At 41.7% G+C, this 60,948-nt stretch overlaps 1 protein-coding gene and 2 long non-coding RNA genes across 3 annotated transcripts; 2 read left to right on the plus strand and 1 right to left on the minus strand.

The window, feature by feature from the left end:
- The first annotated feature begins 32,813 nt into the window (after positions 1 to 32,813).
- LOC118937440 lies at positions 32,814 to 34,628 on the plus strand. Its single transcript, XR_005034790.1, has 3 exons — positions 32,814 to 32,920; positions 33,047 to 33,126; positions 34,481 to 34,628. It is a non-coding gene; the product is annotated as an uncharacterized LOC118937440 (long non-coding RNA).
- Positions 34,629 to 37,818: 3,190 nt separating this feature from the next.
- Positions 37,819 to 39,712, plus strand: LOC118937441. The gene is made up of 4 exons (XR_005034791.1): positions 37,819 to 38,050; positions 38,433 to 38,554; positions 38,694 to 38,775; positions 38,869 to 39,712. It is a non-coding gene; the product is annotated as an uncharacterized LOC118937441 (long non-coding RNA).
- A 7,896-nt stretch (positions 39,713 to 47,608) lies between these two features.
- Positions 47,609 to 57,975, minus strand: LOC110535675 (inactive phospholipid phosphatase 7). Its single transcript, XM_021620824.2, has 2 exons — positions 57,351 to 57,975; positions 47,609 to 49,065 (listed from the first exon to the last, which is right to left on the minus strand). Exons 1-2 carry the CDS (start codon positions 57,838 to 57,840, stop codon positions 48,680 to 48,682), a joined length of 876 nt encoding a protein of 291 aa, XP_021476499.2. The 5' UTR covers positions 57,841 to 57,975; the 3' UTR covers positions 47,609 to 48,679.
- Positions 57,976 to 60,948: the final 2,973 nt, after the last annotated feature.

The raw sequence follows: 60,948 nt of genomic DNA on the forward strand, positions 1-60,948 counted from the left end.
TACCATGTGTATTTGATTGAATGTTTTCCCCATAAAACCGAACACTGCTTTGATATCTAATTTGACCAGTATTGGTTTATGCTGTGTTAAAATGTGTGTTTAAGCAATAAACACATTTGAAAAAATCCCTATAGGCTGTCTCATTGTCGTTGGTGATCAGGCCCTACCACAATCGTGTCATTGGCTAACTTAAATGATGGTGTTGGAGTCGCAGGTGAACATGGAGTACAGGAAGGGACTAAGCAGGCACCCCTGAGAGGTCCCCGTGTTGAGGATCAGCATGGCAGATATGATGTTGCCTACCCTCACCACCTGGGGCGGCCTGTCAGGAAGTCCAGGATCCAGTTACAAATTGTTGCCTTCCCTCACCACCTGGGGTAGGCTCATTAGGAAATTACAGGATCCAGATGCAACTGGTTTCAAGTGGCCAAGAGAACTCATGTGATCTCCTACTGCTAACTAGTGGACGAACTGGGAATCAGACAGGGGAATATTTATATCAATGGATAGGTAGAGACTTCAGCTTTCTTCTCATGTGTATATCCTGTAAAACGAAAAACGTTGCACAAACCCCGTGCTTTTAAAATGGCTATGTTCCATTGGAAATGTGCACATGTTTAGAGCGAGGAATTGTTTACATATTTTATGTCAAACCTAGACTTTCAAACCTCTTATTCCCCAACAACTGACAATTGGGACCTCCACCGTATCTCGGGCTCTGTAATAGTCACATTGTTTCTGACGCAGAATCCCATAGTTCTTAGCTTTCTAACAGTACTTAACTGCCATTCTGCCCCTGAGCAAGGGAGGTAACCCACTGTTCCCTGGGCGCCGATGACGTGAATGTCGATTAAGGCAAACAGCGCACATCTCTGATTCAGAGGGGTTGGGTTAAATGCGTAAGACACATTTTAGTTGAATGCATTCAGTTGTACAACTGACTAGGTATTCAACTTTCCTTTACCGTAAGCATGTTTCTGTAAGGACCGAAATGTACTTTATGAGGGCAGAATACAATATCATGCATCGTTTATAAAATGCCACCAGAGGGCGTCAGAGTTGAACAGGTTAAGAACAGCTATGGCTACAGACAAACAGGTAATCAATCGTTGGTAATAGTACTTTAAGGAATGAGCAGCAAGGCAGCATGATTTCAACAAGCACTTCACCTGTCATTGCAATACAATTCTAACCAGGCTTCTACACAGACAGCAGTAGAGCTAAGTATTGCTTTTCCCCCCAAAAGTCACAAAGTCCTACGAAACAAATACCCAGTGTTTTTAATCCAAACCATGAAACAGTGTTTTTACTGTGAGGAGAGAACTAAGACACCAAAACCAGTTTGACTTAGGGTAATGTATTAACATTACAGTTTGATCCGGTTAAGATCTGAAGAGTTCAAAAGAAGTTTGAATGTTAAATGCAATGATATACATTCTCAATAAGTTAACACTGTAGTCTGTTGGTGTGTATAGCGTATTAGACTTGGAGGGCTATAGTTGTTTTCTCCAAGGCACAGGTATGGAACAAAACATGCAAGGAGGAGGACTAAAATGAACTTCAAAATATCAAGGTATTGGGATTCAAACACATGTATTAAATCATACAAAAATATGCATGCCAGAGGGACCATTTGAAACTAAATAGTAAAATAATTTCTTTGTGGGAAACATTGCATACATTTTTGTGTGAAATCATAAAAATCTGCCATTTCAATGAAAATACAGTACTACATTCAAAAACCCATCTCGTAGAATTTCATTGGAGAGTAGAAAGGTTCATGTTCCCTTAAAGAGTTCAAGTAAGCCCCATAACTTCCTCCAGTAGCCTCTAACATCAACCTAACTCCAAACTGCAGTAGTGAGTAAAACTCGTCTATAGTTGATGCGTGATAGTTGTGCTGGTTTGCAGCCTATGCATTCTCCATATTGTGTCAACATGCGCCAGACTGTAGAAAACCCACTCAAACGTGTTTCTGTAAAACACGAGTAGCAGCAGAGAGAAAAAAATATCAAATTCCAGTACAAATAAATAGGATCGATTGAGCACGTCACACCTGAAGTAAGGACTCTCGGCCGTCTTCGCCACTCTCCCAGCTGACATCCAAGCAGGTGAGTAACACTTAGAGAGCACTCTGACAGGTGCCGTTTGTCATGACATCTAGTAGAACCTTTCAACTGGCCAGTGTTAAGAAGCTACGGTTTGCATTTGTTTACATCCTGATCCCCTTTTTTACCTTTCCAGGGGATGTTGCTGTGGTAATCCCGGATGTCACCCCACACGTGACGTGACACTGGATGTTCCTTGCAGAGCTAGGAAAGGGGCAGTCCGGCGATTATTTTGCAGGCTTTGGAGGGCAGTGTGCTGCTGCGCCTGCTACAAGGAAGAGGAGAAACAATATTAATTATTCATCAGACCTTCAGAAATGGGATTGAACCATAGACCATTAAATTATTTGCATTATAATTGGACTCAATTCTGCTTTTCTTCTGTTTACTACTTAATTTCAGAAAATTTCTATAAACTTTTACTTTGCAAGTGTGGAGTAGGTTGTGTAAATAAGTGGGAAACATCCCAATTTTAATGCTTTGAATAATTTACTTTGCACGTTTAAAAAAAAAATGTATTATTTCACAACAAAAAGCAGAGGGCGCTCAACCAACGTTGAGTTGAGGTGCAACCAAAAATTTGATCATCATCATAGAAAAGGAAAAGGCGTAACTCTTGCTCACTATAAAAAAAATGCATTGTTCAATTCAGGCAAGGTTAAAAGATTAACGTTTCGGCCTGGTCTATGGCGATATGCAAGTTGTGTTTGCCCAGTAAAAGGGTGACCCAGACTCACCCTGGTTCTTGAGGGTTGAAGACAGTGAAAAATGATCATTAAGTAAATGGGACTTTTCAATTGTTGAAGAAAAATCTTTAATGAACATGAATTTAAATACAATTGACTTGAGGATCAGAGCAGGCAGGCTGACTGGCTAGCCCTCTGCCTCTACCTCTGTGCGGTTCATCTCAACCAAGAGGTTGTGTGGGTTGTCTTTCTCTCTTTGGGTGTGAATCACTATGAGCTCTCCCTCTGCCTGCCATTTGGCTGATCAGAAGCCTTCTGCTCTTTCTTCCTCACATGAACAGGAGGAATGGCCTCTGGGGTAACCTCCTCCTCTATCTAATGCCTCTTCCACCTCCTCTTTCTGGCTGTGTTTGACTGAGGTCACTCGTTCTCTCTCCCTGGGTGTTGGATAGTTCCTCCTTCTCTGTGTCTTTGTGATGGTGAAGGGAGTTATCCTGTTCCGGCTCCCTCTAAGGGGGTATATCGTAATCTCTTTCGGTGTGTTGAGTGGTTCAGTGGTTTTGGAGGGAGTCTGAAGTTCAATCTCTAGCGATGAGTGCGGGGTCTGTCAAATCAAATCAAATGTATTTTTATAGCCCTTCGTAAATCAGCTGATATCTCAAAGTGCTGTACAGAAACCCAGCCTAAATCCCTAAACAGCAAGCAATGCAGGTGTAGAAGCACGGTGTCTAGGAAAAACTCCCTAGAAAGGCTTTAAACCTAGGAAGAAACCTAGAGAGGAACCAGGCTATGAGGGATGGCCAGTCCTCTTCTGGCTGTGCCGGGTGGAGATTATAACAGAACATGGCCAAGATGTTCAAATGTTCATAAATGACCAGCATGGTCAAATAATAATAGTCACAGTAGTTGTGCAGCAAGTCAGCACCTCAGGAGTAAATGTCAGTTGGCTTTTCATAGACGAGTATTAAGAGTATCTCTACCGCTCCTGCTGTCTCTAGAGAGTTGAAAACAGCAGGTCTGGGACAGGTAGCACGTCCGGTGAACAGGTCAGGGTTCTTTAGCCGCAGGCAGAACAGTTGAAACTGGAGCAGCAGCACGGCCAGGTGGACTGGGGACAGCAAGGAGTCATCATGCCAGGTAGTTCTGAGGGATGGTCCTAGGGCTCAGGTCCTCCGAGAGAGAGAAAGAAAGAGAGAAAGAGAGAATTAGAGAGAGCATACTTAAATTCACACAGGACACCGGATAAGACAGGAGAAGTACTACAGATATAACAAACTGACCCTAGCCCCCCGACACATAAACTACTGCAGCATAAATACTGGAGGCTGAGACAGGAGGGGTCAGGAGACACTGTGGCCCCATCCGATGATACACCCGGACAGGGCCAAACAGGAAGGATATAACCCCACCCACTTTGCCAAAGCACAGCCCCCACACCACTAGAGGGATATCTTCAACCACCAACTTACTGAGACAAGGCCGAGTATAGCCCACAAAGATCCCCGCCACGGCACAACCCAAGGTGGGGCGCCAACCCAGACAGGAAGATCACAACAGTGACTCAACCCACTCAAGTGACGCACCCCTTCTAGGGACGGCATGAAAGAGCACCAGTAAGCCAGTGACTCAGCCCCTGTAATAGGGTTAGAGGCAGAGAATCCCAGTGGAAAGAGGGGAACCGGCCAGGCAGAGACAGCAAGGGCGGTGCGGTTCGTTGCTCCAGAGCCTTTCCGTTCACCTTCACACTCCTGGGCCAGACTACACTCAATCATATGACCTACTGAAGAGATGAGTCTTCAGTAAAGACTAAAAGGTTGAGACCGAGTCTGTTTCTCTCACATGGGTAGGCAGTCCATTCCATAAAAATTGAGCTCTATAGGAGAAAGCCCTGCCTCCAGCTGTTTGTTTAGAAATTCAAGGGACAATTAGGAGGCCTGCGTCTTGTGACCGTAGCGTACGTGTAGGTATGTACGGCAGGACTAAATCAAAGAGATAGGTAGGAGCAAGCCCATGTAATGCTTTGTAGGTTAGCAGTAAAACCTTGAAATCAGCCCATGGTGGTGTCCCCATCCCTCCTAAGGAGGAGCCACTGCGACATGTGATGAGGCCAAGGAAGATCACTCTGCAAGGACGGGATAGGACACATCACAACACTGCTGCTCATTCATATTCAAACACACCTCAGAGTACGGACACAAACAAAAACGCCCCCTCTCCCCCCACACACACACACACAATGAACTTACCTGTACATATCAGAATCATACATTCGACAGCTACCTCTTCCCCCACATGTATTGATCCCCACCAAAAACATGTTGAGTCAATTCCAGATGCTGGAATGGTGCTGGAATGCAGGTGCAGTAGGGCCTAGTATGTAATGATGTGATACCATGTGTACCCCATATCCTGTGTTTGTGTTTGTATTGATGTTTTTTTTAAACTTTTATTTAAACAGGGAGTCACACTGAGATTAAACATCCATTTTACCACAGTGCCCTGTAAAAGCTGTAAAGTTTAAATAATATTGAACAACTACCAGAGAGAACCTTCTCTACATAGGAATTGCATACCATATTTTTTTCCATACATCAAAATAATACTTTATTGTCAATCAGCAATTACTTACTTAGATAAGACCTCAACAAGGCCCCAGTTAATGGTTGAAAATAACTAATTTCAATGCCAATGAGTTACACTGAGTGTATAAAACATTAAGAACACCTGCTCTTTCCATGACATATGCTGACCAGGTGAATCCAGGTTAACGCTATAATCCCTTATGGATGTCACTAGTTAAATCCACTTAAATCAGTATAGATAAAGAGGAGGAGAAAGGTTAAAAAATATTTTGTAAGGTTTGAGACAATTGAGACATGGATTGTGTATGTGTGCCATTCAGAGGGTGAATGGGCAAAACAAAATATTTAAGTGCCTTTAAATGGGTTATGGTAGTTGGTACCAGGGGTACCAGTTTGTGTCAAGAACTGCAACGCTGCTGTTTTTTTTACCCTCAACAGTTTCCTGTGTGTATCAAGAATGGTCCACCACAACAGGCTGCCATCGTACACCAGGGGACCTGGGGGACAGAGAAAATGGCTGGTAATAATGATATTTAAATAATTGTTGCTGAACTATCATTGACACAGGCACAGTGACAAAACAGCCAGGAATCCGGGCTCAGTAACAACCATACTGAATATTCCCACAAGAGGGAGCCCCGGCACAAGCCCATATGTGTTTTGGCCTAACTCTCCCTCATATTCCACTGATCAAAACTTTTGTTTTTATCAACCCACCAACCAACCAACTAATCAGATGTCATATTTACCCGTTGTAGGACAGGGTCAGACCAGCCACCTGAACGTTGTCACACTTAGTGCCAGACTGCAGAGGGAGGAGGAGGTAGGCCATGAAGGAGGTGACGAAAGACAGCTGGGCTCCAGTCACAACGCCAAGCTTATACCTCTTCATCAGTAGACCTCCCAGGAATATCCCCACTGCACCCACAGGCAGGTTCAACTCACCTGGAAAAGTTATACTCACACGTCTTTAGTGCTACTAGTGCGCTAGAGTTTCATTTCCACTCATGTTCAACAAACCTACAGGCAATGGGAGAGATAAAAAAAAGTGTATTTAATGCCATTCAACATCAGTACTGACAGGAAGGAACATTTCAGTTGGAGCATGTCCAGGTTTCTATGGCTTCGTTGATACAGGCAGCCCAATTCAGTAATTTTTTTGAGTAATTGGTCTTTTGACCAATCAGATATGCTCTGAAAAAGAGCTGATGCGAAAATATCTACCATAATATTTACCATCATTATTCAACAGAGTCTCCAGTTGTCTATATAAAGAGTATCCTTATCAAGTTTGGAAATCAAAGTAATTACACCTTGTTTTAAGGAAGCCGGTAACTCCCCATTTTCTATTGATTCGTGAAACATAGCAAGAATGAAAGGAATCAATTTATCATTGAATGCTTTATAAAACTCGCTTATTAAACCATCATTTCCAGGGGACCTATTGTCCTTAAGGCTTTTAATACAGTATTTTATTTCAATTTCAGATAACTCATCATCACAAAAATCCCTGAAATCATTATCTATCTTAGCAATGTTTGCAACACGTCATGCTCTATCAACTGAGCTACGAAGGAGCACGCCGACGTCACTAGAATGATGACAAGCAATTTTAACGGACTCTAAAGAGAATCATAGAATTCCAAACTAATTTCTATGGCAACACAGTTGTCAATTTTGTAAACAATAATTTTCAAACGTGTGTTGCCAAGAGACATCTAACCGATGTTCTATGGAACGTTTTCTGTGCGAAAACAACAACTTCAGTTTGCTGCTGACAACAAACTGTTTGATTTTTGAGACCTGAGAACAATAGACTGGAAAATGCCTGGGTGCTTTTCAAGACTGGCGGAGAGAGTGCGTGGACGTCGGCGGCCTACTGCTTCGACAGGTTGTTCAAATTAATTTGTGGCTTGTTTTTCTTGTCTTTTTCTGTTTTGCAGGGTTCGTGATCGTCGACAGGTGGACAGCGACAGCGACTTCGAAGAGGATATGTGGAGTTTTCTTATTAGTAACTCTTATTTTACTACATTTAACAATGTTATTATAATTAGCGAAATGTCGTGTATTTCTATCATTCAGACTTGGCAAAAATGCTTGTGCTAGAGATGTTGTAGCTAGCTAGCTTACTAGCTAACATTAACTTTAGTAACTGTTGCTAAGCGATCGACTTTTGCTACCTAGCTAGCTAGTATTAGCAATCTTGCTACGTTTTATGTCCTAACAATTGTTTATTTTATATTCCAATGTTCCTCATTTTAGAAACAACTGTCCTGGATGAGGTCCAGTTGGATGTGCCATTGGATGATGTGCCAGATGTTCCACAGCTGCCAGTCCTCCTTGATGTCCAGAATGCTGCTGTAACGGTTTTCTTGATGTGAAGGAGAGTCGGACAAAAATGCGGCGTGTCTATTGCAATCCATGTTTAATGAAGGAACACACTAAACACAAACACTACCAAAACAATAAACTTAACGAAAACCGAAACAGCCTATACTTGTGTAACCTAACACAGAACAATGACATCAGGACACTAAGGACAATCACCCACGACAAACTCAAAGAATATGGCTGCCTAAATATGGTTCCCAATCAGAGACAACGATAAACACCTGCCTCTGATTGAGAACCACTTCAGACAGCCATAGACTTAGCTAGAACACCCCACTAGCTACAATCCCCATACATACACACCACATACAAAAACCCATGCCACACCCTGGCCTGACCAAATAAATAAAGATAAACACAAAATACTTTGACCAGGGCGTGACAGAACCCCCCCCCCTAAGGTGCGGACTCCCAAACGCACCTCAAAACAATAGGGAGGGTCCGGGTGGGCGTCTGTCCATGGTGGCGGCTCCGGCGCGGGACGTGGACCCCACTCAATCAATGTCTTAGTCCCTTCTCCTCGCGTCCCTGAATAGTCCACCCTCGCCGCCGACCATGGCCTAGTAGTCCTCACCCAGAACCCCACTGGACTGAGGAGCAGATCGGGACTGAGGCAGCTCGGAACTGAGGGGAAGCTCAGGAGTGAGAGGAAGCTCAGGAGTGAGAGGAAGCTCAGGCAGGTTGATGAATCTACCAGATCCTGGTCGACTGGCAGATCTGGAAGAGTCTGGTCGACTGGCAGATCTGGAAGAGTCTGGTCGACTGGCAGATCTGGAAGAGTCTGGTCGACTGGCAGATCTGGAAGAGTCTGGTCGACTGGCAGATCTGGGAGAGTCTGGTCGACTGGCAGATCTGGGAGAGTCTGGTCGACTGGCAGATCTGGGAGAGTCTGGTCGACTGGCAGATCTGGGAGAGTCTGGTCGACTGGCAGCTCTGGCTGCTCCATGCTGACTGGCTGCTCCATGATGACTGGCAGCTCTGGCTGCTCCATGCTGACTGGCAGCTCTGGCTGCTCCATGCTGACTGGCAGCTCTGGCTGCTCCATGCTGACTGGCAGCTCTGGCTGCTCCATGCTGACTGGCAGCTCTGGCTGCTCCATGCTGACTGGCTGCTCCATGCTGACTGGCGGCCCTGGCTGCTCCATGCTGACTGGCGGCCCTGGCTGCTCCATGCTGACTGGCGGCCCTGGCTGCTCCATGCTGACTGGCGGCCCTGGCTGCTCCATGCTGACTGGCGGCCCTGGCTGCTCCATGCTAACTGGCAGCTCTGGCGGCTCCTTGCAGACTGGCAGCTTTGGCGGCATCCTGCAGACAGGCAGCTCTGGCGGCTCCTTGCAGACTGGCAGCTCCTTGCAGACTGGCAGCTCTGGCTGCTCCATGCTGACTGGCAGCTCTGGCTGCTCCATGCTGACTGGCTGCTCTGGCTGCTCCATGCTGACTGGCTGCTCCATGCTGACTGGCGGCCCTGGCTGCTCCATGCTGACTGGCGGCCCTGGCTGCTCCATGCTGACTGGCGGCCCTGGCTGCTCCATGCTGACTGGCGGCCCTGGCTGCTCCATGCTAACTGGCAGCTCTTTGCAGACTGGCAGCTCTGGTGGCTCCTTGCAGACTGGCAGCTTTGGCGGCATCCTGCAGACAGGCAGCTCTGGCGGCTCCTTGCAGACTGGCAGCTCCTTGCAGACTGGCAGCTCCTTGCAGACTGGCAGCTCCTTGCAGACTGGCAGCTCTATGCTAACTGGCAGCTCTATGCTAACTGGCAGCTCTATGCTAACTGGCAGCTCTATGCTAACTGGCAGCTCTATGCTAACTGGCAGCTCCTTGCAAACTGGCAGTTCTGAACAGGCGGGAGACTCCGGCAGCGCTGTAGAGAAGGAAGGCTCTAACAGCGCTAAACAGGCAGGAGACTCCGACAGCGCTGGAGAGGAGGAGGGCTCCGACAGCGCTGGACAGGCGAGGCGCACTGTAGGCCTGATGCGTGGTGCTGGCACTGGTGGTACTGGGCCGAGGACACGCACAGGAAGCCTGGTGCGGGGAGCTGCTACCGGAGGGCTGGGGTGTGGAGGTGGCACAGGATGGGTTAGACCGTGAAGGCGTACTGGAGATCTTGAGAGCGGTGCTGGCACAGGACGTGCAAGGCTAGGGAGGTGCACAGGAGGCCTGGTACGTGAGACTGGCACCATCTTCACCAGCCGACTAACACGCACCTCAGGACGAGTATGGAGCGCTGACCCAGGTGCCATCAAATCCCCGACACGCTCCGTCGGGCGAATTCCATGTTTAAAACACCAACACAGCAACTCCCTCATTTCTCTCTCCTCCAATTTCCCCATTAACTCCTTCACAGTCTCTGTTTCGCTCACCTCCAACACCGGCTCTGGTTCTGGTCTCCTCCTTGGCTCCTCACGATAAACAGGGAGAGTTGGCTCAGGTCTGGCTCCTGACTCTGCCACACTCTCCCTGAGCCCCCCCCCCAAGAAATTTTTGGGGCTGACTATGGGGCTTCCGTCCGCGCCGCCTTGCTTGCTTCGCAAACTCCATTCTCCTATATCCTTCCGTGCACTGCTCCATCGAATCCCAGGCGGGCTCCGGCACTCTCCCTGGGTCGACCGCCCACCTGTCTATCTCCTCCCAAGAAGTATAGTCCATACTGTACTCCACTTTGGGCTGTTCTTGCCTGTTGACACGCTGCTTGGTCCCTTTGTGGTGGGTGATTCTGTAACGGTTTTCTTGATGTGAAGGAGAGTCGGACAAAAATGCGGCGTGTCTATTGCAATCCATGTTTAATGAAGGAACACACTAAACACAAACACTACCAAAACAATAAACTTAACGAAAACCGAAACAGCCTATACTTGTGTAACCTAACACAGAACAATGACATCAGGACACTAAGGACAATCACCCACGACAAACTCAAAGAATATGGCTGCCTAAATATGGTTCCCAATCAGAGACAACGATAAACACCTGCCTCTGATTGAGAACCACTTCAGACAGCCATAGACTTAGCTAGAACACCCCACTAGCTACAATCCCCATACATACACACCACATACAAAAACCCATGCCACACCCTGGCCTGACCAAATAAATAAAGATAAACACAAAATACTTTGACCAGGGCGTGACAGCTGCTATCATATTTGAGGATGTGCCAGATGTGCAGACTATCCTTGGAGGTACAATTTTCTGAAAGTTTGGGGTTTTATGTTTGAAAAATATCCCTGATATTCAAGTTGTGTCTCTTTGACATGAAACAAATCTCTTGTCTGCTTTCTGCTTTAGGAGACCACTGGCAATTGGCAGTTGATTCCGATTAGGTTCAGCCCCCTGTACTGTGGGATAACATGTTTGGCCAGCAGCTGGCCTGGTACTTTAACCCAGAGTCTCTGGTCACTGAGCTCTCCAGCCTCCTGGTGTACCACTTGGATAACTTCATGGCCAGCATGTAGTCCTACTGCAGGGACCATACTCCTTTCTCCTTCTCTCTCTCTCTTTTGAAGGAATTGGGGACTTGAAGTGCTTTGTTGAACCCTGAATAGTTAACACCCAGTAATTGAACGTATTCTCTTGTTTTCTCTCCCCACAGGATTCTTGTGACACTTTGCCACTCAACAGGGATCTAGACACCAATGCACTACATTACATGTCAATTGAAAATGTGGTTGTTTTGTTGTCCTGTTGTGTGCCTTGAGTGTCAGTCCCCTTAAGCACATTATTCCAATATTTCCGAGCTCTGAAATGACAACATGACACTTTTGCAATGATGTTCGGTTAAAAATAAGAGTATGAATGACAATAAACGTATGACTTGGATTGTATGCATAATAGTGTAGTAAACAATATCGCTCAGCGTGGGAACTTTTGGTGTTAGGAAAGTGTCCGTTATAAGTCTCCATGGCTCGTATCACTTCGTTGTCTTGTTGGTAATAATAAAAATGCATGACAGTCCGCATTGTAATGGTCTAACAGGTGATTTTCCTTTTGTTTCTCACATTAAACAGACATTTGAGAACGGAATTGCTTACAGTTGTACCTATGATGCACAGACACACTAAAGCTGTACAGTGTAGTTTGATAAGTCAGTTTCAAACATACATATATATATACAATCTTGGCTATTTGCATATTTACGACCGTCCAAACTTGACCCCCCACAGATACACACACATTGATGCTAATCTCTCCCACACTTTTGAACATTGCACAACTGGCAACAAGAGTATGAAAGAACATTTTATTCCAAGTGTGTTTGTGTTTGAATAAAGACCCAAAGAATGAAATCAATGTGTGGATGTTGATTGGACAATGTATATGTGCTTTGCAGAAGCCATTTTTTTTGCATTCCCTGTAGCGTGTATTTTACTGGAGTATGATCAGATTGCTTTGTTTAAACCAGAATAAAGATTTGGTCTGAGAAACTATGCTGATAATAGCCTGATAGCTATTTTTTTATTTTTAAATAAGGCAATGTTTATATGACCCTCTTTCAAAGAGTCACTCATTTATCACTTTCTTGCAGATATACAGTGCCTTCTGAAAGTGTTCATACCCCTTAACTTATTCCTCATTTTCTTTTCTTACAGCCTGAATTCCAAATGGGTTAAATCATAGTTTTTTATCATCTCACCCAGCTGCAGACAATACCCCATAATGACAAAGTGAAAATATGCTTAACATTTTTTCTCAAATGTATTGAAAATGAAATACAGAAATATCTCATTTACATAAGTATTCACAATACATGTTAGAATCACTTTTGGCAGCGATTAAAGCTGTGAGTCTTTCTGGGTAAGTCTCCAAAGCTTTGCACCCCTGGATTGTTCCATATTTTCAATATCACAATATATACAGTACCAGTCAAAAGTCTGGACACACCTACTCATTTAATGGTTTTTCTTTATTTTTACATTTTTTTTTACATTTTAGAATAATAGTGAAGACATCAAAACTATGAAATAGCACAATTGTAATCATGTAGTAAGCAAAAATGTAGCCATCCTTTTCCTTGACCACTTTGCACACTCTTGGCATTCTCTCAAACCTTTTCATGAGGTAGTCACCTAGAATGCATTTCAATTAACAGGTGTACCTTCTTAAAAGTTAACTTGTGGAATTTCTTTCCTTATTAAAGCGTTTGAGCCAATAGGTTGTGTTGTGACAAGGTAGGGATGGTTTACAGAAGATAACCCTATTTGGTAAAAGACCAAGTCAATTTTATGCCAGTAACAGCTCAAATAAGCAAAGAGAAACCACATTGTTACTTAACTTAGGGATATAGAGACACTTGCGTTTCTTGTGGCCAATAGCCTGGGGAAATGCAGAGCGCCAAATTCAAATAGTACGAGATAAAACTCAAACTTTCATTAAATCACACATGCAGGGTACTCAATTAAAGCTACACTCGTTGTGAATCCAGCCAACATGTCAGATTTTAAAAATGCTTTTCGGCGAAAGCCTGAGAAGCTATTATCTGATAGCATGCACCCCCCCCGAACCACCTGAAGGAGATTTAAACAAAATAATTAGTGTAGCCGGCGCTACACAAAATGCTGAAATAAAATATAAAACATGCATTACCTTTGACGAGCTTCTTTGTTGGCACTCCAATAAACATCACAATTGGTCCTTTTTTCGATTAATTCCGTCCATGTATACCCAAAATGTCCATTTATAAAGCCCGTCTGATCCAGAAAAAAACAGCTTTCCAAAACGCAACGTCATTACAAAACATTTCAAAAGTTGCCTATAAACTCTGCCAAAATATTTCAAAATACTTTTGTAATCCAACTTTAGGTATTTGTAAACGTTAATAATCGATCAAATTGTTGACGGGGCGATCTGTATTCAATAGCATCAAGTCAACAAAACATGGACGATTTTCTATCCACAGTGTAACCTCTGCCAGGAAGTGCTTCATTTAACCAAAGATGAACTTCAACCCAATTCCAAAGACTGGTGACATCCTGTGGAAGTTGTAGGAACTGTAAACTGGGCGCTATCTAATTTCCCTTGACATAGACAATACAGGGAACTGCCGGAGGGATTTTTTTTTTCTTTTTCTGAACAGTTTTTCCTTGGGGTTTTGCCTGCTACACAAGTTATGTTATAGTCACAGACATGATTTAACCAGTTTTAGAAACTTCAGAGTGTTTTCTATCCACACATACTAATCATATGCATATACTATATTCGAGGCATAAGTAGCAGGACGTTGAAATTTTGCACGCTTTTTATCAAAAAGTAGAAATAATGCACCCTAACCTTTGAAAATTTCAAGAACTTTGAAAGTTTCTTCGAGTGCAGTCGCAAAAACCATGAAGCGCTATGATGAAACTGGCTCTCATGAGGAAGACCCAGAGTTACCTCTGCTACAGAGTATAAGTTAAGTAGCGTTAACTGCACCTCAGATTGGAGCCCAAATAAATGCTCACAGAGTTCAAGAAAATCACAACTCAACATACACTGTTCAGAGGAGACTGCATGAATCAGGCCTTCATGGTCGAATTGCTCCATTGAAACCACTACTAAAGGACGGACACCAATAATCAGAAGAAACTTGCTTGGGCCAAGAAACATGAGCAATGGACCTTAGACTGGTGGAAATCTGTCATTTGGTCTGATGAGTCCAAATTTGTGATTGTTGCCTTTCAATGTGTGTGTAAAGAATCCAGGGTGTTTAGTTGTGTCACGACTTCCGCCGAAGTTGGTGCCTCTCCTTGTTCGGTCAGCGTTCGTCGTCACCGGCTTTCTAGCTGCCACCGATCTACATTTACTTTTCCATTTGTTTTGTCTTGATTGTACACACCTTGTTCCCATTATGTTTTGTGCGTGATTGTTCCTTGTGGAGTGTTAGTCTTCTGTGTCATGGTGTGTTTTTCCCTGCGTGGAATTTATGATTGTTTATTTTTCGAGTAAAGTATGTTATTTTACTCAGTTCTGTGTCCTGCTCCTGACTCCATCCCCACCTCTGCACACTGACACTTGACAAGTTGCGTCTACTCTTCATTATAAAACTCTTTGTTGAATGGTTTAAAATCTGTCAGAAGCTGCTATCAATTCATGGTGGCTCTGAATAAGTCTTGACGGAGACAGAGCTTGTTTTGCCAAGGAAAGTGAAAAGGACTGAGGGAAAGTAAAATGGAAAATACATGGAAAGGAACATGGAAGAACCTCAAAGAACATTGCATTTTCAAGATCATGTAACATCAAAATGCATCTTATATTCCTGACCATACAGAAAACCACATGATATCAACTTACATTTTATGAGAAACCATGTGAAAACATGTTTTGGAACACAACGTGATCACATTTTCACATGTGTAATTTAACGTAATCACATGTTGCTTTTTATGTTATCACATTATCTTCACATAAGATTACATGAAAACATGTTTTTGGAACACTTCGCGTGTTCACTTGTGAAATTCATGTGTTTTTTGCGTAAATGCACTGCAGTTCTTTAGCGTTAGCAGTCCATCAGGCCAATAGTTGGCGCTGTTGCTCTGTTGTAGCAGGAGAAACAGCAAGTTCTGGCCAAGCGCTCACCATTCTGCAAAATAAGGACCAGAAATGTACAGAGGTAAACTGTGTCTGTTCTTTTTCCTATTACAGGTATGTAACAGCACTTCAAAACGTTCAAATATATACACAACATGTAATAACATGCTATTTAACAACTTTGTCCAGATATCACGTTAGGAAAGTTTTTGTTTTGGCCTTGTGTCGAACTGATTGAGAGAAGAAGGTGATTTACATTGAGTGAGAGTATATGTTAGCTTGATGCTAGCTGAGGTAAAAAAAAAACATTTACAAGTCACAGAGACTATGTTTACTGAGTAGCTGACTTGTACTGGATTTTGTCTAGGAGATTTTAAATGTTTTATCAAGACTCCATTTGTTACGGATTTCTGAGTTGGTTTTACATGCTATTGGTTGTTTGGTGTAAAATTGTGGTCACTAGCTGGGAAACTGGCCGAGCACGCTCAGTCTGGGGGACTTTTAGTGCATACAGTGAGAGAGAGACGATTTTCTGGAGGTGCCACTATCTTAAAGCTGAATGTTTTGTTGTCACTTTTCTATAGAGGTAGCGGTATATAGAAAAACATTCAGTTATTTATGGTTTCATATATAGGTGTTTCTATTGTATGAATGTGAAATACATTGTGGTTTTCATTTGAAACCATACACTAAGACAGGGTTATTTGTGGAACATTTTTTAATTCTGCTTTAGGTAAAGTGCATTTATGTTGTGTAATTTAAAGTGTACACTTGTTTGATGTGAATATTTTCAAAGTACTAACAAGAAAATAGACAATTGAACAAGAGAAAAAAAACATTCTTCAGAATAAAGAAAGCGCCAGAACTTTGCAGATGTAAACTTGTGTCCGTTCTTTTTACTATTGCAGGCCACTTCAGCTACACATGTACTCTGTCTGCACACGCATCCACGCATGCACAGTTTGTCAGCAGTTCATCGTGGCCCTGTTGTTCGCCTCCTTCACCAAAGCTCTGTCAGGGACCTACATGAAGAGTGCTATCACTCAGAGAGACACTTTGACCTGTCCAGCTCTCTCATCGGACTCATAGGCGGCAGCTTTGAGATGGGTATCAACAATAACATCGAGTTGCTTGAGAATTCATGTAGTAAAAACCACATACAGACTACAGTATGATCAATTTTTTTGTGGTTCAATCAGAGTCTGCTCTCAATACTGTCCAGTTTTATAGTTGTTCCTATTAATTGATTGACTGGCGTTTGTCCATGACTCTACTGTCAAACCCCTAACATTGTTTTATTTGATGCTATGTTGTTGCAGCCTAGTATCCTAACTGATATGCCATTTTTAGTTTAAAAAATAACAGTGTTTATAATTTGCTATTCCTGACTACTGCAGTGTTGTGGTTTCTTGCAGGTAACCTGCTGTTCCTGGCTGTGGTCAGCCATTTTGGGGCGAAGCTGCACCGGCCCAGGTTTATTGCTATGGGCTGTTTCCTTATGGCTGTAGGATCCTTCCTCACCGGCCTGCCACACTTCTTCATGGGATGGTAAAACAACTGAAATACTGGTTAAACTTGTACTTGTAGAGATACTCCAATGCGGAGGATAGTTTCACTTTAGAAATAAAGAAATGTATCCAGTTGTTGATTAATCTCAGTTAATTTAGAACTAAAGTCTTGCGTAATTGGTCAGCTGCTTGATTATGTTTTGGGGCCATACATGTTAAGAGAAGGGATTAAGAGATGCTATAACTGTGACGTGGTAAGGTTGGACCCAGGTGCAGAGAAGAGACCAGAAGATGAAGCAGTGGTTCCAACCAGTGTCTCCACCCCTCAAGGGCCCACGTAACTGCCAAAAGCTCCCAGTTGCCTACATCGTAGTTGCCTTCCGCTGGCGAGACCTGCATGGAGAGAAAGGAGCATGGGTGCAGTTTCTTGTCCTCCTCGTTCCGCTGTGAAAGTCTCGCACCAGCTCTCCGGTGTCCGAGGCGTCCACCTCTACCACAAAGGGGGGAGTAGGATTAGGATGAACGAGGATGGGTCCGGAGGTGAAACGTCCCTTGAGCTCTATGAGTGCCCTGTCAGCCTCAGGATTCCTGCAAAAACCTGCTTGAGTGAGGTAGGACAGGGCCGTAAGTGTTCCGCAGGGTTTTTTGGAGAAGATCATTATGTCGTCGAGGTGAACAAAGACAAACCGGTTCAACATATCCCTAAGAGTGTCATTGATCAATGCCTGAAAGACTGCCGGTGAGTTCGATATTCCAAAGGTCATGACTAAATACTCAGTGACCTCTAGGGGTGTTAAAGGCAGTTTTCCACTCATCTCCCTGATTCTCTCCAGATTTTAAGCGTTGCGGAGGTCCAGTTTGGTGAAGAATTGGACTTCTAGGGCCAACTCCAAGGCAGCAGACATCGGGTAAGGGGTAACGATTCTTGATCATAATCCTTTTTAGCCCTCTGTAATCGATGCAAGGACTGAAGTTTGGGTCAGAGACAGAGAGACAAGGGATGCGATTAGACATGCAGCCCAATTATGATATTTTTTCCACTAATTGGTCTTTTGAACAATCACATTAAATATTTTCGTATCAGCTCTTTTTCAGAGCATAACTGATTGGTCAAAATACCAATTACTAAAAAAAAATGTCTGAATTGGGCTGCCTGTCTCAATGAATCCATAGAAACCTGGACATGTTCCAACTGAAATTTTCCATCCTGTCAGTACTGATGTTGAATGGAATTAAATACACTTTTTTTGTTCTCTCCCATCCCCTGTAGGTTTGTTGAACATGAGTGGAAATGAAACTCCAGCACACTGGTAGCACTAAAGACGTGTGAGTATAACTTTTCCAGGTGAGTTGAACCTGCCTGTGGGTGCGGTGGGGATATTCCTGGAAGGTCTACTGATGAAGAGGTATAAGCTTGGCGTTGTGTCTGGAGCCCAGATGTCTTTCGTCATCTCCTTCATGGCCTACCTCCTCCTCCCTCTGCAGTCTGGCATTAAGTGTGACAACGTTCAGGTGGCTGGTCTGACCGTGTCCTACAACGAGTAAATATGACATCTGATTGGTTGGTTGGTGGGTGGGTTGATTAAAACAAAAGTTTTGATCAGTGGAATATGAGGGAGAGTTAGACCAAAACACACATGGGCGTGTGACGGGCCTCCCTCTTGTGGGAATATTCAGTATGGTTGTTACTGAGCCAGGATTCCTGGCTGTTTTGTCACTGTGCCTGTGTCAATGATAGTTCAGCAACAATTATTTAAACATAATTATTACCAGCCATTTTCTCTGTTCCCCAGGTCCCCTGGTGTACAATGACAGCCTGTTGTCAGAGTGTAACAGAGACTGCTCCTGCTTGGCTGGGGAGTGGGACCCTGTGTGTTCAGACAACGGCATCACCTACACCTCCCCCTGCCTCGCAGGCTGCTCCAGCTCTACAGGTTACGGCAAGAACACGGTACCAATACTATTAATGTACTGAGTGTACAACACATTCACAGGGATGCTGGTCCATGTTGACTCCAATGGCTCCCACAGTTCTGTAAAGTTGGCTGTATGTCTTTTGAGTGGTGGACCGTTCTTGATACACACGGGAATCTATTGAGCGTATAAAACCCAGCAGCGTTGCAGTTCTTGACACAAACTGGTACCCCTGGCACCTACTAACATGCCCCGTTGAAAGGCACGTGAATATTTTGTCTTGCCCATTCACCCTCTGAATGGCACACACACACAATCCATGTCTCAATTGTCTCAAGCTTTACAATTTATTTTTAAACCTGTCTCCTCCTCTTTATCTACACTGATTTAAGTGGATTTAACTAGTGACATCCATAAGGGATTATATCTTTAACCTGGATTCACCTGGTCAGCATATGTCATGGAAAGAGCTCGTAATGTTTTATATACTCAGTGTAACTCATGGCACTGACATGTACCACTGCTAATACATTCAGAGAGTCTAATCTAGAGTCGGCTTTCTATTCCACAACAAAGCCTCCTTCACTCACGCCGCCAAACTCACCCTAGTAAAACTGACTATCCTACCGATCCTCGACTTCGGCGATGTCATCTACAAAATAACTTCCAATACTCTACTCAGCAAACTGAATGCAGTTTATCACGGTGCCATCCGTTTTGTTACTAAAGCACCTTATACCACCCACCATTGTGACCTGTATGCTCTAGTCGGCTGGCCCTCGCTACATATTCGTCGCCAGACCCACTGGCTCCAGGTCATCTACAAGTCCATGCTAGGTAAAGCTCCGCCTTATCTCAGTTCACTGGTCACGATGGCAACACCCACCCGTAGCACGCGCTCCAGCAGGTGTATCTCACTGATCATCCCTAAAGCCAACACCTCATTTGGCCGCCTTTCGTTCCAGTTCTCTGCTGCCTGTGACTAGAACGAATTGCAAAAATCGCTGAAGTTGGAGACTTTTATCTCCCTCACCAACTTTAAACATCTGCTATCTGATAAGCTAACCGATCGCTGTAGCTGTACATAGTCCATCGGTAAATAGCCCACCCAATTTAATTTATGTACTTTTCTGCTCTTTTGCACACCAGTATCTCTACCTGCACATGACCATCTGATCATTTATCACTCCAGTGTTAATCTGCAAAATTGTAATTATTCGCATTCCTCCTCATGCCTTTTGCACACAATGTATATAGACTCTTTTTTCTTTTTTCTACTGTGTTATTGACTTGTTTATTGTTTAATCCATGTGTAACTCTGTGTTGTTGTCTATTCACAGTGCTATGCTTTATCTTGGCCAGGTCGCAGTTGTAAATGAGAACTTGTTCTCAACTAGCCTACCTGGTTAAATAAAGGTGAAATAAAAAAATCTGCCATGCTGACCCTCAACACGGGGACCCCTCAGGGGTGCCTGCTTAGTCCCTTCCTGTACTCCATGTTTACCTGTTGCTCCAACACCATCATTAAGTTTGCCAATGACACGAATGTGGTAGGGCCTGATCACCAACGACGACAGCCTATAGGGAGGAAGTCAGAGACTTCAAAGAGAGTTTGGCATTTTTCCTGGAGGGCCAAAATGTGTAGTAATCTTTGGCCAAACCAGGCACACTAGAGTCTATGGAGAGATATGATGTTGAATCTGAAATTCAGTTTATGTGGGCACTAATATCACTCCATAACATTCTAGATATGCCTTGGTTAATGCCTGGTTGGAAAAAATGAAAAAGACTGTAGCTCCTAAAGACATGATGGGCCACCACTTGGGTAGAAGCACTATATGGTCCTGTAGCCTACTTTGTCACATGTAAACAAGTTTAGGATGCCAAATGTTACCAAACATCCTACGCTTCCACTAGTCCCAGTCAAACGTATCTTGACCTTTATCAACCCTACTGCATATGCCCTTTAGCTTTCATTTCAATTTCATTTTATTGTACTTTGTTTGGGACGACACAAGACACTTTAAAAATAAAATGGTGTATATTTTTGGTCTAGTGTTCAATTTTCTTCTCTATTGCTCAATACTGTATGCTATGCGCACAGAGTTGTCTATTGTAGATCTGGAACCACTGACAGAGTAGGGGAGTATCTGTGGCCACATGATAAAACACTAGTCTGGCATCAGTAGTCTGAAAATAGGAGGAAACCAGTTGGACATGTACATCAACATATGGCAGTTGACATTAGTATTGTCAAAAACTCATCCTAGATGTCTCACACTTTGAATGAACTTGTGCCTTTGGCCAGGATCCAATTTTCCCACGGAGCTGGTGTGTAAAGGACCATATAAAATCATCTGAATGAGGCTTATTCATGATTCAGTGGGATTATAACATAGTTGAATTCCATTTCATTTCCAATGAGTTTAAGAAATTAATGGAAAGCCATGTACTGATTGTATTTGTATGTTATGAATCGCTACTTGAATATGTACAAAAACAGTTAGTTGATTTAGTGTGTCAGTTTGGTGGAGGTCCAAAATGAATGTAAAATCCAGACAGTTGAGGAATGACACGCAGTATGACATGAGCGATACCAAAAACAATGCTACTGCAGTCAGTTTACAAACAGAGATTTTCTTTTTTAAATTTGTTTATTGCTTAAACACAAATTTTAACACAGCATAAACCAATACTGATTAAATTAGAAATCAAAGCAGTGGTAGGTTTTATGGGGAAAACATTCAATCAAATCACACACACATGGTTAGCAGATGTTAATGCGAGTGTAGCGAAATGCTTGTGCTTCTAGTTCTGACCTTGCAGTAATATCTAACAAGTAATCTAACAATTTCACAACAACTACCTTATACGCACACAAGTGTAAAGGAATGAATAAGAATATGTACATAAAAATATATGGATGAGCGATGGCCTAACGGCATAGGCAAGATGCAGCAGATGGTATAGAGTACAGTATATACATATGAGATGATTAATGTAGGGTATGTAAACATTATATAAAGTGGCATTGTTTAAAGTGACTAGTGATGCATTTATTACATCCAATTTGTAATTATTAAAGTGGCTAGATATTGAGTCAGTATGTTGGCAGCAGCCACTCAATGTTAGTGATGGCTGGTTAACAGTCTGATGGCCTTGAGATAGAAGCTGTTTTTCAGTCTCTCGGTCCCAGCTTTGATGCACCTGGACTGACCTCGCCTTCTGGATGATAGCGGGGTGAACAGGCAGTGGCTCGGGTGGTTGTTGTCCTTGATGTACTTTTTTGCCTTCCTGTGACATCGGGTGGTGTAAGTGTCCTGGAGGGCAGGTAGTTTTCCCCCGGTGATGCGTTGTGCAGTTGCTGTACCAGACGGTGATTCAGCCAAACAGGATGCTCTCGATTGTGCATCTGTAAAAGTTTGTGACCGTTTTTGGTGACAAGCCAAATTTCTTCAGCCTCCTGAGGCTGAAAAGTCTCTGTTGTGCCTTCTTCACCATGCGGTCTGTGTGGGTGGACCATTTCCTTCCTGTTTGGCCCTGTCCGGGGGTATCATCGGATGGGGCCACAGTGTCTCCTGACCCCTCCTGTCTCAGCCTCCAGTATTTATGCTGCAGTAGTTTGTGTCGGGGGCCTAGGGTCAGTTTGTTATATCTGGAGTACTTCTCCTGTCTTATCCGGTGTCCTGTGTGAATTTAAGTATGCTCTCTCTAATTCTCTCTCTCGGAAGATCTGAGCCCTAGGACCAGGCCTCAGGACTACCTGGCATGATGACTCCTTGCTGTCCCCAGTCCACCTGGCCGTGCTGCTGCTCCAGTTTCAACTGTTCTGCCTGCAGCTATGGAATCCTGACCTGTTCACCGGACGTGCTACCTGTCCCAGACCTATTATTTGACCATGCTGGTCATTTATGAACATTTGAACATCTTGGCCATGTTCTGTTATAATCTCCACCCGGCACAGCCAGAGAGGACTGGCCACCCCTCATAGCCTGGTTCCTCTCTATGTTTCTTCCTAGGTTTTGGCCATTCTAGGGAGTTTTTCCTAGCCAACGTGCTTCAACACCTACATTGCTTGCTGTTTGGGGTTTTAGGCTGTGTTTCTGTACAGCACTTTGAGATATCAGCTGATGTACGAAGGGTTATATAAATACATTTTATTTGATTACAATTTGTCTGTGATGTGTATGCTGAGTAACTCAAAACTTTCCACTTCTCCACTACTGTCCTGTTAATGTGGATAAGGGGGTGCTCCCTCTGCTGTTTCCTGAAGTCCACGATCATCTCCTTTGTTTTGTTGACGTTGATCGTGAGGTTATTTTACTGACACCACTCCCGAGCGTGGTAGCATAACAGCTTCATTGGCACAATGGACAATAACCTTGTACAATGTTCTAATCTAACATTCTAATCTATATCTGCTTAAATTGTAAATTATGTCAGTGTTGGAGCCCCTGGCTATCCATAAATGAAAAAAACAAGAATATGGTGCCGTCTGGTTTGCATATTAATATAAGGAATTTGAAATTATTTATGGGTTTATAAGTATATTTTATCCAATTACATTTTTGATACTTAAGTATATTTAAAACCAAATACTTTTAGACTATTACTCTAGTATTTTACTGGGTGACTTTAACTTGAGTAAAAGTAAAGATACCTTAATAGAAAATGACTTGGGTACTTTTTCCACCACTGCACTGGTTCTGTGTATAAGCGATTTAGTAATAACTTTTACCCAAAGCGACTTAAATACGATCATGCTTGCTTCGTCCCGCAAAGTATTGTTCCTAGATATACTGAATATGCCGCTGTTAAGTGGAAACGTTATTTTTGTTTGAGTTGGTTGATCAAGGACACGTACGGAAGCTTCTGCAATGAGTCGTCTGTATCAACAATAGTTCGTTGCGGGACGAAGCAATGGTCATGCACGTATACATTTTACATATGAGTGCTCCCGGGAATCGAACCCAAAATACTTGCGTTGCAAGCGCCATGCTGTACCAACTGAGCTACAGGACCACAGACAACAATAGCCAACGTTACATTTCTCTCAAGATTAGAATACTCGTGTTGTAGCTACACAGTAACACGTTAGCTAACGTGCTAGACACAGTAAGTCAGTTTAAGAATACATTCTTATTAACAATGTTATGTATTGCTCATCATTGGTGACGGCTGTTGTTTACTTATTTATTTGTTTTTTCATCATATTATTGTACAAAAAAACGGAAACGTAGCTAATACACCAGTATTTATTGTTTCGAGTGGTCTTTTTAGTGGTATGGGGATCCAGTATTGCGTCGCTGATTGCATTGATTGACAGATCATCCCTGAAGTTGTTTTATTACGTCAAAGTGCATTCACATTATGACGTTGGCTGAGTTACCGTATAAAATGCGATAGTTTATCTCTTTGGTAATCACTTGGTAAAGTTTTACATGATGGGAACATAGGCTCCAGCCATAGACTTTAACCATGGAGGATAATAAGGTAAGCCTATGAATTGCAAACAGAGAAGCCCCATCCAGTGGTGCAGGAACCGCTGCACCGTCTTTTTTTATGCTGCGGCAGGAACCACAGGGTACACAGGCCATGCCGATAGGGGTGCCGCAAGTAGTGGCAGCTGGGTGGCGATGTGGGCTAACGTTAATGTGCCGCTAATATTATCATTTTTAATATTGTAAAAAAATGTATGCATGAAAATAACCTATTCCATGACTTGTTATACATCAAACCGTGCTTCTATGCCTGCATTGCTTGCTGTTTGCTGTTTGGGGTTTTAGGCTGGGTTTCTGTAAATCACTTTGAGATATCAGCTGATGTATGAAGGGATATATAAATTGATTTGATTTGAAATATGATCCTTGCAAAGATAAGAGCAGTAGGCTATTTATCATAATTCTACCTAAACTATAATAATAATAGGTGACTCCATAACGCATTAATTACGAATCTTGATATCAGGCAATAGGATCTATGTGTATTTATAGCGAAAACCTGTAAAACATTGTTTATATATTGGCCATTATAAACTGGGTGTTTTGAGCCTTGAATGCTGATTGGCTGAAAGCTGTGGTATATCAGAGCGTATACCACGGGTATGACAAAACATTTATTTTTACTTTTCTAATTATGTTGGTAACCAGTTTATAATAACTGTGCATTGTGTCATGTGTAAGAACAGCTCTTAGCTGTGGTATATTGTCCATATCCATGAGCATTTAAAGAATGGTCTAATTTCTTCCAGAGTTTAAACGAAGATGATCCACATGATCATCAACGTTTGGAAGGTCAAGTCCAGAAAATGAAGAATGATATCCTGGGTTTAAACTATCCAGAAGATAGTGAAGTGAAGGATCCCCTGCCTCAGATCGAGCTGAAGGCTGTGACAAGGAGAAAAGTTAAGGTGAGAGACTAGACTGAGGAGAGAAAGGTAAATCTGGGGTCTTACCTGTCCACACTTTAAACCTGTCCAATACGCCATATAACATGTTGTTGTGAGGTTGGAGGATAAATTGTCCTGACAATAGACTTCCATCTCTTAATATTCAATCACCAATTGTTTACTGTAGCTCTTCTCAAAGGCCTGTATAACAACGGCAACATACAGTATGTCATTGACTGTATTGTCTTTTTAGACCAAGAGTAGGACCAGTGCCAACAGGTCCACAGTTGAACAGAGCACTGATACTGATGCAGCTGAGAGAGATTTTGTTGATAATCAGAATGATGAAGATGAGGAAGAGGTGAAGAAGGATCCCCTGCCTCAGATGGAGCAGGATGCCGTGAAGAGAAATAAAGTCAAGATAAGGGAATAGATTGAGCAGAGATGTGAATATTTGTGATATCTTTCATATCTATAACCTGCATGTTGTTCTGAGGAAGGTAAATTGCCCATGCAATGCCCTTTTATTTCCTAATAGTAAATCTAGGGCTGACCCCATTTGGTCTACAGTTTGGTTGATAGGCTGTTGGTTGACTGGGATTTCTTAAGTCGAGTAGCCACAAAAGTTTTTTTTCTTCATGGTGCACATGGACACCTGTCTGATTCGCGCCTGTCTCAGTTGACTAATCCATTGCCGAGGCCACAGGGATGGCACAGTCCATCACGCTAAGACGTGATACTGACATTGTATATGGTTATATTATGTAAAAATAATGGTGCAACACTAATAAATCAAATATTATTTTATAACAAATGCGCGTTCTCCTGCATTGGATACGGTCGCTGTCCGTGGTTCTGAAACATAATCTTCAGTGCTCCGTAGAATTGCCGCCCTTTCCTATGTTGCTATGTTTATAATAGCAAAGTTAACCAGCATATTGGGATTGAGAACAATGCTGCAGAGGCAGCAGCAGCAGCAAAGACGGGGAAACAGCCCTTTGCCTTAGCCTAATTGTCTAAGAAAATTGAGGAGAGGAAAATCCAACTAAAATCAATAGCCTAATTGTTAAATGTGCCTGGCTTTGTAAATCTTGTAAATCTTTGTAAATATATATATATTGCCAGTCAAAAGGGTTCTTCAAAGTAGTCACCCTTTGCCTTGATGACAGCTTTGCACACTCTTGGCATTCTCTCAACCAGCTTCATGAGGTAGTCACCTGGAATGCATTTCATAAATTAACATGTGTGCCTTGTTAAAAATTAAGTAAAGGAATTTATTTCCTTCTTAATGCATTTGAGCCAATCAGTTGTGTTGTGACAAGGTAGGGTTAGTATACAGAAGATAGCCCTATTTGGTAAAAGACCAAGTCCATATTATGGCAAGAACAGCTCAAATAAGCAAAGAGAAACAACAGTCCGTCATTACTCTAAGACATGAAGGTCAGTCAATCCGGAAAATTTCAAGAACTTTGAACGTTTCATCAAGTGCAAAAACCATCAAGTCGCAAAAACCATCAAGCGCTATGATGAAACTGGCTCTCATGAGGACAACCACAGGAAAGGAAGACCCAGAGTTAACTCGGCTGCAGAGGATAAGTTCATTAGAGTTAACTGCACCTCACATTGCAGCCCAAATAAATGCTTCACAGAGTTCAAGTCACAGACACATCTCAACATCAACTGTTCAGAGGAGACTGCGTGAATCAGGCATTCATGGTCAAATTGCTGCGAAGAAAGCACTCCTAAAGGACACCAATAAGAAGAAGAGACTTGCTTGGGCCAAGAAACACGAGCAATGGACATTAGACTGGTGGAAATCTGTCCTTTGGTCTGATGAGTCCAAATTCCAACAATGTCTTTTGAGAGTAGGTGTACAGATGATCTCCGCATGTGTGGTTCCCAACATGAAGCATGGAGGAAGTGTGATGGTGTGGGGGCGCTTTGTTGGTGACACTGTCTGTGATTTATTTAGAATTCAAGGCACACTTAACCAGCATGGCTACTATAGTATTCTGCAGTAATTCGCCATCCCATCTGGTTTGCGTTTCCAGGCTGTGTAAGGGATATTTGACCAAGAAGGAGAGTGATGGAGGGCTGCATCAGATGACCTGACATCAACAATCACCCAATCTCAACCCAATTGAGATGTTTTGGGATGAATTGGACCACAGAGTGAAGGAAAAGCAGCCAATAAGTTCTCAGCATATGTGGGAACTCCTTCAAGACTGTTGGAAAAGCATTCCAGGTGAAGCTGGTTGAGAGAATGCCAAGAGTGTGCAAAGCTGCTATCAAGGCAAAGGATGGCTACTTTGAAAAATCTCAAATATAAAATATATTTTGATTTGTTTAACACTTTTTGGTACCTACATGATTCCATATGTGTTATTTCATAGTTGTGATGTCTTCACTACTATTCTACAATGTAGAAAATAGTACACATAAATAAAAGCCTTGAATGAGTAGGTGTGTCCAAACTTTTGACTGGTACTGTATACATATATACAGAAGTAAGACAGATATAGCTTCTGTTGCCTGTTTGAGTATTTGTTTAATAGCCTACTGATTCTGTGAGTACCAAGGCTCATGCACCGGCAAAATGTTGAATTAAGCAATTTCACATATTCATCTGTTTTTAATATTTGCTATGCTGTAATAATGGCTTCATAATTTTTTGTCGTTAGAACAGACTGGTATTGCTTAACATTTGCTTAACCTTTTGGGGGCAATATTTTGGGGGCAATATTTTTGTTTTTGGCAAAAAAACGTACCCATTTGAAACGGCCTATTTCTCAGCCCCAGAAACTAGAATATACATATAATTGTCAGATTAGGATAGAAAACACTCTAAAGTTTCCAGAACTGTAAAGAAGAAGTTTCCAGAACTGTAAGGAAGGAACTAAATGGCTGAAATGATGTTGCGTCTTCAGCATGGACAGCACAATAAACACTTGCTGTTATGTGGTGCCTTTTCGCTGCAGTAGGGAGGAGAGCGAGACAACGTGCGCCTGTCACACAGGCACTCGCTGTCATTTCTTTTAATACAGTGTCACCATCGGGCTCTTTCTTGAGTCATTTGTGTGTCTTAATTGTTTAATTAAACAGTGTGCTTAAAGCATCAGACAAGCTCAGTGCCTATGTAGGTGATTGTATTCAAACACATAGGGTGTGTCTGATATGGAAAAATACATTTTAACATTAGAACAGGATGACGCTCCATCGACAAAGATTTTTTTTGTACGGGACAGCCCTACAATCAGTCTTACCCTTGCTCTACTCAAATGGCTGTATTGGAATGGCTTGGAATGGCTATCTACGTGTACATCATTGACTGTATTGTCTTTTTAGACCAAGAGGACCAAGAGAAACAAAGTGGAGCAGATCACTGATACAGATGCAGGTCATAAACTAAGTCTAATTTCACTGAATGTAATCCTTTTGCATGTAAATGTGATCTAGTATGGACATCTATTGAGCAGAGTGCACATGTTATACTTTCTTGGGTACTTAACTTCACAAAGTACACAAAATTGGCTAATACATACTTGCCTCAGAAGGTTACATGTTTTCTGACTTCTTTACCTTGGTGAATGCTGCTTTGCACACAGGTCCCTCTACATCTGTGGAATTCTCTGGGATGGCAGTTCAGGGGACATCTCACCAGGGACAATCTAATGAAAAGATCCTAAGTGAGTGTGTCTCCAGGGCCTGTCAGATCAGGGCTGTTGACCTCCCGCCAATCAATCTGGATGCTTTCAACCCGATTATCATCCGGTTTCTGGAAAAACTTACTGAGGAGTATGTCCAAACTTCTATTGTAGTATTTGAATGCAATGTCATCTGTAGGATTTTATAAATTGTATGTGTGTTGGTGTGCTTTTTGGTGCTAAAAACATCTAATTATCTCCTATAGGCAATGGAGGCAGTTAAGCATTGGCAGGATGGACCCTGTAAGTCCCTTAACCTTGAAAATTATTCATAGATATATTTATAGATGTTTCAAGAAAATTTCATACAAGCCTTTTATCTATCTACAGTATCGTCCACATTATCACAAACAGTTACATTCAAAGAGCTTTTTAGTAGCCTACTGCTTTTCATGCTTTCTAATGTATGCCACTTTCATGATTCTCATGAACATATGTGAGATTGTTGGTATCTCTTCGAGGAGCTTGGTTTCAGAGCCCGGCTATGAGTAATCTACCTACTCTGTTTCGGTCCTACAGGTGATGGGGGCATTGCTTGCAGAGATGTGCCTGGAGATTGTGCGGTTTGTATCTGAGGCCATCCTGGAGGTTATCATCCCTGCAATTTTCCGTTTTGGACGGATATACAGCCATGTGTCTCCAGTATCCAGCAAGTCTCTGACAGAATCAGAGAGATCCTCTGGCACAAACCTGAAGGTAGAGGCAGAGAGAGAGGCAGCAGCAAATCCTCAAGGTCTTGCACGGCCAAATCAAGCTCCTCACGTAATGGGTATGTTCAGTCACTCCTAATTAAACCGGTTTCACCTAACTATTCATAACCCATTTTGTGAAAATATGTTTTTTTTATCTGTATAACAGTTTACTCTTAATGACCAGTTTAACTGATTACTGAATGATGTATTAATGTGACTACAGTGTCTACTATTGAATATGGAATGCTGTATTGTTTGCTTTGTATTCTCAAAGGTCTCAGACAGTGTTGCCAAATACTCAGGGAGATGGTGAGTCTATATCATCTGAGCCACTCAGTGACTTTTTTGAGATCACTGAGGACAGTCTCCTCTCTGTCCAGGATTCCTTCAAAGAGTCATTGAACAATGTCCTCTGTATCCAAAGAGAGGGCCAGGTAGACACTCAAAGTCTATCCCGTGTTATTGTCGGAGAAGTGTCAAAGAAGGTCAATTCCATAATCTCTGTGGCCATCCAAACTCCCATCTCTGGGCGAATATCCCCTGTCATTTTTGCCAGTGGTGGTGTCTCCAGCACCAAGGTGGTTGAGGAGCTGGTGTCTGGCGATTCCAACATACTTCAGATGTACATTAATGGGAAGAGTGTTGAGCAGAATGTTGTTCTCGGAGAGGATGGTGTTGAGGTGGACATGACACATTTAACAGGACAGGTCATGACAGCCCTCAGTGGCACTGTTTTGAACTTCAGCAATAAGGAGGAAAATGAACCCGACAAGAGGGAACTGCTTTGTGTTGTTGCTGACCATATGAAGATGCTTGAAGCTTGTAAAAGTCCTGAGGAGATGCTAAAACAAGGAGAGAGCAACTTCAATATCAAAGGTGACAAATCTAGTCTTCGTATGTCAACACAAAGTATGGACAGAATACTCACTGAGGAATTTCAGACCAAGGCCACTGAATCGATCCGGGAGATCGTTAAAAGATTCAGAGGTTGTACATCATGTTGTTCTGGCACTACATCATCTTGTCCAACTCCTAGGATAGGTGAGATCAGAGACCTTATGATTGACCCTGAGGCCTCTGAGTTGGTAAGTACCTTTGTTTCAGACATGGACAATCTTACCCAGTCTATCAGGGCATCCTGCTCCCCTGCACAGAGTGAGCAGATCTTCTGCTCTGGTCTTACACTGTTGGTTGTTACTACGACATGAAAAATCTGTCAACCCCTTTACAAACAGCTTCCTCTGAAGCATCTAAATTGCTGGACACTTTTGTAACAGATGTGGAGACTGTTGTTCAGTCCATGCAGGCACATGAATCTGAACATTTCTGCTGCTCGTATTATATATCATAGATTTCGAGAAATGCTGAGGCGGTTTCTCACTCCCTGCCAAGACACTGTAAAGGTCATCGATGGTGTTACACCAATACATGATGAGACTCTCAAACAGGCTCCTAGTGAAAGTTTAGATTCTCAGGTGACTTGTAATAGTGATTCTCTTGAAATCCAAGCGGACCTTCAAGCCTGTACCAAGGAGGTCATTAGTCAAATCCTCTATCACTCTGAGGAATCCATGGAGGAATGCTTATCTAGCCTGAAAGGAGATACAGAAGACCTGTCCAAGCTTTTGGATGCCGTTGTTTTTCAGATTGAGGTCCTTGCCGCCTCCAAATCATATTTATCTGTTGATGACTATGCTGTCAATACACAGGACAATTTGCATGGTGAGATCAACAATGATGAGGAGGAGGAGGCATCCTCTAGAAGTCTTGAATCCACAGAGTCCACCTCTTTGGGACATTTACTGATTGTTAGATTGCTGTTTTATTATTACTTTTTTAACCTTTATTTAACTAAGCAAGTCAGTTAAAACCTCTTAAGTCTACCCCCTCCTTTTTCGAACATTCTGTTAAAAATCGCGCAACTTTTCAGCGTCCTGCTACTCATGCCAGGAATATAGTATATGCATATGATTAGTATGTGTAGATAGAAAACACTCTGAAGTTTCTAAAACTGGTTAAATCACGGCTGTGACTATAACAGATCGTGTGTTTCATCGAAAAGCGCAAGAAAAACTGCTCTCTGAAAGCAAAAAATTATTTCCATGCGTCACTTTCATGGGTTGTTAAAAGGGCACAAAATTATCGACCTGCATGCAATTCCTACAGATTCCACACGATGTCGCCATTGTCGTCATTTTCCAGGGACTTTTTTCTTGGTAAATCCAACTAACTGGATTCAATTTCTTCCGGTCTCCACCAGGATGTTTTGAATGTGCACATTGGCAGCCATTGATTTGAAAACGAGGAGCTATTGAATATACATCGTCCTGTAATCATTTTGATAGATTATAAACGTTTACTAATACCTAAAGTTGGATTACAAAAGTATTTCGAAGTGTTTTGTGAAAGTTTATCGTCGACTTTTTTAATTTTAAAAAATGACGCAGCGTTTAAAAACAATGTTTTTTTCTGAATGACACAGCTTCCATAGAAAGCTATTTTGGGTATATATGGACCGATTTAAACGAAAAAAAGACCCAATAGTGATGTTTATGGGGCATATAGGAGTGCCAAGAAAGAAGCTCGTCAAAGGTAATGAATGTTTTATATTTTATTTCTGCGTTTTGTGTAGCGCCGGCTAAGCTATATCTTTGTTTACATCGCATTCAGGCATTTTGGGGTGTTGCATGCTATCAGATAATAGCTTCTCATGCTTTCGCCGAAAAGCATTTTAAAAATCTGACTTGTTGGCTAGGTTCACAACGAGTGTAGCTTTAATTCAATACCATGCATGTGAATTTTAACGAGTACATTTAGCATTTAGCGTAGCGCATTTGCATTTCCAGGTGTCTACTTGAGACATCTGCGTCTCAAGTAGGAGCAAGAAGTTAAGAACAAACTATTATTTTCAATGACGGCCTAGGAACAGTGGGTTAACTGCCTGTTCAGGGGCAGAACGACAGATTTGCACTTTGTCAGCTCAGGGATTTGAACTTGCAACCTTTCGGTTACTAGTCCAACACTCTAACCACTAGGCTACCCTGCCGCCCCTGTCAATGATCACCCCTATCACATTACTGAAATCCTCTAACATTGGTGAAACATCAAGAGTTCTCACAAAGAGGTTTCTGTCTAGGTTCTGTGGCACCTCAGGCCTTGAACCAACTCAAGCCCCAGAATCTGAAAATCAAAAAGATTTTCAAGGCTGCTCCAGGTTGCAATGAAGTCAACGGATTATGCATTTGACGATGCCCTGGTCAAATCATTAACTAGGGAATTACTAACTAAATGCAATAAGTCTAGCTCTTTACCTCCCTCCATGACACAGTTGTCATCACACAATGTACTTGGCAGTTACGAGGTAGGTAATTCTGGGCTTCCAACAACTGGTAAAAAGGAAAAGAAGAGAGGAAGATTCAGCGCTCTCTGTGGACTCAACCCAAAGGTACATATGTCATCAAAATACAATTTATAAAGATTATTTTTATTCATTACGTACAGTATGGTGGTAAACACTGATAGCCTTTGTGTGCAATTTCTCCTACTGTATAAATTACTGTTTGTTACCCAGTGTACAAAGAAGGTCAACAAGAAGAACCACTGCACTCCAACACCTTCCCAGAACCAGACCCCTTGCTGTCAGTGAAACAGGTAAGTCAATACACTCAAATGTGTACTGAACAAAAATATAAACGCAACATGCAACAATTTCAAAGATTTTATTGAGTTACAGTTCATATATGGAAATCAGTCAATTGAATAACGTTCATTAGGCCCTTATCTATGGATTTCACATGACTGGGAATACAGATATGCATCTGTTGGTCACAGATACCGTAAAAAAAGGTAGGGGCGTGGATCAGAAAACCAGTCAGTATCTGGTGTGACCACCATTTGCCTCATGCAGCGTGACACTTCTCCTTCGCATGGAGTTGATCAGGCTGTTGATTGTGGCCTATGGAATGTTGTCCCACTGCTCTTCAATAGCTGTGCGAAGTTGTTGAATATTGGTGGGAACTGGAACACGCTGTTGTACATGTCAATCCAGAGCATCACAAACATGCTAAATGGGTGACATGTCTGGTGAGTATGCAGGCCTTTCGACATGGGGCCATGCATTATCATGCTGAAACATGAGGTGATGGCGGCGGATGAATGGCACGACAATGGGCCCAAGGATCTCGTGACGGTATCTCTGTGCATTCAAATTGCCATTGATAAAATGCAATTGTGTTCATTGACCGTAGATGATGCCTGCCCACACCATAACCCTACAGCCAACACGACGCCATATACGTGGTCTGTGGTTGTGAGGCCGGTTGGACCTACTGCCAAATTCTCTAAAACGACATTGAAGGCGGCTTAAAGAAATAAACATTCAATTCTCTGGCCACAGCTCTGGTTGACATTCCTGCAGTCAGCATGCCAATTGCACGCTCCCTCAAAACAAGTCAACCAGCGTTTTTCCTTGCTCCTATTTTTCTCAGTCTCTGTCTCTGAGACATCTGTGGCATTGTGTGGTGTGACAAAACTGCACATTTTAGCGTGGCCTTTTATTGCCTCCAGCACGAGTTGCACCTTTGTAATGATCATGCTTTTTAACCCACAAGAGTCTACGCCCTGTCTGGGCCGAGGGATTTGTATCGGCCTTACTGCAATTTGCCCATACAAACGCATTGAATAACAGATTCACTACATGGAACTGAAGTGTCTGTCCTAAATCTGAGAGATATAAGAAAGTTGACGAATATATATATTTAAATGTATATATATTTTTTGCATGTTTTTATCCCCTTCTTTTTGGCACTAAACAGTCTAAGCCCTGGGGGGGACTATGTAACACTTCTGCGTTAAATAGGCGGATTGAGACTGCTAGGCTACCTGCCGCCCAACATTTGTAAATTATGTAGAATATTACAATTGAAATAATAATAATGCAATACTAATTCTTCACAGTAACTAGGGTCAGTTAAAGAAAAAGTTATGTTTACATTTTTTCCCCCAGCAATTGTCAATGATCAAGAATCCTGCCCAACAGAGAGTGTATGCTCCACCAAGAAGAAACCAAGGAAGCGTTCGCTCATTTCCAGGATGTTTTCAGCTATAGGCAAAGCCTTGTCCAGTCCCTTTACTTCCTGCTATGAAAAGAAGAGCACCTAATCTATATTTCAAAATAAATATTTGAAATTAACATAATTGCATTAATTCTTCATGTTGAGTGTTTTTCATTATATATTATTGGATGATATAAAGTGTAGTAGTAGTAGAAGTTGTATAGCTGACTATAGTTGACTATATACATATACACTAAAAAATAATAAGAATAGTGTGCACTTCTAGGTACAGTTGAAGTCTGATGTTTACATACACCTTAGCCAAATACATTTAAACTCAGTTTTTCACAATTCCTGACATTTAATCATAGTAAAACATCCCTGTCTTAGGTCAGTTAGAATCATCACTTTATTTTAAGAATATAAAATGTCAGAATAATACTAGAGATAATTATTTATTTCAGCTTTTATTTCTTTCATCACGTTCCCAGTGGGTCAGAAGTTTACATACACTCAATTAGTATTTGGTAGCATTGCCTTGAAATTGTTTAACTTGGGTCAAACATTTCGGTTGGTCTTCCAAAAGCTTCCCACAATAAATTGACTGAATTATGGCCCATTCCTCCTGACAGAGCTGGTAAGGTTTGAGTCAGGTTTGTAGGCCTCCTTGCTCGCACACGCTTTTTCAGTTCTGCCCACAAATTTTCTATAGGATTGAAGTCAGGGCTTTGTGATGGCCACTCCAATACCTTGACTTTGTTGTCCTTAAGTCATTTTGCCACAACTTTGGAAGTATGCTTGGGGTTATTGTCCATTTGGAATACCCACTTGCGACCAAACTTTAACTGATGTCTTGAGATGTTGCTTCAATATATCCACATCATTTTTGTGGATATCACATCAAATAAAACTATAAATAATCTTATCTAACTCCTTTACAATTTTAGGGGGTAAGTCAAGTGACAACGAGACATAAACCAATCTGGACAACCCTTCAGCTTTGGATAATAAAACCCGACCGTATAACTAAATATCTCTCATCAACCAGAGGTTCAATTTCTTCTTTGTTTTCTCAATGGAGTTAAAGTTCAATTCACTCCTTTGTTTTTCATCCTTGCATATAACATTTTCAATATAAGTAACCTTATCTTTAATTGGGATACCATATACTTCCTGTAAAACACAATCCTTGAGTGGAAATAAGACTGACTTACTGATATTCATTTTCCAACCCGAAACTAAGGAAACGTCTTCAATACAGGAAACTGCTTTAGAAACCTCATTCCTGTCTCTTAAAAATATTACGGATTCGCCTAGCATTAATAGAAAAAACAGAAATGGACATTTACTATCACAGTGACTATATGAAGAATATTAAACTTGTATACATTCACATGAATCAGGGTCTCACAAAAAGAAAAGTTCTTACTAGTTGCAAATAAAAACAGTCCTTTGCACCACGCAAGTGGGTGACCTAAATTCTATATATATATATATATTTATACAATTGCAAATAACATTTCACCATAAATTGGTAAAAACTAATAGCCATCAAGCTAACATTAAGTGTCAGTGCGAATTTCTGTGCCATAAAATAAATATACATTTAAAAAAAGTTTGGCTCACACAAACAATGCTCTTTCCTCAAGAAATATAAAGTTTTATCAGATGCAAATAAAACTCAGTCCTGCACAACTCACTTGATAAATCCAGCCACAGACGATTCCGAGCTTCTTTGTCAAATGCTGTCAGATCCTCCTTGAACCTCAGGTTGTTCTTCTTTAAAAATGTATTTTTCTTTGCACTTTTCCATGTCATATCCCTCGCTGTCCTGGAGATGAATCTCATGATCACTGGTCGTGGTGGCTGGTTGTTTTCCCCATCTCGCAGCCTACCCAGGCGGTGCACTACATCCAGAGAACCTGCAACAACATTTCGCTCCTCCTCCGGGACTATTGCCCTGCAAATGTTCTTCACCCTTGCTTTGATGTTCTCGTCAGATTTTTCTGCTTTTCCATAAATTCGAAGACTCCATCTCTGACTATACCGGTCATTCTCGTTTACCTTTGACTCCATTTCAGTGAGTTTCTTCTCCTGCTTTGCAACCTGAATGTTCAATGTTGCGTTCTGCTGCTTCGGAGTTTTTACTTCCACAGCACTGAAATCAATCGATTTCATCAGGTTAACGATACTGACAGTGTTCTTTTACATCAAATTCATGATGTTATCTGTACTCTCTTTGATTTTAGCCGTGAGGATGCGGACGATGTTGTCCTGTAGCTGGCTCATTGATGGTTCACTTCTCAGCTTCTTTGGAAGTTGCTCCTTGGTTGGGGTATTCGGGTATGAATCGCATTCACCCCCCTTTTTTACACTGCAAGCATATGAGTGAGTTTCAACAATGCCTCTTTTCTCCTTGGAAGTTTCAACATCCATTATCTCAGCAACAGTTTGGTCATTACATGCTACTAGCTATGAAGACGTTAGCAGGCTAACTTAACGGCACACGCTGAAACGTTTCGATAGCTAGCTTGTTCGTTGGAAATCATCAAAAATATGTCAATGATTTGAATAATTACAAAATTATTCATTGTATGGTTAGATATCATTTTTGTGAAAATAACTAATTGCAACTGCTGTCTAAAACTATAAACTTTGTGAGAAAACCCAAAAATTGTTCCTCAGCTAGAAATGTTCCACCCTCTCATGTCACCATCTTGACCATGTCACTGATTTCATGGAGCTCTCCTGCGCATCATTTACTTCACAAAATCCCGCAAATGTGAAAGCGCCAGAAATGAACATTGCGAGATTGTAAATATGTCTGAAAGTCAGAGATTTGAAAGCAGACCCTTTCATCAAAAGCGATGTACAGTAATGCGTACATACATTTTACTTTTGAGTGGCCCAGGGAAATTAGACTTTTTCAAGCTTTTCTAAGCAATTTTTGTATCTCTTTCTTTGTAATACTGTATGTATTCAATCATTTCGGATTGATCACTTCCCACTGGGCACTAACATCAATTCAATGTTTATTCCACGTTGGTTTAACGTAATTTAATTGAAATTACATGGATATTCTGTCACAGTGAATTTTGTAATCTGCAGTCAATTTCATTATGTTTTCATGTGCCATGATTCTGACATTTCACATATGATCCTCATAGGATTAGGCTACATAATTGCAGTGATGCAGTAAATGTATTCTCAATTCAATACGATGTGCATATACTGTACATATAGCCATTATAGCTATTAAACCCATGTTCAGTGACTGTAATCTGTGACGCAAGTGGCCTAATATGTTTGTGACGTTCCATGGAACCCACGGTATTGTTTAAAACTAGATTCTGATTGGCTTGCAGGTCATTCTACAGTGTAAATTATAAATGAAAATGTGTTTTTATATCAGTGTTACAGAATCACAATACCGAGCGTGTCTCAACCCGTACCACGCTTTTATCTGCCTAAAGGTATCTTCACGCACGACTGGATAGGCCTTTTGGATACGCTTGTCCAAGGTAAGGATATGCGTCAAGCTATAGCCTACTTTTAATGTTTTAGGTCCGAACTCAAATTACTCCAGTCAAGTGATTAATCATAAAAGTGAGTTGTTTTGACTGAGCAGTCCAATGACCAATGCTGTTTTTGGACTATGAGACCCTCGGCTATATACTACGATGAGCCAATAACATGCATAGATTATGCATTAGGCATTGCACAAGTCAGTGTCTAGGTCAGAATATAAAGTTGCTACTTCCATCAACTCAAGTTACTCAAGTCAAGTGATTAATCGTAAGAGTTAGTTGTTTTGACTGTCAAAACAAATAACTTTGATGGAATATTCCAAATTACAATGGCAATTATTCATCACAAATTCACAATATTTCTTGTATTTCAAAGATTCTTCCAGGCCCAAGACATAAAGTCTCCTGAAAGCTGTTTAGCAATCATTCCATTGCTGACCCATTGGAAGGTAATCACATACATGATTGGCTTCATCTAGAATCATGGATACCTTTCATGTGAGTACTCACACACAATATTTTTTTTACATACCTCAGAAGGAAGATACCTCAATATCTGGAAGCATTGTCTCGTGTACAATTGCTAATGCTATCTCTGAAATGTCTAACAAAATGTTGACTTGATCATTTCATCAAGACCTTCTCATCACAAGTTGGAACTAGTGGTCAACATTGGGACAATGCAGCCATAAATAACATGGACCAATTTTTTCATGGAGGTAAGCACTATACTTCTGATGGGTTTAAAGATTGTATTACATTATCTTGCCATAGATATTTTTCCTCTAATTTGGCTCCCGTTCCTCCAACAGTGAGCAAGACCTGCCAGCAGAGCTCACTGGAGCAGGGAGACATGCCGTCATCCTTTTGGTGCCTGACAAAGTACACTTTTTTTCTTCTAAATAACACTATGGTAACATCTTCTGCACAAAGTTACATTCCTAATTAGATTGGTGTTAAGTGAGAACGAATCATAAAGATGGTCCAATGGGCATGGTCTGAAGCCTCTCGTCATCTCAGTATGTTGAACCACCTGATTTCTTGCAGGCTTGAGATTCAGATCCTGCTGAACGATGTTAAGCATTCGATTAACCACGTGCAGGGGACGCTGAACACCATGCAGGGGCAGTGTATTGAGTTGTAGACTGCCATGTCTAAAGTAGTGTCAGATGAGTCTCAGATACAGAAGAATAAGTCTATGATGGTAGGGTGATAATGATTGTGATGGTGGTTATAATAATGATGACTTGCGGTACCCCACCCTAAGGGCAGTAAATCATTGGATCTGATTAATTAAATTCAATGCAATTCAATCTTTGAGGACTGCAACCATAGAAATACAATTACTTTCCACTAATAATAAGCTATTGTCAACTTCCCGTCTATGCTTATCTTGCTCATTGCTCATTGCTATGAGTGCAACTATTATTGATTTCTCACAGAAAAATAATTTGGTTGCAAATGTACCTGGGGCCATGTAAATAATTGTTAGGCTACTCATTTTGAATCCACCGGTGGCAACTTGTGTGACCATAAAAGTCTGTGTGCGACTGGGCACAGTAAAATCATTTGGTTACTGTGGCGAATTTGCCAGTGGCGAATTTGCCAATCTTGGTGTTCTCTGGCAAATGCCAAATGTCCTGTGCTGTAAGCACAACCCCCACCTGTGGACGTCATACCACCCTCATGGAGTTTGTTTCTGACCGTTTGAGCATACACATGCACATTTGTGACCTGCTGGAGGTCATTTTGCAGGGCTCTAGCAGTGCTCCTCTGCTCCTCCTTGCACAAAGGCGGAGGTAGCGGTCCTGCTGCTGGGTTGTTGCCCTCCTATGGCCTCCTCCATGTCTCCTGATGTACTGGCCTGTCTCCTGGTAGCGCCTCCATGCTCTGGACACTACGCTGACAGACACAGCAAACCTTTTGCCACATCTCCTATTGATGTGCCATCCTGGATGAGCTGCACTACCTGAGCCACTTGTGTGGGTTGTAGACTCCGTCTCATGCTACCACTAGAGTGAAAGCACCGCCAGTATTCAAAAGTGACCAAAACATCAGCCAGGAAGCATAGGAACTGAGAAGTGGTCTGTGGTCCCCACCTGCAGAACCACTCCTTTATTGGGGGTGTCTTGCTAAATGCCTATAATTTCCACCTGTTGTCTATTCCATTTGCACAACAGCATGTGACATTTATTGTCAATCAGTGTTGCTTCCTAAGTGGACAGTGTGATTTCACAGAAGTGTGATTGACTTGGAGTTACATTGTGTTGTTTAAGTGTTCCCTTTATTTTTTTGAGCAGTGTATTATACACATATATTTTATTTTAGACTCTACAAAAACATATTTTTGTGCGTTTTGGATTTCCAACATTTACTTACTGTACAGACAAGTATATTTTATACATGAAAAAAAAAAAATTCATAGACAGAACAAACTATATTTAGATGCATTTTGATTTCCTAAATGTCAATTTTTTTATTTTCTGTGTCACATGTTTATGCCCATTTATGTACATCCTGTATATGTTACCCTTCCAATGAGCTTATCATGTAAACTACAACGATAAATGTATGGTTCACTTCACTTTAAATCATGTTAGCACAGGTAACAGCCGTTTACAGTCTTGCTTTAGTTTTTCATTCTTACTCTTCTCAATTCACTTCAACTATATTTCTTTATTTCCCATGGGCTTCACCAGAGTACCCCTAGTGGCTGGAATACAACTGTATTAAGCCCCTTACATATACACCCCCCTGCAAAACGAAATGTTGTCCCAGTTGCAGCCTAGTATCCAAACTGATATGCCATTTATAGTTTTTAAAAAACAGCGTTTATAATTTGAGATTCCTGGCTACTGTAGTGTTGTGGTTTCTTGCAGGTAACCTGCTGTTCCTGGCTGTGGTCAGCCATTTTGGGGCAAAGCTGCACTGGCCCAGGATCATTGCTATGGGCTGTTTCCTCATGGCTGTAGGATCCTTCCTCACAGGCCTGCCACACTTCAACAACTGAAATACTGGTTAAACTTGTACTTGTAGAGGTACTCCAATGCGGAGGATAGTTTCACTTTAGAAATGAAGAAATGTATCCAGTTGTTGATTAATCTCAGTTAATTTAGACGAACCGATCCAACAAATCCCTAAGAGTGTCGATGATCAATGCTTGAAAGGCATGAGTTATTTTCAACCATTAACTGGGGCCTTTTTGAGGCCTTATCTAAGTAAGGCATCTTTACTTTCACTCAAGTATGGCTTTTGGGTTCTTTTTGCAACACTGCTTAATATAAGGAATTTGATGATTTGCCCTCTACTGACTCCCCATCCCGCACGAGGGAGCGTAATCTTCGCCTGACACTAATTAGCATAACGCAACGGACATAAATATCCCTAGAAAATATTCCTATTCATGAAAATCACAAATTAAATATATTGAGACACAGCTTAGCCTTTTGTTAATCACCCTGTCATCTCAGATTTTCAAAATATGCTTTACAGCCAAAGCTAGACAAGCATTTGTGAAAGTTTATCGATAACCTAGCATAGCATTTTGTCCAGCTAGCAGCAGGTAACTTGGTCACGGAAATCAGAAAAGCAATCAAATTAAATCGTTTACCTTTGATGAGCTTCGGATGTTTTCACTCACGAGACTCCCAGTTAGGTAGCCAAGGTTCCTTTTTTCCAAAAATATAATTTTTGTAGGTGAAATAGCTCCGTTTGTTCTTCACGTTTGGCTGAGAAATCGACCGGAAATTGCAGTCATGAAAACGGCGAAAAATATTCCAAATTAGCTCCATAATATCGACAGAAACATGGCAAACGTTGTTTATAATCAATCCTCAAGGTGTTTTTCAAATATCTATTCGATAATATATCCGTCGGGACAATTCGTTTTTCAGTAGGACCGATTGGAGTTATGGCTACCTCTGTATTTTACGCGAGAGTCACCCTGGGAGCCATCAGGCGACCACTTACGCAATGTAGCCGCCTACGGCTATTCTTCAACATAAATGCGTAAAACTACGTCACAAGGCTGTAGACACCTTGGGGAATACGTAGAAAGCGTAAGCTGGTTGATAGCACATTCACAGCACAATAGGAACTCATTGGAACGCAGCGCTTTCAAAATATGGGGCACTTCTGGATTGGATTTTTCTCAGGCTTTCGCCTGCAAAATCAGTTCTGTTATACTCACAGACAATATCTTTACAGTTTTGGAAACGTTAGAGTGTTTTCTATCCTAAGCTGTCAATTATATGCATATTCTAGCATCTTGTCCTGACAAAATATCCCGTTTAAAACGGGAACGTTTAAAAAAAAAAAAAATACTGCCCCTAGAGTCGCAACAGGGTTTAATAACCATAAATCACCGTCAACAGAATAATACAATAAATGGGTCAAACAAAACCCAGTCAATACCAGCATACCTTGCACAAGCACTACAACAAACAATTATGGACAAGGACATAGGGGGAAACAGAGTGTTAAATACACAACATGTAATTGATGGAATTGGAACCAGGTGTGATGGAAGACAAGACAAATCCAATGGAAAAATTAAAAGTCCATCGGCGATGGCTAGAAGGTCGGTGACGTCGACCGCCGAACGCCGTCCGAACAAGGAGAGGGATCAACTTCGGCGGAAGTTGAGACAGCAATTCTTCCCCTCCCACAATATTTTTTCCACAGTACACCATCATTTACAGTATGCTGCAGTAAATATACGCAAAACATCAATACAGTATGATTGCTAATAGTGAATATTTAATTACATATTACAGCATACCAACTATAGCACTTGCACTTTAGGCCTTAACAAAGGCTTCTAACCTGACAGTAACTACAAGACAAAACAGATCAAAAGGACATTGCTAGCCACTCAACCATTACAAGTTTTACACTACCACTCTGATCTGTCCCTTTCATAAAATAATTTGTTGTAAATTAAATTGTACCGCATTCTCACTAAAGAGTGCAACAAATATAGCCTCTTACAAGACACACCTCAAATATGTTAATGACTCAGAAACAACAATACCATGCATCCACTAGTGTTGTACATAAAGTTTTGATACAGTATATTATTATATTCTGTGGTGTACAACCTTCTCACTCATGGGCGCAACAAATATAGCCTCTTGCAAGGCCTACATTAAGATATGTTAATGAGCCAGGGATTCTTTTCACATTGGTGGTGGTGGTGGTGGTTTGACTGACAAAGGCAGCTGCTTTATGTGCCTCAGTCTGTCAGGAGCAACTCAGACTCAGGGGTAGACGTAACATAGTAAATGTTTATCCGGAAATTTAATTTCGTATATGGTAAGTATTAATTTGTGGATTTCCATCATACATTTCATATGAATTACAATTCTTACAATATGTTAAGAATTTCAATTTCTACAATATATTACATATTTGAAAAACGTATGATATGTTGCAAATTCCTATTTGTTGTGGCTAACATTAGCTAGGTGGTTAGGTAGCTAATGCTAACATTAACTAGGTGGCTAACATTAGCTAGGCTAGGGGTTAAGGTTAGGGTTAGGAGAAGGGTTAGTTAACATGCTAAGTAGTTGCAATGTAGTCAAAAAGTAAAAAGTACTTGCAATGTTGCTAAGGTTGTCTGTGATGAGATTTGAACACACAACTTTTGGGTTGCAAAACATTTGTGTTTATACACCTACCCATCACCCCTGACCAACCACCCTACCTTCGTATTTTCCTTACCTTATGTCTTATGTAACCATACCAAACGTAACATATCATACTAATTTGAGTGTCCTGGATTTACAGTTACATTGTTACCTTTAGTCTATGAGACCAGACAGGAGAGGCAGCACAACAACAACCTTGTGTTAGTGACACCTACTGTGAAACACAGACTGCCTCTGCTGCAGCAATAACAAAATTCCCCTGACGGCCATTTTAATTGCCAAACAAGACACTTACCATTGCAACTGTCAAACTAAGATCACATGACAGGCATAAGAAAAATGCATTGACGTCTCTCGCTCCCACTCTCCATCTCTCTCGCTGACACACACAAATACGTTATATGGCCACATATAAATGTATGTGGACACCCCTTCAAAGTTGTGGAATCAGCTATTTCAGCCACACCCGTTGCTGACATGTGTATAAAATCGAGCACACAGCCATTCAATCTCCAAAGACAAACATTGGCAGTAGAATGGCCCGTACTGAAGAGCTCAGTGACTTTCAACATGGCACAAGTCAGTTCGTCAAAATTCTGTCCTGCTACAGCTGCCCCGGTCAACTGTACTGTAAGTGCTGTTATTGGGAAGTTGTGGGTTACACAAACTCACAGAACGGAACAGCCGAGTGCTGAAGCGCATATCACATAAAAATTTGATGAATCACCATCTGGCAGTCCGACGGACTAATCAAGGTTTGGCGGATGCCAGAAAATCACTTCCTGCCCCAATTATTAATAATGTTTTTCATGGTTAGGGTAAGGCTACTTGAAGGGAGATCTTAACACTACAGCATACATTGACATTCTAGACAATTCTGTACTTCCAACTTTGTGGTAACAGTTTGGAGAATGCCCTTTCCTGTTTCATCATGACAATACCCCCATGCACAAAGTGAGGTCCACACAGAAATGGTTTGTTGAGATTGTTGTGGAAGAACTTGACTGGCCTTCACAGAGCCCTGATCTCAACCCCATTGAACACCTTTGGGATGAATTGGAATGTCAACTGGGAGCCCGTGCCTGAACTCACTAATGCTCTTGAGGCTGAATGGAAGCAAGTCCCCACAGCAATGTTCCAACATCTAGTGCACGGCTGTCGAACCCTGTTCCTGGAGAGCTACCGTCCTGTATGTTTTCGCTCCAACCCCAGTTGTAACTAACCTGGTTCAGTTTATTAACCAGCCTATTATTAGAATCAGGTGTACTAGATTAGGGTTGGAGTGAAAACCTACAGGATGGTACAGTAGCTCTCCAGGAACAGGGTTGGAGAGCCTTGATCTAGTGGAAAGCCTTCCCAGAAGAGTGGAGGCTGTTAATAAAGGGGGAACAACTTCATATGAATTCCCATGATTTTGGAATGAGATGTTCGACAAGCAGGTCTCCACATACTTTTGGCTATGTAGTGTATATACGGGATAAAGGTCCATAATATTGCATTACATTACTATGTTGATGAATACCATTGAATAAATAGTTTAATTGACATATTAAAATTGCGTTTGGTTCAGGCACATACAACAATTATTTGCCATGTAGACAAAGTGTACAGCTACTGTATAGTGCAGAGGAGGGTTTGTTAAAGGTGTCCTAGATAGAGCACACCTCTGTAAAATGAGAATGCACCTGCATCTCGATGGCACTGTCCCTTATGTTCTCATCCATACAAAATGTCACACATTTCAGCAAATCAATTGAGGATATAATTTATGTTTAATGGATATGCCAATACATAGACGCATGCATGTATACACTATTCAAGATCAGAAAGTACATGAAAAGATTGTTGGTAACATTTCATTGTTCAAAGATAAATTACCCACTTTCTAATAGAATTAAACCAAACCTAACCCAATAGAGTTTCATCCATCTGAATTCAAATCAATATGTTCAGTGAATGCTTAATTACTGAATGCTTTATTATTACGAAACCCTGTCCCACACCTTACTTATCCAAAATGTTTATCTAGTGAAAAATCTCTTAACCTTTGTTTTAACCAGTAACTGTAGTCTGTCTTACAAAGGACAGCAGTTTCATTATGTGGTGGCATGAAAAAAATGACTGCATAGAATTATTTTGTTCTGAATATATAAGGAAGCTACCACTTACACATTTTGAAACTGACAATATTTAAGGCAAAATCCGCAAATTAAACACAATATAAAGTGTGCTGCTGAAATTATTGTAAAGATTTCCATTCATGTAAAAATAGCATCTTAGGCAATTAGAACAGCATCTGTTTTTCACAATTCCTGACATTTAATCTGAGTAAAAATTGTAAAATAGTAAAAACTGTTTTAGGTCAGTTAGGATCACCACTTTATTTTAAGAATGTGAAATGTCAGAATTATAGTAGAGATAATTATTTATTTCTGCTTTTATTTCTTTCATCACATTCCCAGTGGGTCAGAAGTTTACTCAATTAGTATTTGGTAGCATTGACTTTAAATTGTTTCACTTGGGTCAAACGTTTCAGGTAGCCTTCCACAAGCTTCCCACAATAAGTTGGGTGAATTTTGGCCCATTCTTCCTGACAGAGCTGGTGTAATTGAGTCAGGTTTTTAGGCCTTCTTGCTCGCACATTCTTTTTCAGTTCTGCCAACATATTTTCTACAAGATCGAGGTCAGGGCTTTGTGATGGCCACTCCAATACTTTGACTTTGTTTGTCCTTAAGCCATTTTTCCACAACTTTGGAAGTAGGCTTGGGGTCATTGTCCATTTGGAAGACCAATTTGCAACCAAGCTTTAATGATGTCTTGAGATATTGCTTCAATACATCCACAGAATTTTTCCTCCTCATGATGCCACCTATTTTGTGAAGTGCGCCAGTCCCTCCTGCAGCAAAGCACCTCAAAAACATGATGCTGCCATCCCTGTGCTTCATGGTAGGGATGGTGTTCTTCGGCTTGCAAGCCTCACACTTTAACCTCCAAACATAACGATGGTCATTATGGCCAAACAGTTCTATTTTTGTTTCATTAGACCAGAGGACATTTCTCCAAAAAGTACAATCTTTGTCCCCATGTGCAGTTGCTAACCGTAGTCTGGCTTTTTTAAGGCTAAACAGCCTTTCAGGTTATGTCGATATAGGACTCGTTTTACAGTGGATACTTTTGTACCTGTTTTTCCTCCAACATCTTCACAAGGTCCTTTGCTGTCCATTTGCACTTTTTGCACCAAAGTACGTTCATCTCTAGGAGACAGAACGCATCTCCTTCCTGAGAGGTATGACGGCTGCGTGGTCCCATACTTGCGTACTATTGTACAGATGAACGTGGTACCTTCAGGCATTTGGAAATTGCTCTTAAGGAGGTCTTTTTTCTGAGGTCTTTACTGATTTCCTGATTTTACCATGATGTCAAGCAAAGAGCCACTGAGTTTGAAGGTAGGCCTTGAAATACATCCACAGGTTTTTTTTATTTTACCTTTATTTAACTTTTACATGACTCACTATCAGAGTCAGTTAAGAACAAATTCTTATTTTCAATGACGGCCTAGGACCAGTGGGTTAACTGCCTGTTCAGGGGCAGAACGACAGATGTCAGATGTTGACCTTGTCAGCTCGGGGGTTTGAACTTGCAACCTTCCGGTTACTAGTCCAACGCTCTAACCACTAGGCTACCCTGCCACTACCCTGGTACACCAAGCCATGACATCATTTTCTGGAATTTTCCAAGCTGTTTAAATTCACAGTCAACTTAGTGTATGTAAACTTCTGTCCCACTGGAATTGTGATACAGTGAATTATAAGTGAAATAATCTGTCTGTAAGCAATTGTTGGAAAAATTACTTGTGTCATGCACAAAGTAGATGTCTTAACCGACTTGCCAAAACTATAGTTTGTTAACAAGAAATTTGTGTAGTGGTTGAAAAACAAGTTTTAATGACTCCAACCTAAGTGTATGTAAACTTCTGACTTCAACTGTATATGATGCTCACAAGCCACACAATAGTTGGATATTCATTTCCCACTGAGCAAACAATTTCTGTACTTACAGCATTCTCAGAAATTAATTTTGTCATGTTTTTGTTTGGCAGACAATTTTTTTTATTGACATTTGTCAATACAACTCATGAATGCAACTGTTCATGTCAAATTATTCTACTTGTAGCCCTAAATGTCCTTAAAATAAAATTGTAAAACACTTAGTTGTAAGGCTAAATATGGACTGCAGAGAAATTAAAGTAGTGAGAGAAAAAAAAATATTTTTGGGCCTGATAATACTCTTTTGAGACCCCTCTTTCAAAGTAACTGAAATCTCTTCATCTTCCCATGGTAGCCAAAGTAATGGGCAACTGGGCATTTCATACATGACCATAAGCATGATGGGATGTTAATTGCTTTTTAACTGCTATCAATATACTTTGTGTCCCTCATTTACTCAAGTGTTAACTTTGGCAGTTAGCTGTATCTTCTCGTGCATACTGTACACAAAATATCTGATAGTGAGTCATGTAAAAGTGTGTCTTTCACAAAATTCCTGATAGCTTATGATTGTTTTACTGATACTTGCCATTTTTAAATACATACACTTTCAGGTCCAGAGAATGAGTGTTAAAAACATGTTTTTTTATAAGAAAAATGAATTGTCATAAATGTTGACAAAACTAAAAATTGCGGATCAAAATGTAATAAATAAACCCTAGTCAGAAAGGCATCGGAAATGTGTCACAAGGATGCATTAATTTCCTTGCATACTGCATTTACACTGGAGAAAGAAATTCAGTCAAAGCTGAAAATAACCTTATTATAGGGGTAAATGTGATTAACATACATTATGTCTTCATAGACTTCTATTTAAAATGACATGAGGGCCAGTGAGTGGTTGTGACAGAAGAAATTAACAAAAATAGGGACTGAGGGATAGGAGGATGTAAAGCTTTTGTGGGTTGCCTAAAATGCTGATATTGTCATTAGAAGGGGATCCAACTGAGTTTCCCGATGGAGATTAAAGTCTGGCAAGTGTTGGAGGGCAGCCACACCATTTCAACTAGATTGAAATGGAGATAGCCTAATGCAAAACCAAATCCCACATCTGTCAGGTGGTGGCGGCCAAGAAGGATGCGGGACACGCCGGCCAGGAAAGCCCACAGCACCAGTAAGATGCGCAGAGGGACAGCGAGCACTAAGTGTGACAAAAGGAACTTGGATACCATGGCAGCCCGGCTTGCATGTGCTGCTGGGAAAGAGTAAATGTCCATCGCTATGTAATCAAAGAGGCCAGGTGTCATCTCCCAGGGTCCTTTGCGCTTCACAAGTTTCTGCATACCGGCGACGGTCATTACATCCAGTAAAAGCGCTGAGGAGGGAGAGGAAATGGTGTTAAGGATTAACAGAAAACATCCTAGACCTAGATGATAGACAGTAGGGTAAATACAGCATGTGTATCTGAGTTAGGACCTGTACAAGTTTTACCAGTGCCAACCACTTGTTTTTAAAGTTGGCATTCACCAAATCTGTCCCTGTTTGTAGATTCCAGCCCATCTAGCCTAGCCTACTGTACCAATCACACAAATGGGTTTCTAGGGTCTGGAGAGCAGTTGACTTGACAAAAATACCCAAAAAATAGCATTTCAGATAGTGGCCAGGTAAACAAAACCAAAGAGTGAATTGCTGTCTTACCTTGTCCATAGACTGCTAGTAGGTTAAGGAAACCAAAGTGTAATTTGGTAATTTGGCTGAACTATCCCTTTTTGATGATCTCATAATCCCTTATAAACCTTGTCAGTATCCATGAACTGTTTATAATCTGTTAGTATCATATTATAATGAACCAGTTATTATCAGTTACACATTTTGTTGTGTTACAGCCTTCATTTAAAATTGATTAAATTGAGATGGTGTATCAATACACCCAGTCACTACAAAAACACAGGCGTGCTTCTTAACTAAATTGCCAGAGAGGAAGAACAGCTCAGGGATTTCATGAGGCCAATTGTGACTTTAAAACAGTTACAGAGTTTAATGGCTGTGATAGGAGACAACTGACGCTGGATCAACAACACAAAACAACCACAATACTAACCTAACTGACAGTGTGAAAAGAAGGAAGCCTGTACAGAATGAAAATATTCCAAAGTATGCATTCTGTTGGCAATAAAGTACTTAAGTAAAACTGCAAAAAACGTGGCAAAGAAATTAACTTTATGTCCTGAATACAAAGTATTATGTTTGGGGCAAACCCAACACAATACATCACTGAGTACCACCCGCATATATTCAATGGTGTTTGCATCATGTTATGGGTATGCTTCTCATCGGCAAGGACTAGGGAGTTTTTTTAGGGTAAAAAAATAAGGAATAGACCTAAGCACAGGCCTAGAGGAAGACCTGTTTCAGATTGTTTTTCAACAGACACTGGGAGACAAATTCACCTTTCAGCAGGACAATTATCTAAAACACAAGGCCAAATATTCACTGGAATTGCTTACCAAGATGACATTGAATGTTCCGGGGTACCCTAGTTACAGTTTTTGTAAATCGTCTTGAAAATCTATGGCAAAACATACATGGTTGTCTAGCAATGACCAACAACCAACTCGACAGAGCTTGAATAATTTATTTAATAAGACTAATGTGCAAATATTGTACAAGCCATGTACAATAGTGTAACGGTTTTCTTGATGAGAAGGAGAGTCGGACCAAAATGCGGCGTGTCTATTGCAATCCATGTTTAATGAAGTAACACACTAAACACAAACACTACCAAAACAATAAACTTAACGAAAACCGAAACAGCCTATACTTGTGTAACCTAACACAGAACAATGACATCAGGACACTAAGGACAATCACCCACAAACACACAGTGAAACCCAGGCTACCTAAATATGGTTCCCAATCAGAGACAATGACTAACACCTGCCTCTGATTGAGAACCATATCAGGCCAGACATAGAAATAGACAAACAAGACATCCAACATAGAATGCCCACCAAGTTCACATCCCGACCAACACTAAAACAAGGAAAACACATACGAACGATGGTCAGAACGTGACAGTACCCCCCCTCCAAGGTGCGGACTCCGGACGCACAACTTAAACCTATAGGGGAGGGTGTGGGTGGGCATCTGTCCGCGGTGGCGGCTCTGGCGCTGGACGTGGACCCCACTCCATAATAGTCTTTGTCCACCTCCTTAGCGTCCCTAGATAGGTGACCCTCCTAAGAGACAGCTCGGGACAGAGGGGAAGCTCGGAACAGAAGGACAGCTCGGGACAGAGGTAGCTCGGGACTGATGGGTAGCTCAGCACTGAGAGGAAGCTCAGCACTGAGAGGAAGCTCAGGCAGGTGGTTGGATCCGGCAGATCCTGGCTGGCTGGCGGTTCTGGAAGATCCTGGCTGGCTGGCGGATCCGGAAGAGTCTGGTCGACTGGCAGATCTGGAAGAGTCTGGTCGACTGGCAGATCTGGAAGAGTCTGGTCGACTGGCAGATCTGGAAGAGTCTGGTCGACTGGCAGATCTGGAAGAGTCTGGTCGACTGGCAGATCTAGAAGAGTCTGGTCGACTGGCAGATCTAGAAGAGTCTGGTCGACTGGCAGATCTAGAAGAGTCTGGTCGACTGGCAGATCTAGAAGAGTCTGGTCGACTGGCAGATCTGGAAGAGTCCGGTCGACTGGCAGATCTGGCTGCTCCATGCTGACTGGCTGCTCCATGATGACTGGCAGCTCTGGCTGCTCCATGCTGACTGGCTGCTCCATGCTGACTGGCAGCTCTGGCTGCTCCATGCTGACTGGCTGCTCCATGCTGACTGGCGGCCCTGGCGGCTCCTTGCAGACTGGCAGCTATGGCGGCTCCTTGCAGACAGGCAGCTCCTTGCAGACTGGCAGCTCTATGCAGACTGGCAGCTCCTTGCAGACTGGCAGCTCCTTGCAGACTGGCAGCTCTATGCAGACTGGCAGCTCTATGCAGACTGGCAGCTCTATGCAGACTGGCAGCTCCTTGCAAACTGGCAGCTCTATGCAGACTGGCAGTTCTGAACAGGCGGGAGACTCCGGCAGCGCTGTAGAGAAGGAAGGCTCCGACAGCGCTGGACAGGCGAGGCGCACTGTAGGCCTGATGCGTGGTGCTGGCACTGGTGGTACTGGGCCGAGGACACGCACAGGAAGCCTTGTGCGGGGAGCTGCTACCGGAGGGCTGGGGTGTGGAGGTGGTACTGGAAAGACCGGACCGTGCAGGCGCACTGGAGCTCTTGAGCACCGAGCCTGCCCAACCTTACCTGGTTGAATGCTCACGGTCGCCCTGCCAGTGCGGCGAGGTGGAATAGCCCGCACTGGGCTATGCAGGCGAACCGGAGACACCGTGCGCAAGGCTGGTGCCATGTAAGCCGGCCCAAGGAGACGCACTGGGGACCAGCTGCGTAGAGCCGGCTTCATGGCATTAGGCTCGACGCTCAATCTAGCCCGGCCGACACGCGGAGCTGGAATATACCGCACCGGGCTATGCACCCGCACTGGAGACACCGTGCGCACCACTGCATAACACGGTGCCTGTCCGGTCTCTCTAGCCCCCCGTTAAGCACAGGGAGTTTGCGCAGGTCTCCTACCTGGCGTAGCCATACTCCCTGTTAGCCCCCCCCCCAATACATTTTTGGGGCTGCCTCTCGGGCTTCCTTCCGCGCCGCCGTGCCTGCTTCGCCAACTCCATTCTCTGATAACCTTCCGCGCACTGCTCCATCGAATCCCAGGCGGGCTCCGGCACTCTCCCTGGGTCGGCCGCCCACCTGTCGATCTCCTCCCAAGTCGTATACTCCATACTGTACTCCTCTTTGGGCTGCTCCTGTTGTTTCTTCTCCCGCTGCACCTTTGGGCGGCTACACTCCCCTGGTTTAGCCCAGGGTCCTCTCCCGTCGAGGATTTCCTCCCATGTCCAGAAATCCTTATTGCGCATCTCCTCGCGCTGCTCCTGCCTGTTGACACGCTGCTTGGTCCTTTTGTGGTGGGTGATTCTGTAACGGTTTTCTTGATGAGAAGGAGAGTCGGACCAAAATGCGGCGTGTCTATTGCAATCCATGTTTAATGAAGTAACACACTAAACACAAACACTACCAAAACAATAAACTTAACGAAAACCGAAACAACCTATACTTGTGTAACCTAACACAGAACAATGACATCAGGACACTAAGGACAATCACCCACAAACACACAGTGAAACCCAGGCTACCTAAATATGGTTCCCAATCAGAGACAATGACTAACACCTGCCTCTGATTGAGAACCATATCAGGCCAGACATAGAAATAGACAAACAAGACATCCAACATAGAATGCCCACCCAGTTCACGTCCCGACCATCACTAAAACAAGGAAAACACATACGAACGATGGTCAGAACGTGACAAATAGAGACTTACCCAGAAAGTCTCACAGCTGTAATAGTTGCCAAAGGTGAATCTAAAATGTATTGACTCAGGGGTTGGAATACTTATGTACATGAGATTTTTCTGTAATTATGGGGTATTGTAAAACCTATGAAATCAATTTTGAATTCAGGCTACTTTATGACTACTTCATGAAGGCACTGTATTTTGAGACAGTCGGAAAATTGCTAGCAGGGATTCTTGACCGACGGAAATTTAACTTTTATAGTTGAAAACACCAAGGGCAATTTTATAAGGATAAATATTTATTTTGGGAATTGTAGAATATTTTCTATATTATTCATTTCCATGTCGGCTCTATGCGCGGAAATGCCTTTGTCCTGAGCAGAGGAGCCCAATTTCAAACTCTGCACAAAAAGTGTTTAAAATGAAAGAACTGACAATAATGAATATTAACTGGAAAAGGATGTTATGTAGTGTCTTGCAATAGCCTTCGGTGAATTTAAATAATAATTCTGTAATTACATAAACATGTATACAGAGATTTGGTCAACTCTGTCCGATTTGTTAAAAATCCTAAATTATTCAGGAATGAGCAGGGTCAGTTACAGCATAAGAACCCCTTCTTCATGTCCTAATTACATGTAGTGCCACAAGACCACTCATGGTCTGTAAAGTTCTCTACTTTTGATAGATTTCAAACACACAATATTGACATCACCATGGTCACAATCATAACTGTCAACTCCATCTCCCTGATAAGAAATAGTGTGTGTGTGCCATTCAGAGGGCAAGACAAAATATTAAAGTGCCTTTGAACAGGGTATGGTACTAGATGCACCAGTTTGAGTGTGTCAAGAACTGCAACGCTGCGGGGTTTCTCACACTCAACAGTTTCCTGTGTGTATCAAGAATGGTCCACCACCCAAAGGACATCCAGACAACTTGACACAACTGTGGAAAGCATTGAAGACAACATGGGCCAGTATCCCTGTGGAATGCTTTCGATACCTTGTAGAGTCCATGCTCTGAAGAATTAAGGCTGTTCTGAGGGCAAATATGAGGGCAAATATGTAATATAGCCTACAACTTCACAATAAATATTTATTTTAGACAGGTCTAAAGATGCATGATATGAAGAAAATGTAGTCTATTTAAGAAGAACATAATAGCATACTCTGAGTTGTCCTTATGTTAGGTCCTGACCTGTCAATGCCAAATGGCTGAGGGCTACACTAGTTAATTTAGCAGATAAGATTTTCTTAGAATTCCGTGGAATTATTTTATAGTATGAAGAATACAATTGATCAAAGCAAAATAAAATAGAAAGGATATTTTCTCCAAACGAGAATTATGTGTTGAGAGGTTAACAAAGAAATACACTATCATTCAAAAGTTTGGGGTCACTTAGAAATGTCCTTGTTTTTTTTTTTAAAAAGCAAATTTTTGTCCATTGAAATAACATCAAATTGATCCGAAATACAGTATAGGCATTGTTAATGATAATGTTGTAAATGACTTGTAGCTGAAATGGCAGATTTTTATGGAATATCGACATAGGCGTAGAGGCCCATTATCAGCAACCATCCCTCGTGTTCCAATGGCATGTTGGGTTAGCTAATCCAAGTTTATCACTTTAAAAGGCTAATTGATCATTAGAAAACCCTTTTGCAATTATCTTAGCACAGCTGAAAACTGTTGTTCTTATTAAAGAAGCAATAAAACGGTCCTTCTTTAGACTAGTTGAGTATCTGGAGCATCAGCATTTGTGGGTTCAATTACAGGCTCAAAATGCCTAGAAACAAATAACTTTCTTCTGAAATTCGTCAGTCTATTCTGAGAAATGAAGGGTTTTCCATGCGAGAAATTGCCAAGAAACTGAAGATCTCGCGCAAACTGAAGAACAGCGCAAACTGGCTCTAACCAGTATAGAAAGAGGAGTGGGAGGCCCCGATGCACAACTGAGCAAGAGGACAAATACATTAGAGTGTCTAGTTTGAGAAACAGACGCCTCACAGAAGTCCTCAACTGGCAGCTTAATTAAATAGTACCCGCAAAACACCAGTCTCAATGTCAACAATGAAGAGGCGACTCTGGGTTCCTCTGTCCAGTGTCTCTATTATTTTGCCCAGCTTAATCTTTTCTTTTTAATAGCCAGTCTGAGATATGGCTTTTTCTTTGCAACTCTGCCTAGAAGGCCAGCATCCTGGAGTTGCTGATAATGGGCCTTTGTACACCTATGTAGATATTCCATAAGAAATCTGCCATTTCTGCCATAGTCATTTATAACATTAGCAATGTCTACAATGTATTTCTGATCAATTTGATGTTATTTTAATGGACAAAAAAAGAGCTTTTCTTTCAAAAACAAGTGAAAAAAACAACATCTCTAAGTGACCCCAAACTTTTGAACAGTAGTTTATATATTCCTATATGCTTAATTTAGAGTTATTAATGTAACTTTAGTTGTTCTACAAATGTTGGGCTACATGTTTTAATGATTTGTAATACATTGTAAGGCTGCATGATGCCACTCTAATGATGATTTGAAAAAAGTCGCTTGAAAGGCATGAGCTCTGCTTCGTTTTTTTGTGCAGGCTGTACACACTACATCAGTCACTCATTCACAATTTGACAAGCACTTGATAATGCCTAGAACATGTGTGGCCGTTATGCACACAAAAACAATCCATGCCTTTTGTGGTTAGTGGCCGTTGTGCCCTTCTCTGAGTGCTGCGCGCTCCATCAGGTGATCGGGTCTTTCTCACAGGCTATAAGTGAAGACAGACACATTGGGGACGCAACTGCATGCGTCTTTATGCAATTCCAAGGTGCAAAATGAAGATATTGGAAGAACTGTCCATATTTACTTTTCGTCAGCCAACAAGATGAGTAGGCCTAACGAACAGCAAAAGCACTTGCCTATGTCAATTTACTATCCCCCATAGTATAAAATATTATTTCTTGACATTATAAGCGCAGCAATGTGCACATGGTAGTAGGCTACAAGAGCGAATGTTCCATTAGCAGAAAACATCATTATCAAAAGTAACCGCAAATTAAATTATTCATGTAATTCTTCTATTATAAAGGTGCATTTTTATGCTGAAAATGATCCTCCCCCAACTGGTATGCCAGTTAGGCTCTACACCCCTTATAGATTGTGCTTAACTTGAAGTTATTTGGCCACTTTAGTTGTGATAGAAACCTTATTACAACATATAGACTTATGGGCTAGGCTACACGAGGTGTGCGACTATGATTCAAAAAAGTCAACAACAACAAAAGGAATCATTTCTTATACTGGGCATCATTCACAAGTGATAATATAAAAATTCACTTGTGATAATATTGTCACCCATCAGACTATTCTTGATATAATATTGTCTTAACATATACTAAAAAATATATGTGTGAAATTTGTTTTGATTTAGAATGGACCATAATCATGCACCTATATTGAAACAGGGGCACCGGGAAAAGATACATGTTATCTACGCATTCAAATAGCGAATGGAGGACGCTTTTCCTCTTAGTTTATTTTCAAATAAATATAGTAGGCCTAGCCTATAGAAAGCTGATGGGATCCTCGTCATTTATTAGGGGCCATCACTCTGTTTTCTCCGGCAATTGCATAGCCTATAGAAATGTTGTGCAACATGAGCGCATGGACTCTCATGAAGTGTTTGATTAGATTTTAGAATACATTTGCATTGATGTCAGAGTGATTAGAGGGACAATAGAGTGCTGAGTACCAGGCAGTTAGCAAGTTTGGTAGGCTACTAATGACCAGCAGCAGCATCATAGCTTGGGGAAGCCTAATTACTGTGACTAAACGGTCACGTGGAATTTGACTGCCTTCATGACTCGTGACCGCTGGTGTGGCGGTAATACAGTCACCGCAACAGCCCTATGTACACATCGACCTGAAATACCTCTGCACATTGATCTGGTACAGGTAGCTCCATTCTTGTGTATTTTTTGTATTCCTCGTGCTACTATTTTATTTTGAACATCGTTGGGAAGTCTACACCAGTTGTATTCATTGCATGTGGCACATATAATTTGATTTGAATAAGCTGTACATAAGGGATGGAATTAAATGCACAGACAACAGCCTATTAATACTCCTCAAGAGTGGTGGAAACAAAAACTAAATTCAGTCAGAAAAAAACACTGTGAAGAAGTGTCCCTTATGCTTGAATGATTCGAGTCTGCCACATTTGATGACAAAAAGGTCAATCGAAAAATTAAATCACTTACCAAGAAGCAAATTGACCAGAACTTCTTGTCCTGCCATTGTGTTGCTTCTGGTGAGACATATAATTGTGCCAACAATCCAAGGGATGCCATGACCAGTGATTGCAAGCAGGTTGACCATGGAGCGCACACTGCCCCATGAGGAGTGAGAATATGCGCAAACCCCAAGCCTTTTGGACATGCATATATCAATCGCCAAAAGAGAGTTCATTGCAATGGCCTTAAACGAGGGGTTGAGTTGTATGCAATCCTCTTCTGGAAGTTTAACAGATTCTCTGCGGTCCTCAGTGTTATTTTCAAGTGGCTCCTGCTGCACATTTTGAGGTTGCTGCTGCTGCTGTTGGCTTGGCTGGCGTTTCAGTGAACCAGGCCGTCTTAATGTCCCCTGTGCCTCGTTGCTATTTCTGAGAGGCTGGTTCAGTGAAATAAACTCCAGTCTGTTGATCGGGTCATTCTGATCTCTCATCCTGGATCTGGTCTGATTTACAGGCATTTTGATATCAAATTAGAAAAACCTGACAATTCCCCCTTTCCATGTAGCAGGGACGTTATTACTGATATGGTGAAGAGTTGTCTGCAGAGAGATCAAGTGTTGCTCTGAGGCGCCAACTCAGTGTGAGTTATAAATAGATCTACTGCCTTGCTTCTCTATCTGTATGACTGCACATGGCTCCTCGATTTCAGCCATTTTTATTTTGCATACAAGACAAGTGACTGTACATAACTAGGGCCGAGCTCCCTGGCATCCAGGAACTCTATACCAGGCGGTGTCAGAGCAAGGCCCTAAAAATAGTTAGACTCCAGCAACCCAAGTCATAGACATTTCTCTTTGCTCCCACATGGCAAGCAGTACCAATGCACCAATTATGGAATCAATAGAACCCTGAACAGCTTCTACCCCCAAACCATAAGACTGCTAAATATCCACATCCATGGGACAGTAGTGGAGAGGGTAGTACGTTTTAAGTTCCTCGGCATACACATCACAGACAAACTGAATTGGTCCACCCACACAGACAGCATCGTGAAGAAGGCACAGCAGCACCTCTTCAACCTCAGGAGGCTGAAGAAATTCGGCTTGTCACCAAAAGCACTCACAAACTTCTGCAGATGCACAATCGAGAGCATCCTGTCGGGCTGTATCACCGCCTGGTACGGCAACTGCTCCGCTCACAACCGTAAGGCTCTCCAGAGGGTAGTGAGGTCTGCACAACGCATCACCGGGGGCAAACTACCTGCCCTCCAGGACACCTTTATGTCACAGGAAGGCCATAAAGATCATCAAGGACAACAACCACGAGCCACTGCCTGTTCACCCCGCTATCATCCAGAAGGCGAGGTCAGTACAGGTGCATCAAAGCATGGACCGAGAGACTGAAAAGCAACTTCTATCTCAAGGTCATCAGACTGTTTAACAGCCATCACTAACACCGAGAGGTTGCTGCCTACACACAGACTTGAAATCATTGGCCACTTTAATAAAGGGATAACTCGTCACTTTAATAATGGCACCTTAATAATCTTGAAAAATATTGCATTACTCATCTCATATGTATATACTGTATTTTATATTATCTATCGCATCTTGCCAATGCTGCTCTGTCATTGCTCATATTTATATGTACATATTCTTATTCCATTCCTTTACTTAGATTTGTGTGTATTAGGTAGTTGTGGAATTGTTATATTACATGTTAGATATTGCTGCACTGTTGGAACTAGAAGCACAAGCATTTCGCTACACTTGCAATAACATCTGCTAACCATGTGTATGTGACCAATAAAATTTGATTTGATTTATAGCCAGGTTATTGTTATTCATCGTGTATTTATTATTACATGTTATTACTTTTATATTATTTCTCTATTTGAAATTTTGGCTTTGTTGGGAAGGGGCCATATGTAAGCATTTCACTCTTAATCTATACCTGTAGTTTACAAAGCACATGACGAATACAATTTGATTTTAAATGACTGACAGTAACCTCAGCCAATCGACCATGGACTATTATTAAGATATAAAAATGATAGCTGCAGAGGTGGCACCACAGTTCAAAAGTTTTTCCTGATCTCATGACCTGGTCTAGTAAACCACCCCCATCATGATCACATTCGTAGGCTATGACATAGTCCAACGTTAACTTTTTTCTCACTGGCCAGAACAGAATTTCTATTGGCCCGGAAATGGAGTAGTTTATCAATGTGGCGCTGCCCCTTTAACTTCTTATGGCTTCAGGGGCACTATTGAGTAACTTGGATGAAAGGTGTCCAGAGGTGCCCAGAGTAAATGGCCTGCTCCTCAGTCTCAGTTGCTAATATATGCATATTATTAGTATTGGATAAAAAACACTGAAGTTTCTAAAACTATTTGAATGATGTCTGTGAGTATAACATAACTCGTATGGCAGGCAAAAACCTGAGAACAAATCCAAACAGGAAGTGAGAAATCTGAGGTTGGTATATATTCAACCCATTCCCTATTGAAATCCCCTTGAGATATGAATTAAGATTCACTTCCTAGGGCTTCTACTAGATGTCAACTGTCTATAGACATTTGAATGAGGCTTCTACTGTGTTGTGGGACTGAATAAGAACAGAATGCATCAGACTACTGGCAGAGAGCCAGTTCCAGGTCTAGCATAGCATAGCACATTTTATCTTCCTACGTTACATTCCTCCTCAAGACACAGAAGAATTCTCCGGTTGGAACTTTATTGAAGATATATGATAAAAACATCCCAATGATAGATTCTGTACTTAGTTTGAAATGTTTCTTCGACCTGTAATATAACTTTTTGAAGATTTTGCCCGAAAAAATGGTCAACCAACTCTGGGGTGGATAGGTGTACCAAACGCACTAACAAAAGTAGCTAATTGGACATAAATAACGGACATTATCGAACAAATCCAGCATTTATTGTGGACCTGGGATTCCTGGGAGTGCATTCTGATGAAGATCATCAAAGGTAAGGGAATATTTAGCATGTCATTTATGGTTTATGTTGACTACAACATGGCAGCTAATTTTGCATGGTTTGCTTTTTCCATAAAGTTTTTTTTTATCTGATACAGCGGTTGCATTAAGGACAGGTATATCTATAATTCCATGTGTATAACTTGTATTATCATCTACATTTATGATGAGTATTTCTGTTGAATCGATGTGGCTATGCAAAATCACTGGATGTTTTTGGAACTAGTGAATGTAACGCGCCAATGTAAACTCAGATTTTTTTATATAAATATGAACTTTATCAAACAAAACATACAAGTATTGTGTAACATGAAGTCCGATGAGTGTCATTTGATGAAGATCATCAAAGTTTAGTGATTAACTTTCTCTATTTGTGCTTTTTGTGACTCCTCTCTTTGGCTGGGAAAATGGCTGTTTTTATTGTGGATTGGTGATGACCTAAAATAATCGTTTGTGGTGCTTTTGCCGTAAAGCCTATTTGAAATCGGACACTGTGGTGGGATTAACAACAAGACTACCTTTAAAACGGTATAAGATACATGTATGTTTGAGGAATTTTAATTCTGAGATTTCTGTTGTTTTTAATTTGGCGCCCTGCACTTTCACTGGCTGTTGTCATATCATCCC

Source organism: Oncorhynchus mykiss, chromosome 11 (assembly GCF_013265735.2).
Source record: "Oncorhynchus mykiss isolate Arlee chromosome 11, USDA_OmykA_1.1, whole genome shotgun sequence".
Taxonomy (NCBI): domain Eukaryota; kingdom Metazoa; phylum Chordata; class Actinopteri; order Salmoniformes; family Salmonidae; genus Oncorhynchus; species Oncorhynchus mykiss.

Excerpts from the sequence above, each read along its gene's own strand:
- LOC110535675 (XM_021620824.2), bottom strand. The coding sequence starts at position 57,840 with ATGCCTGTAAATCAGACCAGATCCAGGATGAGAGATCAGAATGACCCG. Across the intron at positions 49,066-57,350 it reads TCTGGTCAATTTGCTTCTTG|CGCTTTTACTGGATGTAATG; the intron begins GTAAGTGATTTA and ends CTCCCTCCTCAG.